Source organism: Aphelocoma coerulescens, chromosome 18 (assembly GCF_041296385.1).
Source record: "Aphelocoma coerulescens isolate FSJ_1873_10779 chromosome 18, UR_Acoe_1.0, whole genome shotgun sequence".
In the NCBI taxonomy this organism is placed as follows: Eukaryota; Metazoa; Chordata; class Aves; order Passeriformes; family Corvidae; genus Aphelocoma; species Aphelocoma coerulescens.
Window position 1 is genome coordinate 9,917,567 of NC_091031.1, and position 71,199 is coordinate 9,988,765.

General features: G+C 46.6%; 2 long non-coding RNA genes across 2 annotated transcripts; both read left to right on the forward strand.

Annotated features, from left to right (window-relative positions):
- The first annotated feature begins 817 nt into the window (after nucleotides 1-817).
- On the forward strand, nucleotides 818-26,849 carry LOC138120118 (uncharacterized). Its single transcript, XR_011155741.1, has 4 exons — nucleotides 818-970; nucleotides 1,908-2,050; nucleotides 18,702-18,769; nucleotides 21,514-26,849. It is a non-coding gene; the product is annotated as an uncharacterized lncRNA (long non-coding RNA).
- A 1,704-nt stretch (nucleotides 26,850-28,553) lies between these two features.
- Nucleotides 28,554-33,981, forward strand: LOC138120120 (uncharacterized). Its single transcript, XR_011155742.1, has 3 exons — nucleotides 28,554-31,410; nucleotides 31,822-31,899; nucleotides 32,909-33,981. It is a non-coding gene; the product is annotated as an uncharacterized lncRNA (long non-coding RNA).
- Nucleotides 33,982-71,199: the final 37,218 nt, after the last annotated feature.

Consider the following 71,199-nt stretch of genomic DNA (forward strand, 5'->3'; position numbering starts at 1 on the left):
CACGCTTTGCTCTTTGAATCAATAACCTCCCTTGCTCTGTAACCTAATAGAATTGCTTAGTGGAGAAAATTTTGCTTGTGTTTCATCCACTTACCTTATTTCACTCTTATGATGGATTTGCTCCATCGGGAGAGCGAGTGACAATGATCATGTGCTTGTCATATGCCTGTGACAATAAACATCGTCGTATTTTCCCCCATCTACTCCAGGACAGAGATCACTTGCAGCCTTCGAAAAGAATTGGGATGGATGTGTCCTCTGCATAAAATAGGAGTTGGGTGGGAATCAGCAGCTGGTGCTGGGGCAGTAGAAGCAGGGCAGAGAAGGCTGGGCACAGGAAAGCTGCTGGGCAAACCTCTGCTCGTATTATCTGCGTGAGCACAGAGCTGGTGCTGCCATCAGGACAGGACACCCTGTCCCCTCTGGGCAGGAAACCAGGGCATTCTCAGCCAGCAGGTATGTGGTAGCAGAGCCCTAAAGCTCCACGGGGGATTGAAAGCATCCAGCTCGTGGAACAGAGGCAATGACCACGTGTGAGGTACTATAGGGACAGGGGGAGGATACGGAAGTGAGGATATAGGAAACTGAGTTTGGAGGAAATGAGAAAAACAGCAGGGTATAGGCCTTGGGTCCTTGACGGAATCCTTGATGCCAAAGGATTCCATCCTGCTGGTGTGGGCATTGGTTACCTCACTACAAGTGGGGATATTCGGGCATGAAGGGGTTAAGCTGTCCACGCTCTTTTGTTTTGCCCTGCCTCTCCCTTCAGAGGAAGATTTGCCTATAAAGTTATTTTTAGATGCCTCGCCAGCAAATTTTGTGGGAAGACAGGCAGCCAGCAGCCCCCGGTGAGCTGCTAAGCCCACCCCTCTCAGCTTACAGAACATAATTAGCAGATAATCATGCCAAAATCACAGACTCCAACGGGCTAATTTTATCACATGTGCTGACGTCGGTGAGCTTGTTGAAAGTAAGTTGTGGGCTGTTGGTTCAATGTGTTTCCTAACTTGTTTATGAGCTGGTGCTCCTGTGTTCTGTGCAAAGGCAAGATCAAATGCAGGTCTTGTCATGCAGCAGCCACTGGTGCTTTGGTTGGGTTAGATAACACAGGATATTTCCCAGCATTAAAATTGCATTTTATTGGGACGTGGTTGCTGCTAGTGGTGTTTCCAATAATACTGCTGTGTTTTGCTGCAGGGTTGGTGTGGAGGGTGTTGGAGCTTTGATTCAGCACCACATTCAGGCACGTGCTTTGAGGCATACTTATTCCACTAACCTGTAATTATATATCTATAAATGTATATATAAAAAACTGGAGGTGCCTGCTGGGATTGGGCTGTAATTTCCCATGATTTAAATGGAAAATTAAGCATGTATTTTTAAGCCACATTTATACTTAGGAGTTTTGCTAATTTAAGGCCTTCGTAACTCCTGCCATTTTTTTAGCAAAGAAAAATATTAAGTGTCAGATGGTTGGGCTGAACAGCTTTCAGGACCTGCATACCTCTCTTGGTGATAGGGTAAAATAAAGATACTTCTTAATAGAAAACACAGTCATCCTTCTGGGTACAATAAATCTAAGACAGGTAAATATAATAAAAACCATCACTACTTCCTCCTGATAACAGAAAGATGAAGTTGGCCAAGGTCACAGGGTCAAAAATAGGCTCTTTGATTTTTTGTCCATGGGCTTGGAAAACCTAACTCTGAGACAGGTACTGGTTTGCAGCTGGCAAAGGTGGGCTGGGCTGTCCCAGAGGTCAGCAGAACATTTTGGGTTCCCTTGGTTCTCAGAAGTGCCTTTTGTAGGGAGTGTTTCCCTTCTGTGGACAGATGAAGGTTTGGGGTCAGTCCTGCAGTGGCCAGAGGAAAGGCAGGGGAACTCATGAGGTCTTTTCCATTTCCAGATACATCTCTGGTTTTGCAGCAGGATTCTTAATGAATCATCATCCTCCAAAATGCCTCTCAGCTCCTGCCTGAGTCTCCCTGCAGCATTTTGGATCTGGCTTTATAGAAGCAAATGTCAGGCACAGGAATCAGTCTCCCCCAGGTGAGCATTTAGTGTTTTGTGGGAAAATAGACCTTTGTAACCTGTTTTCATTTTCTGAACATTTACCATGACAAAAAGTGTCTGTAGCTGAATTGAACACACCTCGAGTATTTGCTGCAATATTTATCCAAGCCTGTACAGCTGTGAAGTCTTGCATAAAGTCTCACCTGAGAGTCCTGTTCTTTGTGATTTTATCTTGTGCTTTCAGGCTAAATAAGAAAAGCAGTGGAGGAAGTAATAGCTCAGGCTGAAGTAATAATTTGCTGACAGGCTAGCAAATATATATTTGTCTAGCATATAAACTTGGTTCCTTTTTTCCCTGATCATGATGGAGGCTACTTGCATAGAGGAAATATCCCTTGTGATAGAGAGCCAAATTCCCTGGGCTCTGGGCGTATTCAAGTACTCTGTCTGCCTGTCATATGACAAATTGATTCAGTGGCAGAATATGGTACCGTTGCCTCAAGCAGGCGAGTGCCATTCTGCAGGAAGCATAGTTCATCCCAACAGCTGCCTCGTGAGCAGCGTATGGGAGCAGCAGAGAAGTGACATCTCGCATGCAGGGGCTGTGGTGGCAGCTCCAGAAATGAGATTGCCAGTCTGGTTCCAGCCCCAGTTCCCCCTTTCCCAGCCATCCATCTCCCGCTCTCTCGGCTGCTCCGTGCGTTCAAATCCAGGCGCTCTGAAGGAGTGAGTCGTGCCTAGCTCGCACTCCACACTTGTTTTTGTTGTCTAGAATTTGTCTGTGGCTCTTCAGAGAGAGAAAAGAAGTCCCATGAGTGGAAATATCACCATTTGCTGTGAGGCAGTTGCCAAGGAGGGTGCCGGTCTCATTGCATTGGGGGTGATGGCATTTGATACTTGTTTGAGCATGTGGAGTATTTTTGCCAGTTGTTTGTCAAAAACTTGCTCCATGGGAGAGGAAGGAGGGAGGTGGGATGTGGGAGAAGGAAAACCCTCCAACACTATTGTGGGTTGAGTTTGGGTTAACTTCCAGAGCTGTTGGGGATGGAAGAGAGCAACTAGTGATAGGCACATAGTGATGGGGCAAGGGGGAACAGTTTTAAATGAAAAGAGGATTTAGATTAGATGCTAGATAGAAATCCTTCCCTGGCACAGGTTACCCAGAGAAGCTGTGGCTGCCCCTGGATCCCTGGAAGTGTCCAAGGCCAGGCTGGACAGGGCCTGGAGCAACCTGGGACAGTGGAAGGTGTCCCTGCCCATGGCAAGGGGTGGAACAAGATGATCTTTAAGGTCTTTTCCAACCCAAACCATTCTGTCATTCTGTGTGTTCAGGTTCATTTGCACTGCAGTCTCAGCAGAGATGATTGTTTCAGTTGTGATCCAGCTCCCACTGGATCTGCAGTTCCATTTTTCCATCACTCTGTGCAGTTTCAGCCACATCACCTGTCCAGCTCTCTGCGAGGTTCCTGGTGTGAATGCCACAGGGTCTTGGCTCCAGAACACACTCAGCTCCTAGGGTTCAGTGAAGCCTTCAATGCCATCCTTTGAAGCTGAAATCTTCCAGTAAAACATTTCAGTGGAGAAAAGAGTGAATCCTGATAAAACCATGATTCATTAGAGATTTTCTAATCAGATCTATTTATTTCCCAGCTTTCTCAAGAATCACTGATTATTAAATATCAATTACATTCACCATTTTTACTTGGCTTCCAAGTCAGCTCTGAAGACAGACAGAAAAGTTACTGCTGGTAGTTCCAATCCTGCCAAAAACCTCATGAGAATCAGCTACTGAGGTTTCTGTGTTTGAGCACTGACAGATGGAAATGGTATCTGATGCTTTAGTGTTCTTTAATTGAGCTCTCAAAGGCATGGCAAGGTCCAATGGCTGGAAACGGACGCCAGAAAAATTCAAGTTAGAAATAAGGTACAAATATTTAACAGTGAGAGTAATTAAACTTTGGAACAGTTTATCAGGGTATGGGATGGATTCCCCATGGTTTGATCTCTTCAAATCAAGAATGCACATCTTCCTCAGAAACACTCTGTAGCTCAAACAGAAGTTAAGGGGCTCAATACAGATTTTTAAAAAATGTAGTTGCATGACCTGAGTGATGCAGGAGGTCAGGCTACAACATCTGAAGAGATAAGAACCTGTGCATCTAAACCCAAACAAGTCCCTTGATTCCAAGCCCTGCATTTAGACTTAATTCAGGCCTAAATTCCCTCCCCTGTTCATTATGTCTACTTGGAGAAGCAAGAAGGATTTTCTAAGGCAGTAGTTTGAGGAGTTTAATGCAGTCTTTTCATCTACAAGGATTTTGGCCAAGCTGCTGAAGAGCTTGAACCTTCCCTTTGGGCTCTGCAGAATGGCTCTTTCTCATCCCAGGTCTCAGGTGGTTCTCTGTGGTTAACTAGAGCTGCCCCTGTGGTCAGAAGTGCTGTTGAGCAGTTTTGTCTTCGGGAGCCAGGTATTCACTCCCCACATCCCCATGGTTCCAGGAACCCCCTTCTCCTCTGCTTGTAATTCTGGGGATTCTGCTCATCTCCGGAGTTAAATTTACCTCGGTGCCACTCAGCTCTTACACTCTCTGGAGTTAATTAGTGGCACTGGGAAAGCTGAATCATGAAGTGCATCATTAAGAATGGCACACAGGTTAGGAAAATGTCAGGCCAGCAGCGTTTCAGGCACCTCCTTTTTCCCAAGGCTCCACACGCTGTTTCCCCAGTTTCACGTTGTAACAACTGGGGTCGCAGCCGCAGGGGCTGGATGCTGCTGCCAACAAAAACTGGCAAAACAGAAGGTGGAAGAGGTCTATTAATTGGCTCCAAGTACCAGTTTCTCTAGAGGGGCTTTTCTTACCAGAGGGAAAGTGTTCAGCAGTGCAGGAGCAGGTCACACCTGCAGAGCAAATGGCTTTCCTCAGTCTGAAGACATCTACAGACCACAGTAATAATAGGGCAGAAATATCAGAGTTGGATTTTTAAGGGACGTCTGAGAGTGCAGAGGAATTGCCCTTTATTAAAAAGGCCAGAGCAGAGTCTCTCTCGGTGCATATCGAGTGCAGAATACAGATCCTTCACAAGGATCCTTTGCTGGAGAGGGGAGGAAGGAGGTGGGTGGAGAAGAGGAGGAGACAGCGAGGGAATTTAACCCTTAAGGACCTTCCTCAACAACCTTGCTTTGCAAAGAAATCTTTGCCATGGAAGCATCTTCTCCCCCATGACTGAGGGTTTTCGGTGTGCACAGAGAGCAGCTGGTGGTTTTTTGGGAGACCTGGTTGTGTCTATCCTGTTCCAGTGCATTAAAGCAGATCATCCTGTGTATCCTGGGTTGGAGGGACACAGTGAAGTCTTTGTTTGCTCTCTCCAGGCTCAGCCACATGAACCTGAGCAGCCTTAATGGCTGTTTTGTTGTGTATCATCTGTTCAGTGAAGCGTTCAGAAGCACTCTTGGATTTGGGGGAGCATCTGACAGAAGACTGACAGAACATTTGGGTCTTTATGAGGATCATAGGATTGTTTAGGTTTGGAAAAGGCCTCTAAGATCATCTAGTCCAACTGTGGGTCAGTGGGTCCTTGTTTCTTTGTTGGGTGGTACCATTGTAGGACAAGAATTCAGGGGTTGGTTAAGCCAGTGTCTTTGGTGCCATGAGCAAGGCAGAAGGGACTGCAGAGCAGCAGCTGGGGGACAACCTGCCCCAGACAGTTCTCTCCTGACCTCCCTTGCTGGGAACCAGCTCAGACCCCACATGTGGTGCTGGGAGACTCTCAGTGAGTGCAGACATGAAGTTACACGTTTTGGTTTGGGTCTCTGGACACCGTGCATGCTCCCACGACTGTGTATGGATTCCTGGCATAAACTGCATTTATTCTCAAGGAGCTTTGCTGCTTCTCTGCAGCCCAACATACTTTACATCAGGATCTTATTACTTTTCTTCTTTTTTCTTCTGTATCTCGAGTTCTTTTACTCAGAGTTTGAATTAAGATGCAGGAGATCGAGAATTCTTGCTCAGACTTAGTTGTTTATTCTATCTTATCAGTAACACAGCTGCACAGAGTGTGCCTCTTTGTTGGAAGGGTGAAAATGGACATGAGTTTTAATTTTCCAAGCTTTTTAAAGTCTAAACTAACCAATTAGGAGATATGTTTTTACTTACAACCCAATTACTAACTTTTCATGTTCTGCAGTGCGGAACTTTTGACCCAATGACAGAACATTCAGATTGGTAAAGAAGAAGGAGAAAGAAGACATAAATCCACACCCCAAAATCCTCCATATTGTAACCTATTAGTACCTATATCTCCTAAACCTAATTTTCTACATTTCTACATATTTCACCCAGCGACATAACTTTTAATTACACAGCAACAACCTCAGTGTTATCACACAATTTAGGAAGCTTTTCCCAGGGTTTTGGGTCGATTACAGTGTGTTTCTGAGGATCACTGCTTCTCAGCAGTGAAAGGCTGAAATTCTCAGAACCCAGGGTTCCAAAAGATCTTGCAGTCATCACGTTCTTTGGTATTTTTGTAGGGGAAACCTGGCCGATGTGGGGGTTGGGGAGGCTTTGGAGCATTCACTGGAATCACCGTTTTGGGAATAGCTCTGCCTGCTGTGTGTGCTGTTGTTCTGAAGCCTTGGATTTTCTCCTCAGCCCTCGTTCTTGGTCCTTTGTTTTATTGGAGATGTGTTGGATGGACCAACAGCACAGCACAACAATGATGTAAGGAGTTGTGTGCTGTTATCCAGGGCTTGTGCAGCTGCGGGTCCAAGGTTAGCTGGAGAGAGCTGAAGGCAGCAGTGGTGTTTTTTTAATTCTAGAACACTCCTTGCAGTCTTTGACTGGGCAAAATCCTATCCCAGTGTCCTGCTGTGAATGGTACAGAGGCACCCAGTGTGTGCCACAGCCACCACAAGTGGAACCCATCTGGAAGAGCATCCTGATGGCTCCTTTCTTGGTCCTGCCTCTGCCTACAGTTCTGTCCCTGCCAGGCTGTCACCTCCTCTGTGCCTCTACATCCCAGGAGAGTGGCCACCTGAGGCAGAACATTGTCTCAAGCTCACGTGGGATGACTTGCCATCCTTTGGCAGGTTTAGGTAATGTTTGTGTCACAGACAGGGTGACTCCAGCAGGTGAGAATCACCTGGGGCTGTCTCATCTGGCAGCAGCACAACGCAGAGTGTCAGCACAAGGTTCCTCTTGTGCTGCCTGTTGCAGCACCTTTGCTGCTTTTACTGTTCTGAACCTGTGACCTCCTGCACAGAGAAGACAAAACCTTCATTTCCTCTTTTGGCCCCGTATCTTTATTTTCCTTCAACCCCTGCATGATGTCCCTTATCAGTTCTGTGAAATTTCTTACTGCTGACTTACATTTGTTGCCATCACTGTTTCTTGTTTTCTATGGAGAAGAATTTCCCATTTATTTTCTACTTTCTGATTTGGCTTTTGCTTGTCCTCCAAGCCAGAGCAGCTTTTTGCCAGCTCAGTCTCCCTTCTTTTCCATGGGATTGTGGTTCCTCTTTGTAGGGAGGAAAATGATCTTGAACCGTTCCCAATTATCAGTCACAGATTCCTGCTTAAATTCTTTCTTTCAATTGTTTTGCTTTGTAATTATTTTCGGCTTTGTTAAGCTGGCATTGGAAATCATCAAGTAGATACATTACTCATTTGGACTTTATTCTATTTGCACATAACAAATGTAATCAAATCAGTCTCTTGTACCTAAGCTGCTGCTATATTTTTACATTCTGTCATCAGCTCCCCTTGATCTACAAAAATGAGGTCTAATATAGAATTTCTTCTATGTTAGATGCAATTGTTTTTGTGTCTGGATATTTTCAAGTATAATTTTAGGAATTCCAAGCACATTTTTAGTACTTTCAGCACAAGGCTTCAACATATGGTTTTCAAAATGAAATCCCCATAGAAATGCAGCTCTCTTTCTTGAGTGAAATAACTGTGTTTACAATAGCTCAGTGCTACATGAAAATGATAGTGTTGTTAGTAATATTGAACAGAATTTTGAAGAGTTCAATAAATATTTCTGTTTCTTACAAGGGAAATAGGGAGATTGTGTGATCATGTCCTTTAACAATAAAACACCTTTTATACTGAATGAGGGTTGTATAGCAGCTCTTAATTAGAGATAATAAATACCAGCAAGTTACATCTGTGTAGAAGAATTTTAGCTGTGTGCCATTATTTTTATGGGATAAACAAGGTGGCTCACAGACCTCGGGATTTTTCTGCCTGACATAAATCCTAGACAAAATAATGGAATTGCTGATAGGGCATGTAATTAGTAAAGAATTAAAGGGATTAATGCAAGTAGTGTCAATCAACGTGGGTTTATAGAATACAGTCCTTGTCTAATTAGATTTTTTTTTCCCAGTAAGATTACAAATTGTGCTGATAAATGTAATAGTACTGATATGATAAACTTCTGAGCTTATCATATCCCTTCCTCAGGGAAGGCCTGAGGATCCTGATCTGATCTCATGGCTGACCCTGCAGGTTGGGCTGGGTGACCTCCTGAGGCCCTTTCCAACCTGGAACACCCAGTGGTCCTGGGCAAGTATTGCCTTTGGCTACAAATAACTTCTTACACAAGACTGGGATGGTAGAAAACCAATTAGGCACCACTGAAACAGATAAGAAACTGCTGCACTCTCCAGTTTTAACTGGACATCCATCAGTGAGTGGACATGCTTCTAATGGAGTCCTGGGGGTTATCCCAGATCTACCTCTGTGGTGAGGTCAAAATCTGAAGAAGAGATCACTGAAATAAAAGACCTATCACCAGTGCAGAACGATTCGGGTGCCATTAGTAACCTAAATGAAAACAAGCAGCACGTTTTAACAGGAGCCACATAGAGCTGAGCCATGTCCAGGGAACTGCTGACACTGAAAAAGACGTGTGGAGCTGTGGGACCATCAGCAAGCCCAGACTCCTGTGAGGGAGTGTGACAGAGAAGGGAAATGTTGTATCTGGGGGTATAAAAACACAAATATTTGAGACTAGGAGGAAGGGACTCCTCCTGCAGTTTCCTGTTGTGACTCTGGTAGTTCAAGGAAGATGTTGTCATCAACAGCTGGAGAGAATTGAGAAAAAGGGCTCGTTAAGTGATTGGAAAGCACATCCACCCCCTGGAGACTGGAGGAGACACTTTGCATCATCTGACAGAGAGGAAGGTGACAAAGAGTTTTGATCACTCTGATGGACAGAAACATAAATATAGTGAAAAAGCTGAGTTCAGTCCAGCAAACAAAGGTAATAAAACCCAGTAGAGAGACACCCAAAGTAGAGGAACTCAGACTAGACATAAACCACACTCAGCAGTGAGAGCAATTAACCACTCGCAGCAGCACACTGAGAAATATGAAGCTCTCTGTTTCATTGGAAATTTTTACATGGTTTTCCTTTTCCTAGTATTTCTGCTCTGGTTTTAGAAGGAATCAGTTCTGGGAAGTCTTATGACCTGTGTTACCCAAGGGGTCAGAAGTCAAAATCACAGTGGTCTCATGTGGTTTTGTCATCGATTACTCCAAGGGCCTCTGACACAATGTGTGCTCCCAGCTCAGCTGCCTGTGTCTAACACAAGAGGAGGGTTCACAAAACCAGGCTGATCTAGAAGTGAATCAGGAGTTTTATTTGTTTCTTAACAGCTTAGATGAGGATTTTAGGAAAAAACAATGAACCCGGGACTGAATTTTCTGAAAACCTTGTTAATTACTAAAGTGCTGCAGATACAGATTAATTCACTCAGCTTCTTATTGATTCCTCCCCCTCTTTGGAGATTAGAGGCACATCCACACAGACAAGACAGGCTCCTCTTATTGCTGTGTCCCCCAGGATGAGAGCAGTGGTTAGAGGGTATCTCTGCACTGTGTTCTGAACTCAGTTCAGAAACACACAGTGGGAAATCAGCACAGATCCCACTAGTGTGGACATTCAAAAATCACGTTCATGTCTCAAATGACTTCAGGTTTTATCCTGCCCATCGCTCCCGGGTGCTGGGGGTAGCAGGAGCTCCCAGACACATCCCACCCAGCAGGTAATGTCACTCTGTGCAGCACAGCTCTGTCACCCACTCCCTCACCAGCAGGTACTGATGCTTTCCACTGACTAAGGACATACCCAAGACTAAATGGGATGTTCAGAAGGTGAAGTGAGGAGAGATGAATGCCCCCTGAGACTTGTGTCCGCAGCCCACTGGTCCTCTCATGGACTTTACATCCCATTGGACATTAATTCATCTTTTGATTCAGCCCTGAGAGTGCCCAAATGTTTTTAAACTCCTGAATATTTTCAAGAATTCACCTAGACACTTGGAAACAGCAGGGAAAAAGAAGAGCAGCATGTGAATGAATGTGGTTAACGGGTCATGGCTGTTCCCAGATCCTTCTCTTTAATATAATTACTTCATTACAACGTATCCATGTCACAGAACTTCTATAAACAAGTGCTGATGTCTAGCTGCTCGGATTCTTTAAAGTCCAGATCTTGGAGAGGAAAAGAAATTTGGAATGGAGAAAAATAGCAATTAGAGTCAAATGGTAAAATGGAGAGTTAATGTGTAGTGAGTAAAACTCCTTTTAGTGGAAAATGTTTTTTGTGTTAACTTTTGTAAGAAAACAGTTTTCCATACTTGTCAGGCTTGACAGTTAAAGTTAATGGTGTTAAAAAACAGAGTACTGAAAAATGTTCCCCTCAGTGTGAAAGATTTATTCAATGAGAGTTTGCTTGGAAAGTTATTTTGGCTAAGAGTTCAGGCTTTTGCCTAATGCTTGGAACAAAGATCCTTGCTGTGTTACCAGGATGGGGACACCCCCAAATCGATGATTTCCCAATTAAGATGACATCACTATTTTGTTGTATTTTTGACCCATTTTTGAATAGAATACCACACTTTAAATGTATTTTTTTTTTCCCCTTCTGGAAAAACACATCAAGCAAATGCTGATCTCACTCTGCCTGGAGTAAAGCTTGGGACATGCTGGGATGCTCAGAGACTGAATTTGTGAGTTAATCTGCACTGAAAGCAGACTGAAAAGTGACTTGAACTGTTTCTACCCATTACACGCTATTTAGCAAGGTCGTTAGGGCCTGAAATTTCTCATGTCATATTTGTGTGGCCAAAAAAGGCTGTCCAGTAGCAGAGCTGTCTCTCCCTTGGCTGTGCTGGAGGCAGAGGTTTGTAAAGGAGTTGAGTGACAGCAGGAGCATGGCTTTGTGCTCTGGGGATCTTTACTCAGCCATTTCTGGCTGCCTGGTGACCTACTGGGGAAGGAAGAGTTTTTCACCAGTGCCCATAAACCTACAGACATGAAGCTGCTTGACCTGACAGCCTGCTTGCTCCTTACTCACCCCAGTACTTTTGTAAAAAAATTGTGCCTCTGATCCATGTGGGTGGAAGTTGAGGGCGGTTTCCCTTTTAAAATCAGAGGGTTTTGTGTCTGGAAGCATCCTCTGGATTTTCATCTGCTTGTGACACTGATAAATTAGGTTTATCACTTCACTCTGGTGTCCCTGACTTAGGCTGTGGGGACACACATGTGGGTTTTGTTCTGACTGGGGCCCATGTCCTTCTAAAGCAAAGGCTCATGAATGGGCTTTTGAAAGCTGTCTGCTCATTGTCCCCCTTTTCAGCCTCCTAATTTAGTGCTACTTTTTATCATTTGGACCTCTCAAAATATCTGAATTCTACCTATTAAAGAACCCTGTAAATATGGAGTCAGCGTAGGCTGGCAGAGGTCCACTGGCCCCCAAGAAAAGCTGGTTGGCACCATTTGGGAATCTATTCTGGTGTTTAGAATAAATTCATCAAGACAGTCCAGAGAGGCAGAGATTAAAATGAATAGTGTTAAAGCTCTGGTTTGGAGCCCACCCCTGTCAGAAATGATGTTTTCCTGAGTTCATATTGAGCAAGACTGCATTGCATGGCTTCTTCAGAAGAAAGACATAAACATCTTGAGGCCTCCATGCTCCCTGGGCACATGGATGTACAGGTTCTGTGTTTAATGCACAGTTTTGGAACTGCTGCTCTTTCCAGCCCTCCCATTTGCTTTATCCTGTTTGGATCCTGGAGACTGCTTGGCAAAGAGGAAACAGATCATGGAGCCCTCGCTGAAAACATCTGAGAATGCAGTGTGTGCTTGGTCTAAAGGTTTCCCAGTGATGCTTTTAATCCTTCAGTAAATTAAACCCTGAATTGTACCCCCAGACCTCAGTGATATGGGGGACTGAGGCACAGCACTATCTGGGAGCTTTTGGATGTGTGGGGTTTCAGCTTCTGTACAGAGAGGTTTGTAAGGCAGAGTTGGAGCCTCTCACCCTCCTCCAGCTACACCTCATTGGACGCACTGCAATGATCCCATCTGGGATTCTGGGATCAGCACCAGTGCAGCAGCAGATGAGACCTAGGGAAGAATGCTGGTTATGTCCACCTTCACATCTGTCCAAGAGAGGCTTTGTTAATGTTACAGCTGAGTCAGATACCCCTGACTTGGTAGATGGATGTGTTTATCCTGGAGAAAAATTCCACATTCCTCACTTTGTGATTTCTGAGAATCCATATTTACCAGTGCAAGGGGCTGGGGAGAGCAAGGAGGTGGCAAGATCCACATGGGTAAAGTCATTAAACTACCACTTTGACATATATTTCTTGAAGAGTGTTGGAAGATTGTCAGATTGACAAGGATTTGAGCAAAAACATTCACCACGTGGTTCCCAGAATGGTTCCTAAATCCAGCTTTAGGTCCTGTCATAAAAGAAGACTGATTTCTGCTGGCACAGAAGAGCTGCATCTTTGAATTGTGAGTGCTGCTGGTTCAGGGAGCTGGAATGCCCAGAGATGGAGTCAGAACCCAGCTTTGTGCCCTTACAATCAAAACCCAGCCACAAGAGGAGTTTTTTCTGCAAACTATGTTGCTCATGGATGTTTTCACTGGTCTGGAAGCTTTCTATGGAGATCGATTTCAAGTTACCCTCCTACTTATCCTCTGTGCCAGCAGCCCTGAGGACAAATAAAACTGACCCCAGGATGAACTGTCCTCCTTGTCAATACAGAGTTTTCTGTTTAGCTCAATTTATGAGTATGGGTTTGGACTGATCATTTCTGTGCCTGACTGGGTTCAGAGCCATCTGCCTTGTGTTGGGACTCCACGTGCTGCCTCTTCAGCCAGACTTCAGATGGTCGTTCTGGCAGGAGAAGGCCAGGTTCTCAGTTACATGGTGGTAATAAATGGATTTCTAAATGGAAGGAAGTGATATTGTTATCTATTTGGAAGCATCGTTGCAGCACTCTGTGTGGAAAGGAAAAATGTGGCCACCATGTTTAGCTTTATTATTATTATAACGCATCATCTTCTCTTGAAAGTAGATGTGGCCTTCAAAAGAGTCCAAACTGCAAGGAATTTCGCTTTTTCCTCCTAGAAATATGTTTGCTTTTAATGACACTTTCATCTATAAAAGCTAAAAATAACATGCCTTATTAAATTCAAAGCACTCTGGGACAGAGTTTGCTCGCTCTTGGCTGAGAAGGTAAAGCTTTCCTCTGAGAGGATCACGTTTTCTGTTGGGTTTGGTGTTTTGTCTGCCTGCCAGCTGCAATTTCGTGTGGCTGTGGAAAATGCAGGGGACCCGTGAAGCATCATTCACAAACCTGGGACTCTGAGGAGCTGGTGTCTCCTTCCTACGTGGAGAGAAGTTGTTGCTGTCTCCTCCTTTTGTCAGGAGGAGAGCCAATGGTGCCAACACAGTTGATACAAGCATTCAAGCCACTCACACTGGTCTGTACCTGGACTTTTCAAACCTTTGGTTGCCTCAGAAGATGTTTCTAGTTGCAGTCTAGCACTGTAGAGCAAAACTCACTGGGAAACCGCCGAGTTTCTGTTTTGGTTTGGGAAGGGAGGGAGTGGAAATACAATAATTTCAAACATATGTGGCACTTCAAGGTACAGTGCTGCCACTTGGTCCTCAGTGCAGGCAAGAAGTGTCACTTCCTCTGTGCACAACCTCATCTAGATTGTTCCTAGAATTATACCTGAAGAGGGAAAGTAGCACAGTGCAGCCCAGCACGTTACAGCTTAGTAAATGGTGTCAGAAGTGCGTGGTGTGAGGAAGGAAGTGAGGACAAAGGTGCAAGGGAGTCAGGATGTGAGCCCGAGGCTGGGCTGGATGCAGCCCAGGAGTGGTGTGGAAGAACAGGATGCTGGAGCACTGGGTGGGAGGCTGAGCAGAAAACTGGAGACTTGAAGAAAAGATGAGTAATGGAGCCCTGCCATGGGCAGGGACACCTTCCACTAGACCAGGTTGCTCAGGGCCCATCCAACCTGGCTTTGACCACTCCATAATGCTCCATAATTCACTGGATGCTCCAGAGGGGGTGGCAGCAGCCAAGCCAGTGCGTTGATGCCTTTTCCTGGTCTTAAAATCAAGAGTCAAACATGGTTAGAAGGGGAAAAAGGATTTTACCTTGGTATTTATTTTAAGGATCTTTAGGTGTACTATGTCCAGGTCGAATGCACCTCCATGCACCCCACAATGCCCACCCCCAAAAGATCTGGTCTAACACTATGGGTGTTACTAATTAGCAGATCTATCAAAGATTCCCCAATGAGAGGCTCAAGTGAGCCCCCCCTCCCCAAGGAGCCTTCCCCTGGATGGTTCTATCTCAGTTTACAGAATGTGTTCTGGAGAGGACCTTGGGCTCTGGGGCACACTGATCCCCAGCTACGAAGCTTCTAAAATGTTGAGTCTCTTAGCTTAACAAACAAGTCCAAGAATGAGGCAAAAAGCACTAAGAATACAGAAGTTGTAAAAAGGTATAACAGGGGTATAAAAGAAAAGGCAAAAATCCTTCATGGCATCAGCGTGTTACCCTCGGGATCCCAGCTTGGATGGGGCAGTGCAGCTCTGGTCTGGGAGCTGAGGAGTTTTGTGCTGAGGTGTGATGGTTGCACTGCACAGGTCAGTGGGCCTGTAGGAGCACTGATACACATCTTCAGACAACCTTCAGTTCAAATCTTCACCTTACTTTCTACTCAACCCTTTGTCACATACACCTGGGCTCAGATGGAACCAGATCAGATTTTATCTCACTTACTGAGATGCATTTGAGTAGTTTCCAATTTCTCATCTCTAACTGATTGTTTTAAGACAGTCACAGATGTAGTTCAGGGTAGGTTACCTGTCTTCTGGAGAGCAGTAAAAGAAACTGGAATATTATACCCGAGGGAAATCTCAACCCTTCTCTTTTTATTGCAACAACTGGATGTGGTTTTAGAATGTTAAGGTGTATATTAAGTAATTTAAAGTAAAAAAATAATAATAGTGGGTGATTTTGCTATTGATGAACTCTCCAGTATTTTCTCCATTCCCCATGTGAGCTCCTGCCCTGGTGAGAAGGAGAGTGTTTCTTAGCACGGCTCTACAGCACTGAGTTTTTTACATGCTGGTCTGTTTTAGGCTGCATGTGGTGATTAGACAGAGAAAAATACAAAAAGCAGCAGCAGCAGTAATTTGTGAGGGGTACCCACCACATAACAGCTGGCTGGTCATGGTGTTGCAGGACATCTTTGCCTCCATAATTAGGCACTTGTTTCCCAGGAGACCTTGTGCCCCTTTCACGAGTTTCTGAAAGATTGTGTAGGGGATTGAAATGTTTTTGCAGCTGATCCATATGAAATACCACCAGGTTAAAGGAAAAGAAAAGCCACGTTTGTTGGATTATGGTTTCCAAATCCTTCAACTTCTGGAGAGGGCAGGAAGGGGATTGGAGAGGGAATCACGACTGGAGCAATTAATCTCGCTGTAGCTTGGACAACCCTCGTCACAGGCTGACAGTGATTTATGAACAAGGCTTTGATATTTTTCTGCTCTGTCTCAAGGAGGAGCAAAGTGAGATCTGCCCCAGTGCAAGCTGGCATCGTTCCATGGGAGCTGATGCTCTTACCAACCTTTCTGGGGGCAGTTTGTGGCCTCCCAGCATCGCTGGGAGACATGAGTACTGATGCTGGTCCTCTGTCTTGCCTGTAATGGTGAAGTTTAATTTGAGATGTGCAGCAAGATCTGGAGCTGTTCTCACCACTGACTGCCCACGAACAAGGGACTGTGCTGAAATGAGTGAGGATTAAAACAGGTCAAGATGTTCAAAGCCACGGCTGTTGCTGTCCCTCGTCCCCTGGGAGCAGAGCCCGACCCTCACCTGGCTCCACCTTCTCATCAGGGAGTTGTGAAGAGTGAGAAGGTCCCCCCTGAACCTCCTTTTCTCCAGGCTGAGCCCCAACCCCCAGCTCCCTCAGCTGCTCCTCAGCCTGCTCTGCCTGGCACTGAATGACTTCTGCAGCCTTCTGTCAGATGCAGGGAGCTGAGGAAGGAAACCCCCCCTTGCTTCTTCCCACCTGCACAGGCACTTCTGCCACAGTTCAGTTCTGTAAATCAAAATATTTGCTGTGCATCTGACCCATAATTCATGTTTTCTTCAGCCATCATGCTGGTGAGCCAAACACGAGGTTGTAGAATCTCAGAGGTGGTGGTGGTGTTGGTCAGTGACATCCTTGATGGCCTTGCAGGTTTTTCTAACCTGAATGATGGTTCCAAGGGGAGGAGCTGCCAAAACTCCCAGAAACCCCATGTGGACGTTGGGCATCTGTCTTCCTGGTGCCAGGAAAGGGCTTGATTCAGTAGTTCAGGGCTCCTTTACATGTAATTTGCATGCACACAGTAATTTGAGAGGTTTTTTTAAAGTGAAAAGACTCAACTCTCCTCTTGCACCCCATTCAGAGAGAATTTTGCTCATTTGTTTGGTTTGGACAGGAACATGTTTGTCGTGCTGAGGTTAAAGACTAGATGTGAGGCTGAGGAATAGAGCTGGGTATCATTCTTCATCCACCTCTAAATTCAGGTGCTTTAGAGCTTTTACCAGTTCAGACCATCACAGCTGCTGGTGGGACAGTGTTTGGTCTGATTTCACCTTTCTCAGCCATTTTGAAATTCGAGAGTGCTGAAGCTTTCTGCTGAAATGCAAACAGCATCTTTGCCTCTAATCTCCTTCGTTTCCTGAGGCTGCCCTCGTCTCCATCTTTCACCCAAATCCAGACAGGGGCTTCCACAAAGTCTTAAGCAGCCTTAGAACATTTCCCCAGATGATCTTCATTTCCTTTTGCCTCTGCCCTGCTCCAATCCAGCCAGGAGCTGAGGTTTCCAAATACCTTGAAGCAAGGCTATTCTTGTGGTTTTGCTACAAGCTTCAGGGAAAGTCAGAGGGAACATTTCTCGAGATATCCCCCAGATCTGGGGAATTTTCAGCCTTGTTTTCCAGATCTTGCAGCTTTGGACAACTTATCAAAACATAGATGCTGAACTGAATTAGTGAACTATGTGAAGATTTCCTGTTACTAATAATATATTTCAGTGTCAAACTTGGAGCAAATGGGGGTGTTTGTGGGTTAAAACCAGTTGTGTGCAGGGCAATGTCCTGTTGAAGCCAAAGGACAGATGTCATTCAGAGGAGAAAAGTCAGTCCTGGACACACTCAAATGTCCTTACCACAGCTAAGCCTGTTCTGACTTCCCTGCCAAAACTTTTCTTTCATTAAAAAAAAAAAGAGAAAAAAAAGAAGAAATATTTTAATTAAATACAAATTTCTGGGGAATATATCTGTTGCTTTCTAAAAAGCATCCACACTTTAGCAGTAACTCAAAGACAGAATATCATGGCTCAACAGAACTATTTACATTTTAAAGCTTTTCAGTTGAAAATGTGTATGTTTTGGAATTGAAAATCTGTTTTATGGCTTTCATTTTTATGGGAACACTGGAAAAATTTCTGCTTCAGGGAAGGACTATTCTGACTCTAGTAAGATTTTTATTCTCAGAACCAAGCACTGTTTTCTCAAAGAGACATTTTCACATGTAGTTTCTTATATATTTTTCTTCCCTCTTGCCCCTCAGACCATTTCCCTTGACTTGCTTAACCCTACTTGAAAACCAGTATGAGAAATGAGGTTTTGTCTTGCTGGCTCTGTTGCCTGGCTCACTGTTTTGGGCAGTTAAACAAACATCCTGGAGAGCTCTGTGGCTTGACTGCAGCCACAAAAATGCAGGTTTCACAGTGGGAGCAAGCTGAAAGGTTATTTGCAGGCCTGAGATATATACCAGCACTTCATCCACCTGAGCCCAACCTCTGCTGCTGGGTGATCCTGCTAGGGGCAGGCCAAGCCCCGATGATTTTAATATAAATGGGCATGACAAGATGAGAGGCCAAATGCTGAGTGGATTTAATCATCTGACAAGTGCAATGATTAATCTTAAAATATTCTGTAGTCAGCCCCAGAGTGGAATTTCTGCTTAGAAATAAGGCCAGCAGCCGTGGACGTTTATTTGCTGCGCACAGCGACTGGGGAAGCTCTGGTTATGTGTAAAGCTGTTAGCAGTGACAGACGATGAGTTGTTAAATAACTGCATAACTCATCAGGCATGGGAAGGTGCTGCAGGGGGGCTCTCCCTTCCCTGGAGAGCCACTGTGGGCTGGGGACATGTGGGCTTTCCACAAATGCTGTGATTTTGCCTTGCCAAGTGCTGCTGCCTTTGCTTTCTGCGGGCTGGGGTTCTTTCCCTGCTGCACTTAGCTCCTTTTCCTTCAGGGTGCTGCTCACAGGGTCATTTTTTTTTTTTTTTGGCAGAGATTCACACTGGCTCCTCGTGCACTGGAAGACTGAGGAGGAGATGGCAGAACCAGACTGTGAGCCTGGTGAGGGACATTTTCATTGTGGAGTTGGCCTCTTGTATTTCTCACGTGTGAGTTTAGTTTCCAGCCCAGATCCAGGCGAGAGCAGGCAGTGAAACTAAATTTCCAGGGAATTCAGTAGCCCCATGCAATCTCATCTCCCAGTCTGGCCTGGATAAAACTGGAAGGTGCCCAAAGAATGGCAACAAAGCTGGGGAAGGGGCTGAAGCACAAGTCTGATGAGGAGCAGCTGGGGTGGCTCATCCTGGAGAAAAGGAGGCTCAGACGGGACCTTCTGGCTCTCCACACTGCCTGGTGAGAAGGTGGAGCCAGGGGGGGTCAGCTCTGCTCTCAGGAATGAGGACAGAACAAGAAGAAAAAGCCTAAAGTTGCACCAAGCACAGTTTAGATTTTACATTAAGGAAAATTTCTTCACTGAAAGGGTGGTCAAACAGTGGTGCTGGGCAGAGAGTCCTTGCAGGACTGTCCTTTATGTGCTCACAAACACCTATCAAGCAACGCCGTGGCTCAGAGTTCAGCAGACAAAGTGGAGAAAGCTTGACAAATTAGATTTGTTAGAGCAGACACTGCAGAAAGTCGGGGCCATGAAAAATATAAGCCTAATATCGATTATTTACGGTGTGCTGGGATTCCTGACAGGGTATTTCAAGAGTCCTGTGTGACCTGGCTTGGGTAAAGATCCTCCTGAAGCAATGTGATGAGCTCCTCTGAAACCTGAGAAGGAGAAGAAAAATCTGTAAGTCACTGATGCTGCCTCTGAAGCTGTGCTTGCATCCACTTGATTTGGGCTGGCATTCCAGTGCGGAGCAGGTGAAAGAAAGGCTGCCAGGGCAAGTGCCCCGCAGGGCTTGGCAGTGGGGCAGCAGGGGTGAAAATGGGTTTATTTAAAAGATAAAACAGATTGTACAAGTCCTCCACGCTCCCAAATCTGTGGCGTCCGTGTTGACTGTGGAAAGCTGTCTGCAGCCATTCTGTATCAGTTTGATCAAATGGTGCCTCTTGTTCATGACTTGGACTTGAGCCCCACCACTTTTAGGGGAAAAAAGTGGTGTGATGCACTGGATTCTTTCTGCTTGATAGTTCCTTCCCTTCCCCTTCCCCTTTCCTCCTTCCCCCTTCCCCTCCCTTCCCCCCTTCCCCTTCCCCCTTCCCCTTCCCCTTCACCCTTCCCCTTTCCCCTACTCCCTTCCTCTCTCCCCTTCCCTTTCCCCTTTCCTTTCCTTTCCTTTCCTTTCCTTTCCTTTCCTTTCCTTTCCTTTCCTTTCCTTTCCTTTCCTTTCCCTTTCCTTTCCTTTCTTTCCTTTCCTTTCCTTTTCCTTTCCTTTCCTTTCCTTTCCTTTCCTTTCCTTTCCTTTCCTTTCCTTTCCTTTCCTTTCCTTTCCTTTCCTTTCCTTTCCTTTCCTTTCCTTTCCTTTCCTTTTCCTCTTCCTTTCCTTTCCTTTCCTTTCTTTCCTTTCCTTTCCTTTCCTTTCCTTTCCTTTCCTTTCCTTTCCTTTCCTTTCCTTTCCTTTTCCTTTCCTTTCCTTTCCTTTCCTTTCCTTTCCTTTCCTTCTTTCCTTTCCTTTCCCTTTCCTTTCTTTCCTTTCCTTCCTCTCTCCACGAAGCAGCACTTGCTGCTTCCACATGACAGGAGAAAAATGTTTGAAAGAGCAGTATTAATAATAATAGCAACATTAAAGTGTGGGGAAGGATTACAAAGGTAATTCTGAGATCCTTCTCAGTAATGCAGGCTATTAACAAAAGATAATCACCTTTAAGTTAGTCACCTTTAGCCCTGAAGTAAAATGGAGGCACAATTACTCAATGCAGTACAGAAGTAATTTGAAAAGAGATGGATGAAGAGTCAGCTCACTCAGTTCTTGCTTGGGAAACCAGCCAGGGCCATGTTCAAAAGAGAGGAAAACTCAGAGAAAAAAATGGCAGCAATAAGTGAGTCATTCCTGGTGTCCTTCTCTCCATTCTTCCATCGAATCTAAAGTCATTCACTCGTTGGAGCACGAAAAGTGAAAGGGGGAAAAATAGGAGAATCATGTGGGAAAGCAGTTCTTCATGTTCCTTGTATGAGCAGCATTTGGAGGCTCTTTTACTCTGGACTGCCATAAAGCATCTAGGCCCATTCTCTGTGTGGGACTGTGGGGTTTTTGCCATCAGAAACCACTGGCCATGTGGCTTCATCATTTCTGTCATGCTGGGTCTGGGTCTCAGGGGCAGCCTGAAGAACGAGGTGGGACGAGCTTTGCACGGGAAAGGGACCTTGTCTACGGAAAGAGGGCTCAGGAGCCAAGGGAATTGTCATGAGCAGGGCCAAAAGGATGTGACCACCCTTCTGTGCTGGAAACAGGAGACTCTTTCTCCACAACAACTGCTGTGGGATCCTTTGCCTTGTGTCCATACCCTGCCTCTTCCCAGAAACTGGCCCAAGGTTGCTGGAGTACAAGGGCTTGCTAGTTTTTGTCAGGTTGCTCTGAGTGCTCCCTTGTTGGTTTTGCTGTTTAAAAGGGTTATTGGAGTTTTATGCTGGGCAGAAGGAACTGGACTCTGGAAGAAGTTATGAGATTGCAAAAGTTACTTTGAAAAGCCTTTCAAGCTGCAAAGACGAGCAGTTGGGGCCCTTGGAAAGGCCCAAGGCAGGGCTGCAGCCACATGCAAGTCCCCTGGACAGGCTGGCACTGACTCACCATCTGAGCTTGCATTCAAGCAAATAAAATTCCCACTCTTAGCATTCCCACTGATTTTCTTTCCCACAGAATAAACCACTGGAGCTGGGCGTCCAAAGCCGTCCCTTGTCTCTGTGTTGCCTCCATGAGCAGCAGCAGGATGAGAGGCAGGCACAAGATGAACAGAGACTGGCAAGCCTTGTGGCACGTGGCTCAGCCTGACCCCCACCCTGGAGCAGCTGAAGAAGTCTGTGAGAGATAAGCAGGCATGAGAAACTGCAAACAGAATCAACTCCTTGGGAACAAAACGGAGAGAGTTGCTGCGAGAGGCATTGTGAGTGGCCACTGACCCACCAACCAAGGGGAGAAGTCCAGTCCAGACCAGTATGGAGTGGGATAAATTCCGTGTTTCTGTTTTATGTCCTGCCTGAGCAGGCGAGGGGCCCTGTGTGCTCGTTCCTGCACTGTTCCCCAGTGGCTCTGTCGGGACTGCTGCCTACTTTGGCTTTAGAAGCATCATGGTAGGAGCTCAGTACATGATGATTCTCAGAGATATTTCTGCAGTGTTAGCTCTGGTTACTTCTTTTCCATTGCACAGCTCACATGCAAAAGCTCCTGCACTGGTGGCCTGCCTGGTCTAGACACCCCAAAATCCTGGTTTTAGTGTTGCTGCTGCGTGCAAACATCAGTGTCCTGGAGTAGGGGCTTGTGTGAGAGCAGTGCTGCCAAGGGAGTCCTTCAGAGGAGTTTGAAGGACATGAGAGAGCCTTTGAATGTCCAGGGTTTCCTTGTGCTGCAGTTACTGGGCATGGCCAGGCAGCAGCCAGGATCAGGGTGGAGGTAGAAGAGAACTCACCCTGCCCTGGGAAGTGGGGGGTGAGAGGAGACAGGGGATTGGTGTCTGCTTTTGCAGCTGGAGCCGTTTGATGACAAAGCTATCGGTTTGGGGTTTGTCTGTACATCTGGGTGACATGTAGCATTATGGGAGGCTAGCAAGGGGCAATGATATGAGGAGAGGGAGGTGTGGGGTCTGTCCCTGCTGGCTGCACAGCTCCGTGGATCAGAGGAGGGCTGCAGTGTGTCTGGAAATTCTCTGTATGCCCATCAGCGCCTTCACTGTCAGTGAGTCTGCATCCCGGGCCTCCAGCCAGAGTGGTGAACATTTAGGACCCAACCCAGGAGGGCCATAACCACAGCAGAACCTTTCCACCCCACTGCAGATTTAGGCATTTCAACTCAGAGTTTCTCTCCTGGGTTTTTGGGGGGCAGTACCTGCTCGGGACTTTTTACCCCATAAAACCTTGCTCACTGTCCACCCCATATTCAGGCTCAACACCCTGGTGGAGAACATCTCAAGAAGACAGAAAAATTAGCTAAATTGACTAAATGGACTAAATTGACAGTGCATTTAACTGCTGTTAACCCTTGGTGTGCTGTACACGGGGCAAGCTCTGAGCTTATCACTCCATGTGCTGTGGGGTTTTCTGAATGCCCTTGGCCTCCAAAACTACTGAGATGGGTGCTGCTGACAGTGCTGACCCATGTGAGCTCCTGGAGATGTGTTTTGCTGCCTTCTTGCTGTATCACCATGTTTTGGTAGTCTCGTGTAATAGGTGGCAGAGTTTTTATTGGGCATTGTGTGGGCGACACTTTTTCCTGGAGGATGTACAAGCTGGATCAAACCCCAGCAACCTTCCCTGTTGTGTGAAAATGAGGAGCACAGAGGTCTGGGCAGTGTCTTGTGGCTCTTAGAGATGTTTATGTACCACATTCCTGTTGAGAGCAGTGTGGTTTTTGGGGAAAGAAGAAAGGGGAAGCAGCTGAAAATCAAATCCTTCGTGTGTTTTGTTCACCTGAAACCCAAAGCAATTTGTGAGTTCACTTTCAGTATCTTTCTATTAAAGCAGACCCTTTTTCCATAGAAATTGCTCTCAGGTTCTTGATCAGCTTGAATAAGCACAATGCCTTCCCTTGTCAGAGAGGCCCACTTCAGCTGTAAATCTGATGCTGAGAAATTAGATTTCTCTACTGCTCCCAAGCTGTCATCAGAAGAGTCAGACAACGGCGACTCGTGGGGAGAGCCGAGTGTGGCATCGCTGGCACCAGGCAGGGCTTCTGTGGCTCACCAGAAAGGGAGGTCTGCCCTTCAAATCCTTACATGGTTTGTGGTGAATGAGCTGAAAGAGCTGTGGACAGAACCTGGGGACCAGGAGCCATTTAACTCCTGCTGCATTCAGCTGAGCCAAATATGATAATCCCCCAGCTCGTGTTCCCCATGTTTTAAGGGTGAAAATAGTGTTTTTCATCTTTCAAAAGCCATGGCAAAGATGGGGTGGTGTCTGCAAAATGGTGGTGCACTGGTGGTAAAGTGTCCCAGCCACCTGCTGACCTTTTGGGCTGGGGCCAGAACTGTTTTTAAAACTACTAAAGGACGACTCACAACATCCACTGGTCACTGTGGCACCAAGAGACCATGAAACAAGTCCTCAATTCCAGAGACTGCTTAGAGGAAAAAGTTAAAAAATATAACTACATGAATAGAGAGCTCTTTGTTCTGCTTTTGATGGTCTTTAGTATTCATGTTTTTGAGATTTTTCTCTGCAGACGTAAAATTCAGAAGAGCATTTTAAAGAAAAATTAAAGCTGAGATTTTCTTAGAATCACATGTTTCCAGACACAGGGGAGCTGAGAGTAAAGCTCCAGCTATAATCCTGAGATTTGGCAGCGCTCTTTGTATCATATTAAGTGATGGTCTACAGCACTCCTTAATTGCTGCAGGCTGAAAACTGACTCTGGCTCCCGACAGAGGTCTTCTGCTAATTCTCAGTACAGAAGTTTCTCCAGTACTTCTGAGTGAGTGGGAAATATCACTTTCTAAAGGGCATAGGTACAAAATTACAGAGTGATGTGACCTATATACAGCTTGAACAGTGTTTTTAACTGTTTTATTCAAAACAAAAATTGAGTATAGGCAACTAAAATGATCTACTCATGTTCCTGAATAATCGTACTGGTTATTTTGTCTTTATAAGCCTTGGAAATCTGTTGAGGACCAGCAGAAGAGAGAGTAGGCTGCTGGTTAAAACAGGGCAGTCTGTGATCTGGACTTGATGGGCACATGCAGAATCAATCCACATTTCTCCTCTTGGTCCTCTGTGAACTGGCCTTTGGGCAGGTCCCACGAGAGGCAGTGTTACCTACCAGGTACAGCACCACTCTGAAAAGAATTCTCTTTTTAATGTTCATTAATTTTGGACTCTTTTTGGACCCTAGAACAGGCACTCCTCTGAGTTGTCTGCTTAGGCACAAAAGCTCTCGGGGCAGCAGCTCCTGTCTAGGTCTGGCGTGGGGGGACCTTGCTGTGAGTCAGGGCAAGGTTTGGAACTGGGCTGGGCTCCCTTGTCTCCATTAGGATGGATTTATGGCAGCTGAGCCTGTTGTCCTTGGCCACAGTGGAGACAGTCCATAGGTTCCACTGGAAACCCTGCAGATGTAGGAGGAGCAGGACCTCCTGGATGACAAAAGTGTTTTGCTGCAGAGCTGTCAGACACCATTCTGAGGATAGAGGAGAGCGAAGCTGCCCTCTCCTCCAGCCAGCTTACAGCAGATCCCCACTGCTTTCACAAGCATCCTCCACCTGCTCCTGGGCCTGACTCTGCCCTTGCCAAGGCTCTGCTACAGCTGTCTGTCACTGCTGAGCAGCTCTCCCTGTCTGGAGATGTTGCCTTTTGCTTTTTTGGCACTGTGCAGGGGAGCAGGGATCTCCCAGGGCTGATACCCTGGGGAAGTCAACATCTCCTGTCCCACGGAGCTTCTCACACTGGAAAATCAGCAGCAATTCACTGTGGAGGGGGGAACTGGGGCAAAAAGGTGATTTATCTCAGATGGGGATGCCTGTTCTGCTGTTCCCCTGTGCCCCTGTCCCCGTCCCTGCCCTTGCTGTGCTGACACATCCAGAGCTGGCGGCTTCGCGGGGCTTTGTCTCCGTGCGAGGGCTGGCACGTTCCAGCAAGCTGCCACACAAACACAAACATCAAAGGGCTGCTGTGTGTGTGTTTTCCTGAAGCAGCTTTCTAGGTTTTACTGGGCTATAAAATACAGCGACGAGGATATAAAGGCAAAGCTGTGATGGACTTAGCAGAGAGCCGAAGCGAGTGAGGAGAGAAATGACGAAAATGAGAAAAAGGGTTATGAGCGAGGAATGATGTATCAGCCCTGTGTCAGGAGGAACAGGTTTTGGAATAACTGTGAAGGGCGTAAAACTGGTTTAGTCATTAAGGGGGAAAAAAAATACAGAAAAAGAAAGAAAAAAGAAAAGGAGAGAAAAAAAAGCCTAATAAAAATGAGTAAAGGAGGGAACTTCAAAGCATAAATTTCTCGACTGCATGACACTGATGTTTTGAACAGTTGTTCTGTGTGAGATAGCAGCAGTGATTTTAATGAACTTTAAAGAGCAGTATAAATAGGAGAAAACAAAGAAAGACAATCACATTAGCTCAGAGCGAGGCACTGAGCTAATTGACTGAACAGGATTTAAATGGCAGGTTATTATTTTTTTATTTATGTGTATAAACCTATTTTTCTATTTGGGCTTAAGAAAATGGAATAGAATAAACCCGAGCATCTCAATTTGGATTTTCAAGGGAATCAAATGCAGGCTTGATTTCCGTGAAGAACATGAGCTGACAAGCCAAAGGGCAGTGAAATGGTGTAGCAGAGAAAGCAGGAGCCTTTTGCTGGCCTGGGAGGGGGCTGGGTGGGTAGAAGAATTCATTTTAGTTTGATGCACAAACTCTTTCTGATGTTTCAAATGGATTTCACAGTGTGGCTGCATGGGGACTCAGAGGATCAGAACCATCAGAAATGGGGTAAAAACAGGTCACCTTGTTCCTGGAGTGGGTCACCTCTTTCTCATCCTAGGCTAGAGATTTTCTTAGGCTTTGGATTTTCAGCTTAGAGCATTTGTTTGTACTTCTTGCTTTCACATGAGCTGTGGGCTCCCTGTCCCCACTGCTGTGGGCAGCAAATGTGCAGAAGGAGCTGCTGGGGGAAGTGGGCTGCTCCATGTCTGGCAGCCACTCCTGGGCTTGGATAATGTGGGATATCTCTGGTGGCTGCCTTCCTGGACTTACATACTCAGTTAAAAGTCTTTTTATTGATAAACCATATCTCACTAATGCTTTACTGATGGTTAAAGAACAATTAGAGCACTTCCCCCCCAAATTTGGTAGGAGTGAGCAAAGAACTCAGTGAAAAAACTCTGCATGAAGTAAATTAGAAAGTCAGCTAATGACTGAAAGTTGGAAAACTGTCAGACAGATCCACTTGTGGCGCTGACATTTCTTGTCAAACCTCTCTCACCTGCTGTACGTTTGGTGGACTCAGAACCACAGCTGTGGAGACAGAAAAAGGGAGGCAGCCCTGAATGTTTGCAGTGTCAAATGTTTGCATTCTGGGCTGTAGAGTAAGTGGGTTGTCTTGTTAGACAAATATGTGGTCCTTCAAGAACTGCTAAGGAAATTAATTAAAAATTACAATCTCTAATTGGGTCCATGACTGGAAAGCCAATGGCCTGTGTACTTGGGTGCAGAGTAGTACAAATTCAGATTGCAATCGCTGCTTTTTAATTCCCATCCTGCCTTGCCCTGCAAAGACTTCAAAGTTTTGACCCACTTCAAGCATTAGTGAGCTCATCAGCTCCTCCCAACGCCCATCATCCCTCTGCTGCTTGTGAAACAGGTTTCTTCTGCCCTGGGGAAGAAGTTTCCACCCCACAGCCCCTGCTCTCACTGTCACTTTTCGAACTGCCTTTTTTCTCCTTGGAAGAGGCACTTGCTGTGCAGTGATTTCTGCGCTGACCACGCATGATGCTTGAATATTTTGCCAAAGTCCAGCAGCTGAAGGGGGGAATTGTGTCTCTGATTTGTTAACCACAGTTCTGGGTGTGGGTCAGAACAGTAGAGCTGGGAGAAAGTCCAGCCTTTCTCCTTCAGTTTTTCCAGCTGTCACCCCCCATCATCATTTTCCTTCCTTGATTAAAGAGCGACGTGGATTCAGAAACCCCCCAAAAAGGCAGCCTTTGGTGGAAATGTCATTAATCTGCACCTGACTCCATATTTGTTTTAAATTAAAATTCTGGAGGAGTCCATGTACTTTTTATATTCATTCTTCCTCACCCCAAAATGGACTGGCCCAAGATGGACATTTCTGAGCTGCTCAGATGGTGAGGTATTAGAGTGATTACAACCATCAGCACTGAGATTAAGGGACTTGGGTGGAGAAAAGAGGGAATTGGGGAATGAAAAAGCAGAAGGAAGGCAGAGGAAGAAAGGAAAAATGCTTCAGTGCCTTCCCTTGCAACCTAAAACCAGCTGCATTCCAGTCCATCAGCTCCTCTTGCCTGCTTTATTTTGAGTGCCCATAGTCTCAACCATGGGAAGTCCTTGTGAGTGTGTGCAGAGCTGGAGGGAACCAGCCAGCTCAAAGCAGAAAGGAGGCCCCCAGTTCTGCCAGCTTCTAGAATCCAGCCTGACTTGAATGCTTGCTCGAGCCTGCCAAAAGCTCAGGGAATAGAAAGGCTCCTGTAGTGCTGTTTGCAGAAGGTTTAATAGGTCAGTCTGTTCTTTTTGGCTTTGCTGAGCTGCGTTTCTGAGCCAGACGTTCTGACTTCTTTAGTGCCAAACTCCTGATACGGTCAATGGGGCTGACTTATGGGAAGTGCCTGGCCTTGCCTGGCCTTGAAGCTGTTGATCCCCCTCCAAGGGATTCAGGTGGGTCATTCAGAGCAGGGATATCAGAGCTCCCTGCTCCTGGCCGTGCTGCGCTCGGGTGCTTCTGGCGCTGAGCCTGGGAGCTCCACGCTTCATTCCCGTTCCATGGGGATCATGTCCTGGGTTTTCTCATCAGTGTGAGCAAGGAGGGCTCCTTTGATACAGATTTATTCATAAGGATCTTTCCTCCACGTGTCAGGTGATGTGCAGCATTGACCTTGCTTTTGCCTGATCTTGGTGGCCTTCAGAGCAGGACTCTGATTCACAAAACTTAGCAGGATACAAAGGGGTTTTTATGCTCTGCTGAGGGATGGTGAGTTCAGACAGAATAACTCCTAACCATGGGGGACTGAGGACCCCATCCATGGTCCTCAGTCCCCCAAGCTGGTGTGGACAGCAGCGGTCACTGGAGCTGGGAACAGGCCACCTCCATCCCTGTGCTCTGGGCTGAATGTGCCCCAAATGGGTTGAGGTTTCTGCAAGTGTAGGTTTTTCTGAGGTCATGCAAACTCTGACTTTACAAAAGCTTGTAGATCACTGATATTTACTGGGACATCCCCAGTAAAATGCCTGCTCCAAATTGGGAAAGGCAGGGAAGAATTTTTAAGGAAAAAATTGCTTGAACTGTTTAACTTAGTTAGAAGTCATTTTTGTTTCTATCCTCATCCAAGAAAGAGGCAGGTCATTTTAGATATAAATTAAAGAGAAAGTATTGCTGAAGGCAGACTGTTCACCTGTAAAATCTCATCTCAAATCATTAAAATTTGGCAAAGCTGTGTAAACAACTGAGGCTAAGAAACATTCAGCAGCTTTAAAACTTGATACTGTATTGCAGATATTCACAGGCAATTACATCACATCAAAATAAAAAGGTTTAACCAGTATTAAGAAAATTTATTATTAGAACAGGCCAGAATTTAAGTTAGTGCCTTGTGTAAATGTAGATATGATTGCCTTTCATTTCATGGTGACCCACTCTTTTTTCAAATCAGAAAATCAGAATCTTGTCAAGCATTAAGAGGTAAGAGGGGAATAGCCTGAATAAAGGATGTGCTATCAGATGTTTATGCTGCCCCTGAGAAACACTCCACAGTTCACTGACAGTTGTATCTTGGGGCTCTTTCTCAGGAATGTAATAAGCCAGATATATGCTAAAATTTAAAATGTATTTGTTTTGGACCTCTGAGATCTGGAGCTCTTTGCAAAAGCAAAGCCGTCCCAAAATTGACCTGAAGAAACTTCTTGCACATGATGGTAAAATCCTGGAAGTTCAGGATAGCAGAGGTGAGAGGCAGCTTTCATCTGCTAAACTGTCTGTGCTTTTTAAAACAAAAATCCAAACTGTGTAATTAATATTGCACCTGATGAATTTTGAAATCCTTCATTGTTTCTTGCTCTTTTTTTGCAGTCATTGCAATCCTTTTGCCCTGCAAGAAAGGGGTCTGCTCAACTGCTCAAAACAAACAAATTCTGTTATATTCCGACACCAAGAACATAGTAATGAAGTGAACAGAAGTCAGATTTTCTTCTGTGAATTTCTGAGAGGCAAATTTAAAACGGTGTTACAAATAATACCTCAAAATTACAACGGAGGTGAGGAGCACCCGTAATCATGCCTTGCAGCTCTGCTTGCTAAGAAGAAGGCAAAGAACAGGAGCATTGTGACATTTTTCATATCATTTCTAGTGTAGTCTCCAGTTTCCAGACCAGCTGGAGCTGGAGCAAACAACCTTCATTGCCTCCAACATAAATAGGCTGTGATTCACCACCCAGGCCTTCGACCCTGTTTTGCTTAACTAGATTATCTTTGAGGTCCCTTCCAGCCCAAGTATTCTGTGATTCTACGGCAGTGCCATCAGCAAGCGTGGGTTTGTTGCCATCTTTTGGATGCTGCTGCATCTTTTCCTCTCTCAGCTCCCAAAGATAAAGTTTGTTGCAGTCAGGCTGGAAGCTTCACCAGCCATACACCTTCTCTGGTCTGCCTTGTATCCTCTTAGTGCTTTTAGTGCCATTCCTGGAGCCGTGGTGTCTGGGGAGAAGCATTTGAGAATTGCACAGCATTAGTATGCTGACAAGGAGGTAATGCATGTAAAGCATTTGACCTCCTTCTGGCTCCCGTGGCTGGGAGGGCTCTGATCTCATTTGCAGCAAGGCAAATCCGGAGTATCAATGTTAAGCACATTAAATTTAGTGGAGTTACTCTGAGTTTATAGTTCTGCACCTGGTAAATGGGAGGTGTCACCAGCAGCCTTTCCGTGAGGCAGGGGAAGGGAGAAGTGAAGGCAGCTTGCAAATGAAAGGATGAAACCAGCTCCCAACAACAGGACTTTTGCAGGGATGTGAAATTTATTGGGGGTTGTTTCAGGCTCAGCTTTACTTAAAACCAGCTCACATCTTTGGTGCTGGAAGTATGGAATTAGGAATCTTACTACAGGCATCGAGTTTTTAAAACATGTCAAAGGCTACCTGGGCCCTGCCTGGAAGAAATGCTTCCTCAGAGCAGTTTAGAAAAAGCTGAAGTATGGGGAAGGCTGAGCTTTTACTTTCTCATTTTCCCTTTTTTATCTAAGAAGGAAGAGAAGATGGGGAAGACTCAAAAAACCCCCAAAAGGAAACAGAAAAGAAGAGGGGAATGAAAACTAAAGCTTTTTTTCTTTGAAAATTAGTTGGAGGAATTAAATAGTAACAGTTGCCACATTTTAAAATTTTCTCTGTGTGTGTGTAAAACACCAGTGAAAGATGCACTGCACATTTCAGTTGGGGGTCACCCCCAGCCTCCAAATCCAATCTCACCAACTAGTCTTAATATTAAAGAGTCATCTTACTTTTCCCAAATATATACAGAAAATTCAAAATATCTGGAAACTAAAGACTTCATGTGCAGCTTTTCCAGAGAATCCCAGAGAACCTGTGTTTTCCTGACAGTGGAAGCAGTGACAGACCTGATTAATGAGATTGAGGAGCCTGACTCAGGTACTGGATGCCCCTCAGAGGTGGGTGCAGACCAGCAAAAGAAACCTTCTTTTAATTTGGGATGGGGAATACTCCTGGGAAAGGAAGTGTGGAGGGTAGAGTTGGAGTTACCTGCTGAGGGCTGGAAGGATCTTCTCTCCTTCACCAAGGCCAGACTCTCCTGTCCACGTGCAGACACCACCAGGTGAATGAAGGAGCCCTGCGGATAGAGACCAGCCCTCCATGTGGTTCCTCGCCTCATAAGGTACCTGCCTGAAGCAAAAAGAAAGCCCTCAAAGTGTCTATTTTCCTCTGTTTCGTGTTTCCTTTTTCCTTCCCAGCTGTCAGTCACTCTGTGTGTTGATTTTCTCCTCCACTCCTCACACCACGAGGTTTGGTTTTGAAGCAGGCAGAGTCCTCGCTGTCCTCTGCACGCTGCTTGTGTCTCCTTCCAGAGGTGCTTAAAGCCTCTCATTTGTCGTTATCAGAACTAATTTGGACAAAAATGCCACAGATTACATCTTTCTTACAGGGCTTGGTTGTCAAATAATTTGAAATCACAAACCAATTTGTCGCTTCACTTTTGATTCATAGAAAATCCTCGCTGAGCTTTAGCACTCAGTGAGTCTGGGGAATGCACACTGGGAGTTCACACATGCTTCTTCTTTCTGTGCAGGAGGACACCCAGAGCTGGGGAAAACCTGAGGTTATTAGGAATTCTGGAGCTCTTTCTGCATTTCCTTGCTCATCCCAGGTAAGAAGCACCCAGCTGAAACTGATGGAGGTGTTCAGGGAGAAAAGGGGGGAGGTTGAAAATATTTCCTAAGTGCAAAGGTAGGAGCAGGTCATGCTGAGCAGCAGGATTCCTGTATCCCATGGGATGTCTTGCTGTGTGCTGGTGGAGCACTGCTCAGTGTGAGCAGCAGTGGGAGAAGGAGGGAAACATTAGCTTGCAATAATCCAGTGTATGAAGATCAGTGGGCGTTTGCTGTGCAAGCCTTGTTTGACTGAATTCCCTCTTCAAGCGAATTTGACAAGCCTGGAAGATGGTATTACACATGAGAGCTTCTGTTTGCTTCCTGTGCAGCTATTTGCAGCAGCTGCCAAAGACCCAGCGAGCTCTGGGCAGGGGTAAATTTCTTCCATGTGCTGGTTTGTCAGGTCTTGTACCACAGAACATGTCAGAGACTGGGAACTGCTCCTCTGCAAGAGGATTTGGTGGCTCCTGTGCTCAGCTGGCTTTTAATGTGACTCTCAGAAATGAGGTGTGTCTGGGCTGAGCAGTCCTTTGTGGTTTTTAACCAGGTTGATAAAATACTCTTGCCCTAGTTCATTGATACAGTCACGTTCCTTTGCAAATAAAATATAAAATAAAATAAAATAAAATAAAATAAAATAAAATAAAATAAAATAAAATAAAATAAAATAAAATAAAATTTACCAACAGCCTTTCAGTGGTGAGGCTGAGGCAGGGGGTCTGGAGCAGCCCTCCAAACCTCAGACAGTGTGCTCTTCAGAGAGGAGAGAGGATTCTTCAGAAGAAAATTGTGTTTGTTTCTGCCTTTGCTCCATGATTTCTGACCTGACTTCCTTAACAATTACCTGGTGGAGATGAACAGGAAACAACTCCACTGGTCAGTGCAGAAACACTCCAGGCTGTATCAAAGCCTGTCTAATTCTGAAAACTGAATTTATCACAAGATGCTTTAATGTGAAGTGTATTAGGAAAACACAACCCTGAGATCTTGCTTCATTTCTGCCAGGAGATCCCACAGAGCTCTGGAGCTGAAGGACATCGTGAGCTCCATCCTGCCTAGTCTGGCCCAAATCTAAAAGCACAGACAACGCTGAAGGTGTGCATGACAGTGACCATGTGTATCATCTTTCCTTTTACGTGGATCTTGTGGCTTAGTTTGGTTTGGACAAAGCTCCATCGCCCCTCAAGGGGTGCTGAGGCATTGTTAGGAGGGGCTCCCACTCTGACTGTCAGCAGAATGAAGAGGCTGAGCTTCAGCTGATACCCAATTAGCTGATTATCCCAAAGGGAATTGAAAATGAAGGTTATCTTTCAACTTGTGATGAGCTTCTAAATAAATATTCAACATGCATTTAATAAGACAGTTTTATGCATTATTTAAGTATCAATTGATGGGTAGAAGACGAAAGACTGCACTACTGATGCTGAGGTTTGAAAGGCAAGAGCAGAAATCTGGTGAATGAGGTCTTAAAGGAGATTTGCATCCCTCATTTTACTGGAATATCATTTACACAGTAACCATGAAAAGAATTTCAGTGAGAATTCATTTCTGCGTTTTGGTTGGTTGGGATTTTTTGTTTTTAAAACACACATAGCAAGGGCACAAGATCAGAGAACAGGGGATGTCAAGGCAAAGGTGCTCCAGCCTCCACCTCAGGGCAAGATCACCCTGATATGAACCAAATGAGGACTTTTGCTCCAAATGGGAAAGGAGAAAACCTCAATTCCTAGAGATGCTCCCAGAGATAGTCCTAACGATGAAGATGAGGAAGACCCTTTGCTCCCAGGGAAGGAGAAGGGCCTCTGTTTCTTTGTTTCTGAACGGCTCAACTTTAAAATTGTACCCCAAAAAACTTTCAAGAGTGGACCCTCGAAAGCAGTTGTGGGAAAAGCTGCAAGTCGGGGGAAGGGACTCACATCGTAAGCAGAGAGACTCCTCTTCCTGAATGGACTGACCAATATTTGGAAGTGGGTGGCTGTCTCGTTGTGATACTGTTTTCATAGCACGAGCAAAAAGAGACTTCTCTTTCTAAATGGACTGAACAAGGTTATTATGGAAGTGGTAAACAGACTGAACATCTCAAGGGTTGTCTTTTTACATTGTCAGTGGGAGAAGGGAGGAAGGTGGGGGGAGGAGGAGAGTTCTAAAGGTGGTATAAATTTTTTTTTCCTTTCCTTCTTTTAGGTCTGTTAATAAACTTCTTTATATTCTTTCAAGTTTGGTGCCTGCTTTGCATTTCTCCTAATCCTTATCTCACAGAAGATAAACAGTAATGAGTATTTTAGACCAAACCACTACAAGGGTGTAGCCTGTCCCTTGGAGTTTTGTGCCTGGATCAGAGAGAAGGACTGCTTCATGTCACGGTTCATGTCCGTGGTTAAATCTTTCCCCTCGAACTCGGAGCGCTCGATTTTCCTCTTGCTTCTGGTGTAGTTCAGGACGGGTGTTGCTGGGACAGAACTCCTCTCTGAGGAGTGAAACTGCTGCTGAAGGACAACCCAGCTCCTCATGGGAGTCTGGGCTGTTGCCTCGTTCAGACTGTTGGTGGATTGATCACACGGAGCCCTGCTCACATGGAGAAATCGTGCCTGGCTGGGGGCTCCAAGGACCCACCCCTGTGCCAGGGATGTCTGACAAACCTGATAGCAATGCCCATTTTTCCATACTTTTCCTCCCCTAATATTTTTGCTCCTCCAAAAAAACATGACCTGGAACCTTGATGATTTGTTTTAACTTGGTCTCATCCCTGCCAGAAACCCAAGCCTGGACCACTGTCCTGTGGTTCCAGCGCCGTGGAATGGCACTGCAGCTCTTCTCCTGGGTGATAACCGAGAGGGGAATGAGCCCTGCAGTCCTGGGAGGTGCCACTTGGTTAATTAAATAAACCACTGACCTCGGAGACAGGGGTGAAAACAAGAAGGAGAGGAGGAAAATGGGTTTTCTTCACTCAGTCTTTCTGCCTCTTCAGTGCTTCGTTGTTTGGGGTGCCCAGTGGGACTCAGCTCCTCCGGGCAGTGCAGGGAAAGCTCTGTTTTCCCTAACACCCCGTGGTATTCCAAATATTATTTTATGAACTTTTGAAATTTTTTTTTTAATTATGATTATTATTTTTTTGGAAGAGATGCTAAAACAAAAGGTCCTAAAATAAAAACGGAGGTTTTTAGGACCTATTTATAATTAGTCCTGATTTCTGGGACTTTCTTTTTCAGCTCTCTCTTTTAAGTAATTTGTTAATCTAGCTGGGATTATTTGTCTTTGCTCTTACAAAATGTTTTTCCCTCCAAAGGAAAAACTGCCAATGTATTATTAAAGGGAGGTCAGATCCCAGTGACCTTTTCCTTGTTGGTTCAATGTTTGTAGAGAAAACATAAAGAGTGGGTTTTGTTAAAGGATGCTGTTGAGAAATAAGAACTTGAGTTCAATTTGCTTTTTCCCTTCAATTTTCCCTCCCTCTTTCACTCACTGCAACATGACCTATTTTCTTTATATATGCATTTTACCACTGTAATTTATCTAGTAGTGAATATTTGCATTTTCATTACTTTTAAGAAAGATTGCATCTCCATTTTAATTGAAAAAATCACCTTTTTTATTTGAAATATAAATAATTGTCAAATGTTTTCACATGATGGTTATGGAGATTTGTTTTAAAACTATTATTTTGCATCTGATATTTTGATGCTTCCTTTAATTTGGCGCACGCAACCATATTTCTTAATATCTTTAAATGATCTCAAGCATATCAAAAAGGTAGATTTTTCAAACCAGCTCAGAACTAAAACTCTGAATAATTGATTTTTACTTTTAGTTGTTAAACTAAAAAATGTTTCTTAATTTCTTTCTGATAGCACTAAGAGGAAGATTATTCAGCAGAACAAATAGGAGACCCTGAATGTTTAGTTTGATTCATTTTGCTTCAGCTTCATGCTCTGAAACCATTTAAATCCCTCCTCAAAAATTAAGTGCTGGTGATTTTTTCTGTAACAAATATATAGGAAGGAAAAACTTAGACATTTCAAAATATCTCCAAAATGCTAAGCAGAAACATTTTTCCTTTTCTCAAATAGGACCATTTTTCCTCCCTTAAAGAAGCTTTGGTCTCTTCCTTACCATGTGGTTACTATGAGATGGCTCCTATTCCTAGTTACTGTAGGTTCCCTAAAATATCCTCAAAGAAAAGGATGCATCTGGAAGGTGATTCAGCCCTTTTGCCCCTCACTAATAACCACAGGGACTAAATAATGCTATTTAATAAATAATGTAACCTAAATGATGTTATTTCGTATGTTTAAGGGAAGGGACAAACCTGGGCCTGTAGATGTGCTGTGTTAAGCTCAGCTTATATTGTGCAGGGTTTAAACAGGCTCACTTGCAGGTTTAGGGTGTAATTGTATTGTGCCATAGAGCAGAGGCATCTGAGGGAAGCAGTGGAGTTCGTGAGGAAAGGCATTAACATCACGAGCAATATGTAGATTAGTCGATATTAACAACCACATTCATTTAGATGAAGTTGATGAGCCAGCACAGGAGGTTCCTTCTCAGAACCAGCATCGTGCAGCGGGGCAGGAGAGGTCAGGCTGTGAAATATGGTCACACAGCTCAGGGCTCATGGTGCTTTTAAGGTGCTGCATGTCTGCATCAGTACCAAAGTTCTTTGAAGTCTGGCAGGGGCGTTCCATCCTCTTTTGCTGCTTCTGCTTTAGGGTGTCCTAAAGTGCCACGTTGTGTTTTGGCAGCTGTTGGCAGCTCAGGAGCGGGTGAGCTGATTCTCACAGGAAACGAGGTTCAGATAGTTTGAGGCATGGTGGAAAATATTGAAACACAAGGTGTCGTAGCAAGTTTGCTGCTTATTTCAGAAGAAGGACTAACAGTGTTTTCATCATCCCTGAGCATGCTAAGCTGACTCAGTGTAATGTAATTAATGAGGCCACCTTCCATTAGAGGACAGTAGGAAGAGCTGTTGGTAATTACTTCAGAGGCATCAGAGAAATGTTGCTGAAGCAGGAGCTCTCGCTGCCCAGATGATGATTCCTCTGCTGAGGAGCTGGTGCTGCTGCCGGCCAGTGGGGCAGCACAGGGGGAGCAGATGCAGCTGCTGCTGCCTGCCCAGCTTGTGATCCCCATGGGCTTTGCTGGCTCAAGGAGCAGATATTTGCTCACACCAACATAACCCCTCTCCACTGCCACTGTTTCCAGGGACCTCTGAGGACAGACCAGGTGTCTGAGGACAGCCTGGGCTCAAGCCATTGCTCCCGAGTGAGGACGTGCTTGGTGGGCAGTGTTGATCTTTGCAGCGACGTGGATGCAATCCAGAAAGTGCTGGAATGTCAGAGAGGGTGTTGAATACAGAGATAAGTGCTGGCTCCCCTTGTGCCAAACACTGCAGGAAAGTCCAGCTGTTTTGTCAGCTTGCCTCAATTTCCCCATAACTGAACTTACAAGTGGAGTGGCCTGGGAGAAACTCTTTATTGTTTGTTCAGAGACATGGACATACGAGTGCTGGGAACACCTAAAGCCTTACCTAGCCTGACCTGCTGTGAATAGCAGACTATAAACTCCTATCCATTAACCTCAACACTGAGCCCACTAACTCATTTCTGGCTGAAACATCTTTTCCACTCTCGGTCTGAAGAGACCATGAGGAGGGCAACCCATCATGACCCTTAACAGCTTCTCCTAATGTCCAGCCTGTGTCTGCAGTTCAAGCAGTAATTATCCCTGCTGCTCCTGTTGTAGCTGATCTGTGGCTCACTGCAGTTTGCAGCCTGCACGTGGGGAGGTCTGGACTCAGCTGGAAAGTTCCTGTAGGTCAGGAAGGAGATGGTGTGGGTTGCGGGGATGGATACAGGAAGCTTGAGGTGTGAGGGTCGGGTTGCAGGATCCTGACCATGTGTTGAGCAGTAGCCCTTAGCACTGGGTTTGTTGGTGGCTCACTGAGGACTCAGTGCTGCTGTCTCAGGGGATTTCAAGGGTGTTGGCAGAGCAGGATGGGATCCTGGGGATCACTGGAGCTCTGCAGAGGATGGCAGCTCACTTCTTTGGCTGATTCAGCAGGTTCCTGACGGGTTGCCTTCGTCAAACCAGATGAGAAAGTGTGGTGTTCCCCCAGGCTTTGCCTAGCTGCAGGGCTTGTCTTTGTTATCACAAGCCTAAATTCAGTCATAAAATCATTCAGCTTCTTGTTTATCTGCTTCCCTGGGCTCCATAATTAGAACTGCTGCTGAGACACCAAAGCCTGCTTTGGGAGACCACCAGCACAGCCTGTGGGGGCACATCAAGGCCCCTCCATGCAGGGATGTCCTTTCATCAGAGTGACTCGGGGAGTTTGCCTTTCTTGGGACTGGACAAACACAGTGAGGGACAGCCTGCTCCACGTTCCTGCAGCGCTGCCTGAGCAAAGGGGCAGCAGCCCACTGGCTCCAGCCAGGAGACCCATATTTCACTGGGGAAAAACTGTGGGGGAATGTTGTGACAGGGAGCCTGGCAGTCGGAGGCAGCCTCATGACCAGCTTTGGACTGACCATCTCTGTTCTCAGGCTGCGTTTTTTTGGAGCTTGTCATTTTTAAGGACGTTGATTTCAATGTGTTTTCTTTGGCTGGCGATTTGACACCGAAGGAATTGGCTCCAAGAAGGAATGGCATTCCTTGGATTTTCACCTCAGCATGCCTTGACTGGAAGCTCTAGCTGTCAGTGGTACCCAGAGAGAGTTTTGTTGATGAAAACCGTTCCTTGGACCCCTCCCATGCAAGTGCTGAAATAATGAGCCATTTGTTTGGAGAATTCTCATCTTCCCCATGGACAGGTGCCATTTTGAGTGAAACCATCTCAAACAGCACACACAGCTCGCAGACCTTGCACAGCCACATGGCACAGAAGGGACTTCAGAGTTCCCTAACAGAGTGGAGATTGCCAGACATTCATGAGCTGAGGGACAAGTGACATCAGTAAATGTTCGCAGCTGGCTGCTCATGGAAGCCTTGGGGGAGCTATGGAGCCTGGGACTTCCTTCTCAGGATCACAGAATCATTAAAGGCTGGAAAAGCCCTCCAAGATCATTGAGTCCAACCATTAACCTGCACTGCCAGATTCACCATTAAATGGTGTCCCCAAGCACCACATTTACACATTTTTTGAACACTTCCAGGGCCAGTGATTCCATGGGCAGCCTGTTCCAATGCTGCCCTTCACACACCCCTCATTTCTATCAGGCTGGTGTTTGCATCTGAGGCAATTTCAGTGGGTAACACTCTTTGGCAAAGCACAAACAGCATGATGGCTTTTGTTGTCCTCTTGGATACATGTTGGAGGATAACTCAGCTGTAATGGGATGAGCTAAGGTCTGGAGTGAGAGTCTTGAAGAGCTCAGGCTGTTTGCTGAAAAGGAAGTTTGGTAGGTAATGGTGGGTAATTCCCTGCGCCAGGAGATGTGTAACAGAGGGAAGAAGATCTTAGAGGATGGATGTTGAAGTTAGGTTGGAAAGATAACCGTGGAGCAACACAGTAATTACCCAGTGGAGAAGCTGATCAGGACGAGAGGGAAATTAATTCTAGCTCAGATACTTCACCTCAGACCTGGATGTCTTCCTGGAAGGGATGATCTAGTTCAGCTGTGTACGAGCTGGATAACATTACACACCAATGGGAAAAACAAACTGAAAAATGTTGTCCTGGATCTTTTCACACACTGGGCAGCTTTCCCTCGTGTTGCTGAGCTCACCACAGAAACAGTTATTTTACCTTTGAAAGGAGCTGCTCTGGGCTCTGCACCTTTTAAGTTACTTTAATGGCAATGAGGAGTGCTGGGTCTACACTCCTTCAACGGGGAGACCTGGTTACCTGTTGCAGGGCTTTTTTCCTGGAAAACAAAATAACATTGGGACAACTGAAATGTTTCATTTTACCCCAACATTGTTCTTGGGTCCTGGGATTATTTGTCTTCTGTGTTCAACCACTTTTCTTTGAAACATGACTGGCAAACAAAAATTTCGCTTTGAAAGGAAACAGTGAAAAGCCTGGTTCTGAGAATTGGCAAAATAATGGTTGTCAGGTCTGTGCTGGGTATCACCTTCTCTTTCCTCCAGCTGGAGCTGGAGTGTGCTGCTGAAGCTCTCAGCACAGCCGAGGCAGTGATGCTCTCGAGGGATCTGGTGCCGTGGTTTGTGTTGCAAACTGTTCCAGGCTGCAGAGAGACTTGAGGTGTGTGGGCAGCCTGTGTGGCCATGCAGCTGCCAACAGTGCATCCAAGACTTGCCTCTGGTCTTCTCTGGTGGGAGCAAGCCCTGGGTTCGTGTGGCAGGACAGTCTGCAGCCCGTGCTGCAGTGATGTGAGGCAGCAGAACTGCGCACACAAGACCAAAGGCCATTTCTGTGCATTGCGTGGTGTTTTACTCCTAAAGGCAAGGTGGGATGGGGCATAAATCACAATCCAATAGCTATGGTATAATGCTGTGTTTTCCCTCTTTCTCTTTGTGATATTCTCTCAGTTCATCAGCTTTATAGCTGGGGCTCTGTGCCTGATTCTTGCTCAAAGTTGCAGAGCTCTGTTAATGCCGGGCAGCTGCTGTGGCTGTCGTAGCAGTTCTGGGCTGCAGGTCAGTGTGAAGGGATTTGGACAGCACAGTTCCATCTGAGGGGCTGTCCTGTTAATTCTGCTTTATTGGATGACTCCTGGAAGCAGTTTTCCTGAGCTATCATAAGGGTTTGTAATAAATCGTAATGAGGTACCCCTGCTATGATTAATCATTTGCTTCTCTAGCAGGATCATGGCTTACGTTCCCCAGGGAAGAGGAAAGGAGCCTCAAACGCTGCATCAGGGCAGTGTCAGTGGTTACCTAGCTGTTTACTATCCAGCCAGAAAATGTTGCAGCAGTCACCCCAAATCCCCAGGACGTGTCTGCTGTTTGTAAAAGTCAGCGTTTGCCGCCCAAGGCAAACAACTGCTTGTGAATGAGCTGCTTTGTTTTAAACCAAGAGGTTCTTCCCTCTCCCTGCCTCTCACATCATAAGGGATCCAGGAGGGATTTACAACCAAGTCAAGAGAAAAGGTGACAGAGCCAGAGGTAAAACCCATCTGAGCAAACTCTGCTTTCACTGTGTTGGTATCAAATGGCTCTACCTGTGCCCTGTGGCCATTGGAGGACACAGAAAAGGCAGCAGCTGTCGTTTGTGGATCTTGAAATCTCAGCTAAAGCTGGCAACCAGAGCTGACCAGTTTCCCAAAGCTGTGTGACACACTGAGCCAGTCCTGCACCTTTCCCACCTTCCCCTTCCTTTCCAGGTTACACGTTCTGGGTATTTTCTAATACCATTTTTGCTGTCAGCAGTCAGCAGACACATCCCAGTGTAGGAAGATTTCCAGCAGAGGAGGCATGGGAAGCACGAGGTAAATGAGCTTGGAGAAATCTCTGGGAACTGTGAGAAGTGCAAATTCACTCCATTCCTAATTTGCTTTTCGCTCAGCAGAGATGGCAAAATTCATGGGTGTCAGTCACTGGTGTGATGGAAGACAGATCCTGTCAGAAACATGTCCATGAGGTCTGGTTGGCCAAGACAGGGTAATTCTTAAATCATTAATGCACGGTCTCTTGATTAATCACATGGTTTGTAACTGAGAGGTCCTAAAGGAGCAGATCTAAACCCTGTTGAAGTGTAGCTAAGTCTTTAATTGACTGCAGTAGACCCCGAATCAAGTCTTGAAGGAGCTGTCAGTTTGGAACCCTCTAAAAGGGTGGTGTAAGGGCTGTGCTGGTGAAATCCAGGTTGGATAAATCTCCAGCGAGAAGAGACTCAGCTGCAGTGATCTGCGTTGCTTAGTTAAATGGAATCAAGGCACAAAATTATCTTAACCTGGGCAATTTTATGTAATCCTGTAAGTGGGTTAAACCTGTAGGATGGCAAAGATTCATCCCATTAAACTTGGGGACTTAGCTATGGCATCTAAGGTTGAGCATCATTGCCCTCAGCAGTGGAGAGAGAGAGGAATGACCAGGGGATGACCTGGGCTTTAGTGGTCTCATTGCTCTGGTAGCTGAGAGTTGGGGTTTCTTTTTTGGGGCCAATGCATGAAAACATCCTGTCAGGCCTGGGGACCTGGTACCACCTCATGCTGCTGTTTCACCCCTGTTTCATTATTTGAGACAAACAAGCTGAAGCAGTTGCAGTAACACGCTGAAAGGAACAGGCAAATATTGCTCTTTCCTATGGAATAATTCTCCATAACTGGTTCCTTGGGCACCAGGGGAGGAGCTCCTTTGGTGATACTGGAGCAGAACTTTAAGGTCGGGCTCAGGAACCTGGGGCAGATCAATGAGAGCACGACAGAAGAAGCAAAGCGTGTCAGACCTAAGTCAGATCTACAGAATTTGTGTGGCAGAGCTGCTGCTGAGGCCAGCAGGCTCCAGCCTGAACTTGCAGCCTCACCAGTGGGAGTGGCAATATTCCCATCATCTCTCAGGGACAGCATTTTGCCTCCACACTTTCTAATGTGCAGCTGGATCTTTCCCAGTGATCCCATTAAGGCTCTTCAGGGAACTACAGGGAAATTATGTTAAGAAGATAATTACAGGGGAGCCTGGATGAAAAGGCAGGTCAAGAACAATTTGAAGAGTTGGGGAATGACTTCAGTCAGCTGAAGAGGTGTCATAAGGTCTCTATTGCCTCCAAGATGTTTCCTCAGTGCCTTGGATGTAAATTCAGCTACAGCTTTGTATATTCTCCTCTGTTTTTCACTAACTTCCTGGCACAGAAACCTCTCCTTGCTGTATGTATAGCAGGTACTGGCAGAGCTGGAGTTAGCTGAGAACAGTTGGATTATAGGATTTAGAGACAGATGGGACCTTTTCCATTCTGTGGGTTTTTTTTTTTATGATTAGCTCACAACATAACATGTGAGGCAGTCACGTATTTCATATTCACACAACAAATTATGCATCTCGTATGAAATAGCTCGTTTCCTTCTCTGAAATCGAGTATGAATTTCCATCTGGAATATGTAATATGGTTTCCATATGTACAAACAGATACTTGTTACTGGTATCAAAGCAGAAAAGGCGTTTTGGATGATAATGTGCTGTGGAAGTGTCTGCCCGGTGAATGCATGAGAGCTGTCAGGTGATTCACAAATCCTGTGGCAGAGACTGAGCTCGAGGGTGGGGTTTTGAGCACAGTAAGGTCTCTGATTTTCTGCTTAAGGATACAGAATTTCAGACCTCCCGTGCTGGAGTGGGCTGTAGCGTCTGAAGTCCAGTCTGCCCAGGCCTTATACGAACAAGAGGTCAAACCTCCTTTTCAGTATGGAAAATACTTGATTTCTCATTTTCCAAAGCTCATCTTAGGTGGGTGCTGAGCACCTGCTTGTGCAGAGGTGATGAGTGTGTCCTGGACTCAGGTCTGTGTTCTCAGCATTACCCTCCTGGGAGGTGCATCATCCCATCCTGGGCCAGCCCACCACGAGTGTCTGTCAGGAGCTGCTGTGGATTGGTGCTGTAGGACTGTTTTGGGCCTGTCTCATGTGGTGGGTTGGCAGCCCTGATGTTTGGTGGTGTGATGGAGTGACCTTAGCTGGATGTCAGGTGCCCACCAAAGCTGCTCCATCCTCAGCTGGGCAGGGGACAGAAAATATAATAAAAAGCTTCTGAATCAGGATAAGGGCAGGAAGAGACCACTCAGCAACTGCTGTCAGGGGCAACACACTTGAGATGGAGAAAATGAATTTAATTTGTTGCCAGACAAATCAGAGTAGGGTAATGAGAAACAAACCCAAATCTAAAAGGCCTGCCCTCACATCTCCCTTCTTCCTGGCCTCAACTTCAGTCCCAAATTCTCTCATTCCTCCTGCTCCAGCAGCTCAGGGGGGATGGGGAATGGGGGCTGTGGTCAGTCCATCACATGTTGTCTCTGCCACTCATCCCTCCTGATGGGGAGGACTCCTCACTGCCTTCCACTTCTCCAGCCCTGGGTTTCCTCCCACGGGAGACATTCCTCCATGGTCTGCTCCAATGTGGGTCCTTTCCATGGGGTGCAGTCCTTCAGGAACAGGGTGCTCCCTGTGGGTCCATTCCATAGGGTGCTGTCCTTTTGGGACAAGCTGCTCCACACGTGTCCCTTCCCTTGTGTCAGTCCTTCAGGAACAGGCTGCTCCAGCATGGGTCCCCTACAGGAACACAAGTCCTGCTCCAGCATGGGCTTCCCCCAGGGACACAGCCTTCTCTGGGCATTTACCTGCCCTGGCACGGGCTCCTGCAGGGGCTGCAGGTGGATCTCTGCTCCCCCATGGACTTGCATGGGCCACAAGGGCACGGCTGCCTCACCACGGTCTTCCCCATGAGCTGCAGGGAAATCTCAGCTCCAGTGCCTGGAGCAGCTCCTGCCCCTTCTCCTGCACTGCCCTGGCTGTCTGCAGAGCTGTTCCTCTCACATATTCTCATTCCTCCCCAGCTGCAGTTCTGCAGGATTCTTTGTCCCTTCATAAATCCCTATCCCAGAAGTGCTTCTGCTGTCCTTGATGGGCTCAGCCTCAGCCAGCTGGGCTTGGCTCTGTCGGACATGGGGTCCATCCTGGAGCCAGCTGGGATTGGCTCAGCTGGACATGGGGGAAGCTTCCAGCAGCTTCTCAGAGAAGCCACTTCTGTAGCCCCCACACTACCAAACCCTTTCTAGGCAAGCCCAGCACAGGCACCTCAGTGAGACAGCATCAGGGCTCAGGCTGGGGAGAGTTTCTGCTGCTCTTGCAGCTCAGACAGACAGTCTGGCCCTGCCGCAAGACAAAGGTGCCCCACCACTAATTTAACATCTTAGTTTCTGGTTAGTTTCCATTACACATAGAACATGTCACAGTTTTCACTTTTTGTTTTTAACTTTTCGTAGCCTCAAAGCCTGTTTCTGAAGGGTGACTGGATTATTTATTGCACAGAGCAGTTTTTCGAGGAAATGGAAATGGCATCTGGCCACCAAATGGAGACCACCTTCCCCCTCCAGGTCTTTAAGAGAACATGACAGTAATTGAGCAATAATGAAATGTTTCAGGAGGAGTGTCAGAAAGTTCAGAGCGGTATGGGGGAGTTATAAATCTGGGCTGGTTTTGGCTTGAGGAAGAAATCCCGTTATAAACTTATTAGCTGCTGACACTGTGCTTCTCTCACCTTGCCCAAGATGCAAAGCTCACCTCAACACCATCAACGCTGCCATTCCCTCGCACCTGACTCGAGGTGCTGCTGTCTCAGGCACAGCTCTGCCTCCCGGGATCAGTAGCAAGGATCAGGTACATGCTCTGATGCACGTGATAGGCTCCAGCCAGGTCTCTGTGTGTTCATCCTACTGGGACAAACCTTCTTCCCATTGAGCTGGGTTGCTCATTCCTGCAACAAGAACCTGGGCCAAACCTTTAGAGGTGCAACTTGTACGTCTCCATTTTGAAGTAATTTGTCTCAACAAAATATTGAAGCCTTGGATTCCGTTTTTCTTCAAGCTGGCTTTTGGGTACCTAAAGGGAGACTTTTATCCATCTTCAGGGTCCTTTGTTCATTATGTGTGTTGTTTCTAATTTGTGACTCTCAGAAAAGATTGCCTTTTCCCTTTCCTCCTTCAAATGATTGGTGGGTTTAGAAATAAATCTGGAGTTTCAAACTCCAAGCTGGGAATCTTTTAGCACTGGAAAGTGTTTCTGACGTGCTAACTTCTACTCTTAGATTTCAATTAGTTGCCTCCAGATTTCAGCCCAAAATCTGATGATTTGTCTTAGGAAATTCTACAGGCTGTTGCTATGAACAGTGGTGGAAAATGGGCATTTTCAAGTGTTAATTGCTCTCTATTTTACCTTCCTCTCTCGGGGCTGGATGAAGGTGTGTGTTTCCATGGTTGGCAAAGGTGTCTGAGCGGTGGGTTTGTGATGGATACCCCACTCTGAGACCTTGAGAACAGACCTCACCTGAACAGAGACAATGATTTGCAGCACAGACATCCATGTCTGAGATGATTTCAAGGTCTCCATCACCCATGAAGAAAAATAAGTACATGGAAAGTAGGATTTACATGGTGGGACATGATCTGCCCAGCTCAGCGGGAGAGGAGAATGCAAATATTGAATGCTGTTACTGAAACAATTATTTCTGATGTGATGTGAGAACCTCATCAGCCAAGGTTTGTAGCTTGATTAGTTTTTTACATCTGTTGTCATTCCTTGATCCACATGAAAGACAGCTTGTAGTGGATGTTGACCAGAGTATTTTTGTTAGTATGTAAAATGGCTGATTAAAACTTACATACTTGAGTGCTTTGCAATCCATCAAATCTATGGTCCTATCAAGGAATGAAACCAGGTCTCCTTGACACTAGAAGGAAAATATTATGGTTCATCTCTTCCAAACCTGTACTTGGGCACCCTGCATTCAGGCAAAATAACTCAGAAACATGTCAGGAGTCTAAAAATATTGGTCTGACTGAAATATCTTTTATTCCTCTGGCGTTGTGAATCCTGTGAAATCCCGTTTCTCCAGTCAGTGGTTACAAAATAAGCTAAGTGTCTTTTGGAGTGAGTTGTGGAGGGACCACACATTTAATTAATAGTGGTTACATATGTCTAAATAAATTTCTGCAAAAAGTAACATTTTTAAGGAGATCTCATGATAAAATTGCTCAGGAGGCAAAGTTAGGGTTTCCCAGTTTCACATTTAATTAACTCAGTCTGACTTTTATAGGGCTTTGTGTTATGCATTTTGGTCTTCAGTAAACAAATAGCAGAAAATTAAAGCAGAGCAACTGCCAATGAGCAGTAAATTTAATTGAAAAATAATGAGTTGCCATGGGGTTCCGTAGGGCCCTGCAAAGATAACGTTATTTATCTTGGAAAAGCTCCACTTGCATTTGTCAGGACGTGATATATGTATAAGTGGAACAAAAGGGAAAAATACGACATTAGATAGGAAAGGGCTAAGGCCATATTCCTCATCCTGAATTTGGGGCTGGAGTTTGGTGGAGTGAAAAACTGATTTCCTGCGCTCTGTGGCAGCCCAGTGCAATTTCCATCCGATGCATCGCTAAGTGAAATGTGGTGTCAGGAAGAGAAGTGACTGGAATTTGTAAGGTCCAGGCGAGCAGGAAGGAAGATGACCATCAATATCACAGGAGGGGAGGAACGTATGAAGCGGTCTCAGTTCTAATGGTGAAACAAAAGCTTGGATCTGAACGCTCTCTCTGCTTTTCACATCTGTTCCAAGGGAAATTGAGCGTCTGGAAAGCAGCAGAACGAGCCCTCCGATAAAGGTGCTGAATTAAGACGGCAATAAGATGTCTTAATCTTGGGTTAAAAAGACACATTTGTACCCCTGGGTTTGTTCCTCTTTGTGAAACACTTGAAATTCCGAGTGATTGAGCAGCTGGGCTGTGAGCAGCAGAAGCAGTTTGAACTCTTTCACTGACTGTTCATCCCGCTGGCAGAGTGAGCGGAGTTACTCCGGGTTTTCAGTGGAGTAGCGGATCCCAAGCCCGAGGGTCCTGCCTGTGGGACAAGAGGGTGTCCTGGGCATCCCACTCAGCTGGACGAGCCCCCTTTCACCCTGCACACCTTCCTTTGTCTGCACACGTGTGAGATGTGACGTGCAGCAGCTCCTTTTTCCCAACATGTGGTTTCCAAGCCCATCGTTTCCCAGCACTTCCCTCCATGCGGCAAAAGCCACCTTATTTACAGCCTTCCCTTTTGGAGGGCTCACCAGACCCCAAATTTGGCTGACATTTGCAGGTTCCTGCTTTTCATTTCAACCCATTCTTGCTTTATTTTTAGCTGTTATAAAATGACACATGTTTCCATCTTTTAGGTAATGAGATGCTTTCCACTTAATTCAATCACTAGTTAATTTGATCCTCTATTTAATTTGTTCCAAACGTCTGGAAGCAAAGTCCCCTGTCTTAAGTATATGTATATATTACATATATAGCTTCCACCCTTTGCTCTGATCACTCTCCTTCCTCTAAACAAGCCTTATAATTCAATCTTAGGCTACTGAAACTTGCCATTTAATTAATAAGAAAAGCCCAAATCAAAGCAAGCTAGAAGGAAAAGGTTTAAGGAATGAATCCCGGTCATAAAAGATGACTGGGACTTAAAGTTGCATCATGGCTGATAATTCTGCTATCGGTTATCTAATCCATGGCAGTGAATTAGTGGGAGCAAAATCTTTCAGGAAAATGTTAAGAATAAATGTGAACAGCCACTTGGTGGAACATAAACCCAGAAATATGGTGTAGCAAAGTTTTATCTGTCACCCCAAGCCTTTGGAACTCAGAAATCAGATGGTGAGGGGATAACACTGCTGCAGTCTGTGCTAAATCTGTGTTGTCTTCAGTGCTGTCAGGAGCACCCACCAGCACTCCATAAAGCTTTCACTTCCATCCCCAACAGACCCCTGAGAAACCCTCACCCCTCCTCTGTAATCAAGCACTCACCTCAGCCCTCAGCCTCGGTGCTGACTTTTCTGGCTTTAGGATCACCAGCTCAACCCATCTGAGTGTCACACCTCGCTGGTGTTTGGGACTGGATCCGCTTCCAGCTGGCAGAGCTGTGTGTGTGCAGGAAGAGATGCCCAGCCCAGCTTCTTGGCCACAAGATGAGCAGTTTCCAGTCACCTGATGGGGTGTGCAAAGGCCAGGAAGACCAGACACAATGGGAACCTGGGGCTTTCCAGCCCTTGGGCCAGGTGGGTTTGGGCCATGGGGTGCATTTTCACACATCCCGCTTGGAGCGCCAGGATGCAGGAATCCTTTCAATGCATGCCCACATTAGTCTGCCAGGAAGTCACCCAGAATCTCAGCATGGAACTCCCTTATTTTCATGGTGCCTTTCTGGGACCACTGGGTGTGTGCCTGGGTGTGAGCTTGGCTGTGTGTCCCAGCCTGAGCCATCACAAGTGTCGGGATGCCCCTGCGAGGTGCCAGCTTGCAGAGTGCTGGGCATGGAGGAGGCAATGCCCCTGGGAGACACATTCCCAAGGCAGGAGCCCAGCTTTTGGCTGTTCTCCTTCAGGAGATGAAGGCAAATGAAAGCCAAGCCAGGCAGCACCTCCACGAGCCCCAGGAGCTGTGCCCTCCCCATCTCTCTACTGTAAGACCATGAGCGGGCCCTTCACTGAAGAGGCACAAAGGTTGTGTGAGGTCTGTTGGTGGTTTTCAAGGCTGGAAAAGAGCCATGGGTATGACTGTAGCAGGGCTCCTTGTCCAGATGCTGCTGCTGCTGGCAAAAGTTTCCCTACACACAGTTTTGGGTAGCTTTCCCCTGCCTTTGGTCCTGTCCAGCTGTGGCTGGAGTCCCCACAATGGGGGAGAACCTGCAACGGGGCAGGAAGGGGTGGAATGCTTCAGGGATGATTGCAATGCCAGGACAGGGAGAATTGGAGGTTACAATTAAGAAGAAACCACCCAAAAGCCAAGGGGAGACGTGGGGAGGTACCAAGCCCATGATCTGCTCAGCGAGCAGTGAGATGGGTTGGCTGGGATTCAGTTCCCCCACGAGATGGAGACAGTGCTGCTGGTTTTGATTACTTTCCAACTGTGGTGTAGGAACAATTTGTCTTAATAAATTGTGAGGAATAATGCAAGGGGACAGAGCTCTTGAGAGGGCCTGAGGGCTTTTATGGGAGCCATGGGATGAATATTAACAAACAGATCGTGTTGTTATTGCTTGCTATTGGTTCGTGACCTGGGCTTCACAGCCATTTGTGGCCTGCATGCCCCAAACTCTGAGCTGATGCCTTCTGATTTCCATGGACCAGTTTCTTTTATGATGTCTCATTTATGTGATGGGGATCTGTTGCTGTGCCGACGTGTGGAGGTGAGGTGAGCTGAGCCTCACACCAAGCAGTCACCTGGGGCAGTGTGCTTATAGCATGAGCATCAGCATAAGGAAACTGCTCACAGGGGGAAGAAGCTTTTTTCCTCCTTCACAGAAATAAAAACATTATTTATGCTGCTTTCAGCTCTGTTGCTGCTTTCCTGAAGCAAAATGCTTCAGCCTTCCTCCTGTACCACTGTCCTCATGGATGGGATGATAGCATCAGGACAGCTCAGAATGTCCTTGAGAGTTCAATCTCAAGAGCACAGACCACAATGACTGGACAAGAGGGAATGGCTTCAAACTGAAAGAGAGTAGATTTAGATTAGATGTTAGGAAGAAATTTTTCCCTGTGAGGGTAGTGAGGCCCTGGCATAGGTTGTTGAGAGAAGATGTGGCTTCCCCACCCCTGGAAGTGTCCAAGGCCAGGATGGACAAGTCTTGGAGAACCCTGGGATAGCAGAAGGTGTCCCTGCCCATGGCAGGGGGTGGAACAAGGTGATCTTTATTGTCCCTTCCAGCCCAAACCATTCCATGAGTCTGTGATAACTGCAGCCACTGCTCTCCTCAGTGGTCTCAGCCACATCACTTCATCAGCGTGGTGTGGGGCTGTTTTTTGTTGTGCCATGCACAGACAAGCCCAGGGACGTTTTGTTCTGGATATTTTAATGCAGCTGCCAGGAGACTGGGCTATGATGCACTTCAATACAGCAAGTAACTAGAGAGGCATAAGATCAATGTCAAAGATTGCCAGCAGTGAAGGGAATTGTGCTAAGAAATGCCTGTGGATAGCAGCACTTTAGGGCCTTTATTTACAGCAGTGTGTGGTAGCAGTACCAACAAGCATGCTCTCGTTCTGGCCTGCCTTTACCTCAGCTTAGGCGAGTTTGTTTTTGCAAACATGTGCTGCGTTCCCGAGGATCACAAAGGAGCTGCCACCCTGCTGAGCTGCTCATGCTGCTGCTGTTGCAGGAGATTGGACACCCCAGTGTGGTCCAGGGACTCATTCCAGATCCAACATCACCCCATGGAGCTTTCCACCACAAGTTCAGTAGGTGCAGGGAGAGACCCATTGTGCCCCAAGAGAGTGACCCTCTCTCCTGACATCTCTCCTGCTCATCTCTCCTGTCTTCCAGATCTGCCTCAACTGTTTTCACCTGCATCTAAATCTCCCTCCTCTTCCCACCCTGGTGGAAAGCAAACCTAATAGAAAAAGCAGTGCTAATGATCATGACCCCAGTACTATTTTATTTCCAATTGGCAGCTCATGCAAGCAGCCCTATTTTCTGTTCTAATAGGAAACTTTATGATGTACCAAATTGCCCTGTAACAGCCTGTGCTGAGTTGCCTCCTGAAAGGTAAATGAGTTTGAAATTTTATGATCAGTTACTATGACTTTTTTGCGTATTCCATAAAAAGGAGAAGGGGGGGATGCATTAAAGGGACCCTAAGGTTGCAAAATGAAGCTGCTGGGAGCCAGATGGTGCCTTTGGAGGGCTGCAGGTGGGAGCAGTGCTGGCCACAGCTGCCTGGTCTTGGCTGGTGGCTGCGTCCCCTTCTCGTGCTGGCTGTCACCTCCCCGGTGAACAGACCTGCTCCACCTGGCTGCTGATGAGTGGAAAGGATGGCTTGGCAGGGACAAAAGGGAAGGGTTTGGGGCCTCAAAGCCCAGGTGTCACCCTACACGTCATGGAGTGCCATCTCCTGGCTTGATGGGAGCTAACTGGGACTCCCACAGCTCGGTACCATCCATAGGGAATCCAGGCAGGTGCTCCTGCTGCCTTTAGGCTGGAGTCCAGGTCAGGGAATTATCCAGAGGCTGGCAGCAGCAGGATATGGGACAGTTTAACCCAGAGCTGCTCTCCTGTGCTGCTAAGGGAGAGCTCATTTCCCAGTAAGGGCTTTTTGTTAATTAGAGTAGCTGAGCCCTCACACAACCTGACCTGGGAGCAGCAGGACTCTGGGAAGTTCTGTTAGCGTTTTCCAAGGTGTTTTGCAGTGGAGAAGCATGAAATGTGGTCCAGGGAGGGATCAGGCAGGAACCTTTCCATGGGCAGCAGGACATCAACTTTATTTCAGTTGAAATTAGGTGTCTAAATATTTTTCTGGCTTTTCATGATGGTGGCTGCAAAGACCAAACTTCAGTTGTCTTGGTATTTGTGTGATTTGTGGGTTTTGGAGCTGGACCTGGCTGGTGAGCTGGACACTTGGAAGAACTTCAGCAGGAAAGGTGAAGTCCTACCTGGTAACTGTTTGTCCTGCCCCAGGACAGTGAGGGCTGATGTTCCTCACTGAGTTGCTGTCCTGTGTTGCTCCAAACCAGGTGGTTTCCACCACTTCCTGTAACCATGACATTTCCATCGGCTGATGTTGACTCTGATAAACCTGTCAGCAAAACAGGGAGCCATTTATGTAAAAAAAAAAAAAAATTAAACTCAGTCCAGTTTTTAATTTTTTTCACTATGCATATTTTTTCAGTAATTAAAAATTGTTTGAAAAATCTGCAGGATCTCTCATTAATTATTTTAACAGAAAAAGGACATCTGCAATGGTAATGAAAAAAAATGGGTTTTTGTGAGAAATTGGTCATCCACTTTCCACTGAAGTGCTTGGTAAAACCCTGTGATACAAAACACTGCAGAGAACTTTGCAATAACATTTTCTCTTTGGCTGAACAAATGTAATTTAAAGATGTCTGTCTTTACTATCAAAAGCTGTGTGTGGATGGTGACCACCATTGCTAATTACTGAGTGTATAAGAATGTGATTTTCATGATGATGATGATGATGATGATAACAACGATGACGATGATGATGATGATGATTGTTTTGCCTGGAACACAGCTCCAGAGCTGGGCAACCCAACTGGTACCCTCTGCTCCACTCACTCCCCACCTTGCCTGTGCACCATGAGAGCAGCGAGCTCCAAGACAGCTCTCCAATCATTTGAATAAAGGGAGTTTTAATGGAGCTATAGATGTACTTACAGGGCTGTTGCTGCTGTCTAGCAGCAAACCAGACTCCTGGTGCACTTTGTGGCACAGATGCAGGACAGCTGGGTACCTGGTTTTTATTGGGTGCTGCTTTTGGTGGCCCTGGGTGCTGGGGCAGTCCCTGGGCTGAGTTATATTGGGGTGGCACTGGCTGGTGTATGGGTGCAGGACGGGGTGGAAATTGGAGCCTGTGGTTTATTCAGAAGGTCTCTGAGAGGAGGCTGAGAACTGCCAGCTCTGGTTCCCAAGGGTCCCCAGCTCTGCTCGGAAAGGTTTTGGGGTGGCAGGTGGGAAAGTGACAGGCTCCTTGTGCCCATGCATCTGACTAATCCCAAAAGAGCTCATGGAAGCCAGCTCTCCCTGGAGAAATGGATGATCCATTTCAGCATGTCTGGTTGGAAAATCCCACCAGCCCACATCTGCCTGACTCACCTCAGTGGTTTTGGGAGATGTGGGAATCCTCCTTCACCTTCTTCAGAGAGAGCCTTCTACAGATCTGAGGGGTGCTCTCCTCCTCCAGGGAGACCAGAGGAATCTCACAGCAGAAAGAAATAAAAAGCAGATCCTCAGACTTCTAAAATTTAGCTCTGAGAGTGATGAAAGAAAGGGCAATGATTCTTTTGGATTCTCTTCCTGTCCAACTTTCAGAGACAAGATTATTCGCTCTTTCCCTGTGGGGGGAGGGCAGAGCTGAACATCAGGTGCTCTGACATAATTTGGGCAATTACCCACCCTGGCCTGGCTATGCAGGGCCAGAGCCCATCCTGCTGCAGTGATAGCTGAGCAGTTCCTGAGGCAGATCTCCTGGCAGGGAGCTGGAGTGGAGCAGAGCCCTGCGTGCCCAGAGATGACTTTGCCCACTCTTAACTCATCTCTTGCCTTAGTCCTTCACACCTACAAACACCCTGCTTTGGTTTCTTTTAAAGCTGTCTGCTTATTATACATGGATGAAATCTGGTCATGCTGTACCCTTTATTAGTCCAAAACTGAGGTCAGGCAGGTTGGATTTCTTTCCTGAGTGCTTTTATAATATTTGTGTTAGCTGGGCAGCTAAGTGCTGTCAGATGTAGCGTCAATGGAGCTTGCTGCTGTTGAAATTTTTATGGTTTCATGCATTTTACAGCATCACTTGTCAGACTCCAGCAATCATGATGTCACCTGTAGTGGAATATATAAATTTGAACAGAGGAGACTGGAGCTAGGGGAGTTCTTCAGTAATCTGGGCTCCTTTCTCCCCTCCTCCTCCTCCTCCGGTGGGGAGGCTTGGGAGGTCTTAAGACACAGCAAAAGAAAAGGAGCAGACATCTCCTGCCCTGGATGTGCTGCATGATCTGGGCAAAATCACTGCCTTCACTCTGTCTGCGGTTTCCCTACTGCCTCTTTGTTTTCTGGCTGTGTCTCTGGGGATGTGGCCTCCTGTGCTCATCCCGAGATGTGTGAAAGGCTCAGTCAGCACTGGGGAGGCTCCAGTGGCTGTGCTGAAGGCTGGTACCCTGTGTGTGAGAGGGAGAAGCAGGAGAAGCACGTGCTGTGGGGCTGGCAGGGATGGATGGATGGATGGGTGGATGGATGGGTGGATGGATGGATGGATGGATGGATGGATGGAGGGATGGATGGAGGGATGGATGGATGGATGGATGGATGGATGGATGGATGGATGGATGGATGGAGGGATGGATGGAGGGATGGATGGATGGATGGATGGATGGATGGATGGATGGATGGATGGATGGATGGATGGATGGAGGGAGGGATCGAGGGAGGGATGGAGGGATGGAAGGAAGGAAGGAAGGAAGGAAGGAAGGAAGGAAGGAAGGAAGGAAGGAAGGCAGGCAGACAGGCTGGCTTTCCTGGGCAAGTGTTTAAACATTCCTGAAGGGACCAGGAGATGGGACTTTTTCTGTGTGAATAAGCACAGGCTGCAGGTTGGTGCCTTCTGACGGTGTGCTCATGGTCTCACCATGCCCAGCTCTCCCCTCCCAGGCAGTGTTTGGTCTCAGCCCAATTTTAATGTCATTGCAGCTTGGATTTGCTGTTTACAACAACGTTACTCAGTGAGATTCGGTGAAGGGAGCGTGATGAGTGTGAGTTGGTCCAAAGCCTAGCAGAGGTGTGAGCTGCATGGTGGAGGGAAGGAGGACGTGTACTGCTTGTGGCATTGGGCACTGGGATGGGTCCTATTCTCAGATTGCCCACAGTCTTCACTCTCCACTCGAAGAGGGGCTCAGAGATGCTTGAAAAGATTCAACCACAGGTCACACAGCAGCTCTGCTCTGCATTTTTAGAAGCAGGACAATGTGTTTTACCCTGGCTCTCCCTGCTCAGTGCAAACACTCCCTTAATTACATATCAAACCAGCAATAAGATGTGGCTTAGCGACCCCAGATGAAGACATGGAGCCCTACTGCTGAGCTGTAAACCCTCAGTAAAAATGGCTTAAGAACAGACTGATTGGGTTTTAAGAGCTCTGTAACTGATACACATCTTACAGTATTGTTGGGCCTCAGTAAATCTGTTTCCAATAATCACTATTTACTGAGGTTTCGCAGCTATGCCAGAGGTACGTATCTGTTACCTTGTGGTCCAGCCTCAATAAATGTGTTTTTAATAATCAATTGGTACTTCAATAACAAACAATAATTGCTTTATTATATATGAATTTGAACAAGTTCTGCGTTTCAGTTGTACTGATATCACTGTCTATTTTTAGTTTTTTCTTACTCTGAAGGAGCTTTTACTGACCGGCTATCGGTACCAGTGTGCACCAAATGTTACTGCTCCTTATGAAGCACTGCTGACTTCACCTGATTTATAAGTCATGGAAATATTTCAGTGCTTTTTTGCTGCCCCAAACTAAGCAGTCTGTCAGTAGCTTCCAAGCAATCTTTGTAGGAGGAGTGCTGCAGTCCCTCTTATGGATCATTAACTGGGAATGAACGTGGGGCCTTCTGATGTGAACACACTGCCTGCTGCCATACGACCCAGCAAGCCAACACTTTTAGTTGACAGTACAAATAATAGAGGAATGGGACTCTAATCTTACAGAAAAAAGCAATAACTGAAGAGGAAAGTTGATTTCTTGCAGTGCCATTGAGGAAGCTTCATTTTTTCCAGGGCCTTTGTCTCAACTCAGGTCTTCAGAGCCTGGTGCTCCAATGGCTTGGACATCTCTGCTCACCTGCCCTGACTGCCCTCCCTGTGGTGGGCACTGCTCTCTAAGTGCTCAGCAGGACTGGAGAGGGCTGCAGGGATGTCCTGTGCTTCGCTGGCCACTCCAGGCTGCTCCCCAAACTGTGGTGCTCTGTGCAGAAGAGGGCTTTTGGTTTAGAAATATGATGTTTGTCTCCTTCCCATCAGTATCTAAGGCAAGTTTTCTTTCCAGGGCTGCTGCAGGATTCTGCAGAGTGTGGTGACTTACCTCTGGACTTCGAGGAGCCAGTGCTGAACAGGAGGTGAGGATTCATATCACTCTACCCAAACACCCAGTTAGTTCATCTTGCATCTTAAATCTTCTCTAATTTGAGGTCTTTACAGCCTCGTGTACCACCATGTTAGAAGCTCCGCAGGACGAGGAGCCCGGACCCCAGTGGGGGGAGAGAGAGAGAATCCAAACCGATATGGTTGATAAATGAACTCCATTTCTTAGCAGTCCAAAGGCACTTATATAGTATACCAGCTTGTCAGCTCCTAAGTGGCTTAAAGCTTATCAAGACACATTTCTATTTCTACATAATTGGACTTACATTGGCAAGTCTCCACAGTCTTGTTATGATCAAATGAATTCTGTGCTCACCTCCCTTGTTCACTCCCGGATAGCACAGCTGCAAGTTTTTCACTCCCTCTCAGTTTTCTCAGGCCTGTTTGTTTTCTTCACAGAGGGACTTTCCCATGGAAAGTGTCTCTCACACACAAAAGCCTAAAAACTTCCAGGTCTATTGCTTGCACAGTTCCTTTATTGATCCCAATAATTCTATTTCCCAACACCACCATGCTTGGAAATTTTTGCACTCCCGAGGCACAGCAGCTGATTGCTCCTGTACCTGCACGGCAGAGAAACAGGCACTGCTCCTTCAGCACCTTCTACCTTGATTTCACTTGAGCAAAGCTTTGAATCCCACTCCCATCCCCACCTTCTCAAACATCCTTTCAGTGTTGCGTCAGACCGTACTCCTCTCCCTGAAATGGGGGAGGCATCTACGCTCTCCATCCACCCACCCAGGGCTGGCAGTGGCTGTGGGGTGGGATGAGTGCTTATCCACCTGTTCCGGTTTGGCCAAATTTAGAAATATATACTCTGAGAGAAGGCACAACCACCCCTCCCCCACCAGGTTCGGGAAAAAAAAATAAATTTTCCTCGAAGGAAAGTGAAGAAGATGAAACTATTTATTTAACAAACACACGGGAAAGGAAAATGAGGTTAAATGGGTTAAATGGTAAAATCTTTTGCTGTGGAGGAAAAACCTGGGAAAGCGTTAGTGTCCTCCCTTTGGTCTCCTCGGAGCTGGGGCTTGGCCCAGGGCCAGGCCCTCTGTGCCCGACGAAAAGTCCTCCCGATGTGCTCTGAGGTTGAAAAGCAGTCCAGTAGCAAAGGGAGAAAAATCCGGAATTCTAGAGAAGGAAAAAGCAAAGTCCAACTCTCAGTCTCTCTCCGGAGAACCAGAAACTGAAACAACTGGCCAAAAGCTGACTGGAACACAGCAATCTGGGTGCTTCCTCACTCCCCTGCCGCGGCTGGGAAGGGAAAAAAAAACCTCCTATCTTTATGTGACCTTGAACAAGCTGCAAACTGCTTTGAGAAAGTTTTGCTCAGTTTTTTCTTCTCCCTCTCAGGCTCAGTTTAGAGGCACAGAAAGGCACAAAAATTAATTTCTGGGCATAGGCAGCGATATGGGATACGCATCATAACGTCACCCCAAGACACCACCCCACACAGCTCACCCCAGGGGGCGAGGGAGGGAGCGTGGTGCCGGCACAGCCCCGTGGGTGCCAGATGCCTTTGAGCCGCGTGTGCGCGTCTGCGTCCCTCGCGTGCGGCGAATGTCACATCCAATTAAGGCACCTCGAGCCATAGCGGGAGCAGAGTTTGATGTCTCTAATTAGTCTGGTCAAAGGCAGGAATTCCCTTCTGCTGGGTGAGTCTGCTCCCATGACAAGAAGATTAGTGGCCTCAGCTTGTGATTGTGGAGCTCAGAGTTTTCCACCCCGCTTTAAGTCGTTTGCAATTTTCTGTTCCTCACGGTGGTGGTTTTGAGGGGCTGGTTTCATTCCAGGAGGGCGGGGGTCAAAGCGTTTTGGTGAAAGGCAGGGAACCCTGTCTCTGGTGCCTGTTTGCTCACTCCTGGACTACCTCTGGGCTAGTCATTTTTACATCTGTCTGGACATAACAGGGAGCCTAGGAGTGCACCAGGACCTCCCTGGGGAGCGTTAGCACTGCTGGTGGTGTCTGGTGGACGTCAGCTGGCCCACAGTGCTGGGAGGTGCAGCATTCAGCACACTGAGGGACAGAAATCATAGAATCATTGGGTTGGAAGGGACCTTAAAGATCATCTTGTTCCAAAACCCTTGCCAGGAGCAGGGACACCTTTCTTCAGACTGCTTTGTTCCAAGCCCTGTCCAACCTCACCTTGACCCTGAGATGTGTCACCTCCTTTCAGCTGTCTGCAGGAGGGTTATTGCTGGTAAAGCTGCTGGCAGATGGTTGTCTTCGAGCAGTCTCATGTTGCCATTTGCCTCTGCTCCTGATAAATCCTGTTCAACCAGCTCTCTGTCTTCAGGGTTATAAACACTGTGGTCAGAGCTAAGCTCCAGCACTGTGGTGCCAGAGACCCACTGGGAGCTGCTCTGGGCTCCTGCTGTCTGCTGCTGTTGCCTGACAGCTCTTTCTACCTGTGGTGAATGTGGATAAAGTCTTGAATACCTGTGCTGTGGTTTGAGAGGTCTAAAATGTCAAAAATGTCCATTTCTGTAATTGAAAATCCCCACTCTGTGTATCTTTCTAGTTTATTTTTTCTTATGAACTTCAAGATTTCTTATGCCATTGTATGCCACCACATTACTGAAGTTAATGTGGCAGAGGGGAAGTGTCTTAATTCCGTATTTTGTCTCCTTTGTCTGCCCTTTTGGTTTAAACTAAGCTCTATAGGGGCTTGAGGATATTGTTTCTTTGTCAGAACTGTAGAAAGGGCTTTTGTGTCTGACTGCTTGTCTATTGCCTCAGCTGAGGACAATATTCCTCCCTTGACTCTTTGTTATCCTGAGATTTTCTTCTGCCCCAGCAAAACTGTGAAACTTTTGACTTAAATGGATCTTCTTTTTGGGAACTTAATGCTAGCTTTTCTGAAGAGTAAGTCCTAGGCTTGAAAGCTTCTCCACAGTATCTCACAGATCTACATCAAGGCAAATCAAAGGTCTCATTAGCAAAGCATATTCTGGACAACTGTGAATAAGAATAAGTTGTTTGGGAGTACACTAAATGCTGTGGAAACTTGTGAGAACTAGAGATGCTTGGGGTACTGCTGTCAGACTGGAATTCTGTATCAGAGACAAAACCATCACTTGACAGACCAGAAATCTTAAAATCTAAGAAATTCTTGGAGTTTTGGGACCTGGATCCCAGCTGGTAGAACCATAGATCACTGAGACAGGTAAGATCTTTCTCAAAATCACTCAGGTGAGATAAACACAGGCTGCAGCTTTAAGTGAAATCTCAGGAAGCAAATTGCCAGGCTGGTTCTGTGCTCAGAGCTGGCTGGTGCAATGGGTCAGTGTCTCTGGAGACTCTCAGTGTGGTTATTTTGGGGTAGTTCATAATTCAAACCCCAAGTTCTCAAGCTGGGAGTTCTCACATGACCCCGGGGTCCTGCCATGGGCAGGGAGGGGACATAACCATGGTGGTGACTGATCCTTCCTGCCTGCAAAGGCAGCTCTGTCTGTAATAGTCAGGATCCAAGATTTAAACTCAGGCAGGATGAAAAATTTTTGGAGGCTGGCAGGTTTCCAAGTCCCCCCTCCTGTAGATACTACCCCTCATGAAGACCACTGTGATGTGCTGTGTCCTTGGGTTGGAACAGTATTTTCCCAGCAGATGACTCCGTGCTGCGCCTGGGATGCAGTGATTAACGAGGCAGATTTGCATGAAGGGTATCCATGCAGGGAATCACACGGGGGCTGTTGGCTGGGAAGGGGCTGTGCTGGAGAGGAGAGGGAGGTGGTGAAACCCAGCTCAAGGATCCAGCCATCACCAGGGCCCAGTATTTAGTCAGGTGCAGCCCAGCTCGTGTGTGGAACCTTCCTGTTATCTTACCTTAAATAAAGCTTTTGTGGGATGTGTCTGAAAGGAAGGTCCCGGCTCAGACACCACGAAAGGGAAGTTTATTTAAGTAATTACCAATGAGGCAGTGGGTGCCTCCTGAGAATTAGTGACTTCTGGGCTCGGTGGCCTCTGTCCAGTCCTCAGAAAATGTCCCAGGTTGGCAGTCTGGTGGTGCGTGGAGAGGTGCAAGTGATGCAGGGTGTGGTGGGTGGGTGACGCTGGTTCTGATGGCTCCTGGGAGGGTGGGTTAGCAGAGCAGAGCACAGATTTTTCACAGCCTCAAGGGAATTCCTCAGCTCGTGTAACTGCAGTGACTGTGAGCTGAGTTCCCAAAAGGTCTTTGGAAAGCTCAGCTTTAATATCCTCTGCCCTGGTCAGAGGGAGGTAACCTCAGTTCTTCCCCAGCCCCTGAACTCCTGGGAACCCACACTGGTGTCCTGAAGCAGAGGATTTGGCTTGATTGTCCTGAGACTAATCTTGTTTGGTTCCAGAGCTTGTTTTGTGTCTCTTGCAGCCTTGTAGAGTTTACTTCGTTTTGTTCCTATTCCTTTTTCAGTCCTGTCTGAAAAATCACTGAGCTTTCTAGTACTGTAATAGCCATCATTAATAATAATACCTTTAAATTAGTCTAGTTAGTCTTTTTAAAGCATTTTCCTGACCATCTTCTTTGCTAATTGCCTTTCTCCAGTGCCCTGAGGAAACCTGCATTTTCTAGAAGTTCTGAAGGGAAGGACAAGGGACTTGGCTCTGATATTTATACATTTTTCCTAAGCAGCCACTGTCAGCTGGTGGAGAAAAAATACAATTTTTATGGCCCTATTTGTGCCCAGAATGGGGAGATAAAAGCCCCAGAACACTGCTAACCAAGTCAGGAAACACCTAAGCCTGAGATGGGAGGTCAGAGCCAGCTCCTGCAAAGGGTCTGTGGGTCAGCCCCTGCCTCACATCTGCTTGAGGAAGGGGCCAAGTGGAGCAGCAACTGCACTTTGCTGTGCTCCCATCATGCAGAAGGATCTCAGAGCCCAGACTGGCCAGACTGGGACATTGCACAGGCATGTGAGAGGGAAGAGACCTGTTTGGAGCTTGGCATGGGTGACCCTGCAGATGTGGGTGGAGGGCAGGGAACTGGGAGCATGGGAACGGTGAGGTGTGCCCCAGGCTTCATTCTGAGCTGAGACAGAGCAGGAGGATTTGGAGAAGTCCTTTCCTGTAGCCCATTGAGCTGTATGAATCCCCCTTCATCTCTCCACACATGCAGAGGCTGTTCCAGCTGCTCCACTAATGGCTTTTTAACCCCAGACATAAACCTAGAAACCCCTCAGTCCCGTGTCACTCTAATCTGTCCCAGTCACAAAAATTAGCAAATTATTCTGGGCTTTTCAGACCATCAAAAAGTCATCTGCTGTTCCTCTCCTCTCCAGTGCTGCTTGAGGCCTGGTGCCCTGCCACTTGCTTGGTTAAATAATGATGGCAATGCCATGAAGTGGCTGAGATGGGGTGTCCATAGCCAGAACTTGGGTGGAGGAAGGGTTGCACCTGGTTTAAGGTCCCTCTCAGCCGCGTGTCCTCAGCAGTGCTACTCAAGGACACCAGCACTGTTCAAAAGCAACTGTCAAAAGCCCTCCAGACCTGGACCCTTGAGGTGAGGTGGCACTCAGAGAGTCAGTCTGGGCAGGCAGATCTGGGAAAGGTTTGCTGGCGGAGCCCAGCTTATGTTTCACTTGCAGGTGTTTGAAACCAAGGAATTTCTGTGACGCTTTAAGTGAAAAATGACCATTTTCTGACAAAGCCTAATGAAAATTTCCAGCTGACTCTAAACCCAGGTTTTCCTTTCATGCAGACCCTTTTTCCCCAGCCTGTCTCCTGCCTTGGCTGTGCCCAGCCAGCAGCCTGCAGGATGCTGAGCACTGAAGCTGAGGAGTTGTTAGTGATCGGGGCACCCTAAATGCCAGGAGCAGATGCAATAAAGGACTGTTCCTTTCCACTTGAAATGCCTGTTGCATTTGCCAGGCAGCCAACACTGTAAATTCATTCTGACTATTTAAAAAGACCTTTTAAAGCTTTTGAATGGTTTCTGGCTTATTCTGTAGCAATAAAACCATAGTGCCTGAGAGTCAGACGTTCAGGACCTTACCAAGGAACTAAATCCAGGATACTTGGGAGCGTTGTGAAGCTCTTAGGAACAAGATAATTATACTGGCCCTTATCCTGTTGTTTGCCTGCTCATAATCACTGTCCTGGGCTCAGTCTGGTGGCATTTGGGATTACTATGGAACAAAGAAATAGGGCAGGGGTTTGCAAAATGGGAATCCCACCTGCTGGGGGGTGCTGGAACAATTGTGTGGAGAAAACAGGGAAAGAAAGGAAGTGAGGTGGTGAATTTTCCTTCTTATCCTGCTGCACAGAACTCACAAAGGAGATCAAACATGGCTTGTCTTGCCCGGTTGTGTAAGGGCAGATTTCACCCTTGTACGCAGGAACCCGTGGCAGTTTGGGCTCCAAATCCTGATTCTCTTGACCTGGGAGTGGTCTTTGCTCCCTGAGGAATTCAGCTGTGAGACCCTGAGGAAAGAAGAGCTCAGCAGCTCTGGTGAGAGCTTGCAAGGCTCAGTTGAGGCTCCACAGCGTGGTTCTGCCTCTCTCTGGCATGCCTCACCCCGGGAGCTCTGGTGACAGGCTGGTGGTCACAGAGGTCATCCAGGTGCCTTGCTGGGAGGTGATTTTCCTCCAAGTGCATGCCTGCCATGGGACCCAGCTTGCCAGATGGCTCCCTGGCATCTGATCAGGGTTTTTCCATGCAGCGGGGAAGAATGTAGTTGTGAGGGCTGATAAATGGTCTGTGAAGATTGGTCTGATACTGTTTTGGTCTTCTGGGAACGAGGACCTCATTGCAGATCAAATGTCTGATCTTTAGACTGGCATAAATCAGCATAACTCTACCAAAGTTAATGGACTTGTGCTGATTTACACCAGCTGAATTCATACCCTCAAAAATCATTCATTTGCTCTGTCTCTTCTCCATTCCCCCCCCCCCCTCCCTGGATTAGAAATGAAGTCTATAAAGCTGATATGGTCCCTGCAGCAGCATAACTTCCACAGAGTGTTTGCTTGAAGAGGTTAAAAGACCTATAAACTGCTTTACATTCTCTAATAATAAAATGCAGATGCAAAGGGGAAGGATTTGATGGTCAATTAATACAGAAACCATCCAGTGCTTTGCATAGATCCTGCTCCTTGGCTTTGAAATACTATGCCCAATTAAAACCTTATCCAGAACTATACCAAGATTAAAAAAGTAATAATAATCTGCAGCACTCTAGGTAGCATGCTGCAGTTTTCAGGGTGCCTCTGAGCTATGCCTCATAAACTCTTGGATAAGATTTGTCTGGGTGTTTCCAAATGCAGCTGCTCCTGGAGAAAAGCTGTGAAGCAGCATTCAGCAGGCAAAGCTGGAGAGAGGGTTATTCTATGGAGGAAAAGAGGAAGGGGGTAAGGAAAGTGCTGGCAATCCCTTGTGCATTCTTCTGAAAGGAAAAGAAAACAATGGTTCCTGTAAATGTTCTGCCCTTCAGCTGGGTTGCTCTGAGTGTGCTGGGCTAGGCAGTGCCCCCAGAGTGGCTCTGGTTTTGGGATGGATGGGCTGACACAGCCTCATCTTATCCCAGTAACTCACTCTGCAGCTGGGTTGAGTATCACTTGCTCCAGCTCCCAGGGATGATGGCATTGGTGACCTGTCAGGCGCATTGGATGGCCACTCCAAGGGGACAGTGCAGTCTATCCAGACATTATTTGGTGGAGCAGTAAGGTGGATGGCATCTGGATTTAATAGTCCAGAGGGTGGAATCAAAGCCCTTCTCTTTCAGCAGTCCACACCAGAAGCAAGGGCTGGAAGGGTGGGAGGCAGTTTGGGCAGCGAGGAGCACCCACAGTAATTAATCAGTGTAACAGCCATCCCCTTCTTGGCTCCAGAGTTTCTCCCTGGCAAAAGACACCAATATGGAAATACATCACCTTATTTTAAGGTCCCCAGTAATTTATTTGCTGTACAGAGTGACAAAAAGGAAGAGAAGTAGAGTCCTGCATCCCTGAGGCACCTGGAGACCCTTCAGGAATGAGCCTAAGGACACAGGCTGCCTTAGCCAGAGAGATCTTCCTCTGGGCTGCCAGCTTGTCTGGGGTCTGCTCCTTGCTCAGGTCTTCTGGCTGATGGATTTCCTCTGCATTAGTCACACAGAAGGGACGGGTGTCAGATCCCCAACCTTAACCACTGAACACTGGGGTAGCTCATAGAGCTGTTTGTTTGTTGGCCTGAGCACTCAGTGTTCACAGAACACCCCTTCAAGGAAAATTAATGCATCTAGTAGCAGAGATCCAAGGAAGGCCAGCTCCTTCCTCGTCAGTGTGTCCTTTAACGTGCACAGAGCAAACTGGGAACCGAGCAAGACCAGAGGCTTGGGTACGTGGTGGTGGATTCGCCTGGGCCTGAACAGGAGGCATGGCAACTCCATCTGTGAGGCATCCAAACCCTGATGGCAGCCCAGCATGTCTTGTTATTCTCCCTCTGCCTCTTTTTCTCCTTTCATGGTTTTGTGAAAAGGACTGAAACGCTCAACTTTTTAAAAAGAGTCATCAGAGCAATTAATAGACAGAATAAACCTATCTCAGATGGCCTAGAGCACACTGGGGAGGGGGAGTCGTCCAGGTGGGTCTTCAAGCTCAGTTTAGATAGAAGTGATGTGTTTCTCTGAGCTCATGCACCTTCCTCAGCCCCCTGGTTTTAGTCCCAACTGCGTAAAATCTCAGAACAGATTGCCAAGGTCAAGGGGAATTGCCCAAGGCTGGGATACTAAAACTAAATGAATGGAGCATGATACGAAAGCATAATGGGGCTGATTTCTTAATTGCAGAAAGGCCTCTCAACACTGTTTTGACAGCATAAAGGGTCATTTACATCTATTTTAAGCCATGTAAAAGCCTGATCCTCATTTACACACGTTGAAAAGAAAATATAATATGTGCCACGACTAAGCCCCTTCCTACTGCCAAAGTGATGGAAAGAGACTTTAGTGTAAATAAGGCTCAGGCCTGTTTTCAGCTCCAGCACCACGAACGTGCCAGTGCAGGAGCAGGAAAGATGCCAAACATATTTATTTTGGCCCAGCTGGGTGTTTCTTCAGTTTAATGTCTGCAGAAGAAAGTGAACGCACACATTTTGGCTCTGCCTTCCACGAGAGTCACCAGAAGTGTCACTTCCCCTCTCCCAGGCAGGGACCAAGGACCTGTCCTGAGGGCCACAGAGGATGCTCTTGTTGGGCAGCACCTGGGGCAGCTGAATGAGCACTTTTGTGGCCAGGGTTGCGAGTTCTCCGTTTCCAGCTGCTGAGCTGCTCCCAAGGATCGGCAGCGACTTTAAACCAGGCAGAAATCAAGAATGCAAAAGCTGACAACTTCTGTTTGTGTCAGCTAAAGAAAACCAGTGCTCTGCTGGCTGCCGGAAATGGGCTCCAGACCTTCTCCTCAGGTGGAGGAGACGTGGAGTAACTGCTCAAAGATGTGAGTAGTTCCCTAACCAGGACGATGATGACAATGACAGGCTGATAGGGGCTCAGTATTTACATCTCCTTAACCAGGCAGGCTCTAAACCCTATCAGAGTCTGGGAGAGCACTGTTCTTCCCTGAGAACCCTGGAGGAGACTGTGATTTATCGTGGGGCACGGGGGCAAGTGGCTGATCCTCCAGAGGCTCAGTAACACAGACCATCTGCACACCGACTGCGATGCAGCTTCTCCCCATCCCATTTTCTCCCCGTGTAGGACAAGGAGCAGCCTAGATCTGAAGGGAGGTGCAATTTTAAGCAGGGCTGACGTGCCAGCGTGGGACGGATTAGAATTAGTTTTTGCTAATTTGCTCCACATGGAGCTTTCAGTTTGAATTCTGTCTCCTGAATTAACAGGCAGACCACCCTCTTGGTGTCCTGACTGCTGGCTTTCCCATTGCGAGGGAAGAATTTCTCATCCATCCTGTTTTTCCTGTGGCTCAGGCAATGTCGTACCCACTGCTCCAAGGAAAGGAGTGCGTGTATCCAGCTTCCTCAAACCCCACAGCTGATCCAAACTTGGGCAATCATTTCAGAAAACAGTCAGCTCTGACGTCTGGGAGCAGGAAGGATGCACAGACTAGTGGTTACAACGTCCTGATTTTTTTGTTTGCCTGTTTGTTTCTGTGTGAATCCCAGATTGTCCTGTTCAGGAGGCAATTCTTAGTAGTCTTGTTGCTCTTCTTAGCAGAGAACCCAAAATAAGTCTTGCCAGAAAAGGTCCAGGATCTCTGTTTGATTTTTGCAAGTTCTCAAGAAACCAGCTTGTGTGAATTTTCCTCTTTCTCAGGATGTACTGACATCCTGTGTGCCTTTGAATGGTGGTTTGAATCTCTCTGTGGTCAGGTTACCACTTGAGAAATGAGTAATTGTAATAACAATCCCTCTCATGTCCACAGCAACCTGGGTACATTGTAGCTACATAATTACTCAACAAAGATCTGGACATTTCCAGCAGCTTCTCAGTCATTAAGAAGCTGTTTACTTGGAGCCATAACTATTCCTGAAAACATACTGATGTTTTGGAGTACTTCTAGGAGCCCTGTAGATGTTCAGGAGCCCCATATGAACATCAGGCAACAAAGCTCTTGAACCAAAGACTTGCTTCCTATAATATGAGTCAGAATGAGGCTAAATGTGGTGATAGGAACCCAAAGTATCACCAGCAAGGGCTGAATTCTGCCTCGAGCCACTGCTGTGTGTGAATCTGGAGCAATTTCACTGGAGGTGAATGAATAAACTCAAGTGAATAAAGCTGAAGATGCTTTTATAACTTTGTCCCATTTTCCTGAGAAACAGTAGCATTTCTTTCTGTCTGAACTTTCAGAGGGCTCCCTATTCCATCCTTGCTTTTTAAGATTTTGGTTTTGTTTTGATCCCAGCCTTGGAGTAAGAGCTAACTTTGTGCTCCTGGATTCTGCCTGTGATGAATGGTGTTTTGTGTTAACCGTGGTGACATGTTTGCAGGCAAGGGCTGGGGAAAGCAGGAGGAACAGAGTTTCTCTGGGCTGTGTCCAAGCTGGTGTGTCAGATTCTGTCCTGGTTTCGGTCTGTGTGAAATCTCACCAGTGCTCCTTCAGGGGTTTTATAAAAACTGTCCACAAGTTTACTCCCTCTTTTAAGCCAAGACAGACTCTCTCTAATGGTTCCAACTCAAAAGCTTTCATTCTGTCATTCCCAAGCTGGCATACTTGTCTTGGTTATTTCAAGGCAGGCATCTTATAATTGAATTTCTACGTTTAATTTCTCAAAAGCCTTTTTTGTAGCCCCCAACTGAAAGTGGACAAAATTGGTGAAGTATTTTATTTGTTGTCTAGGCATCTTTAAAATTTGTTTTTACTTTGAGTGGGGTGAATTGATCTTTGTGCCTTTCAGTTCAGGGCAACAGCAGCAAAGGAATCATTTACTCACCTACTTCTGGGCTTTACCTCTTTCCCAGGGCCAACAGAAAGTCAGCCCAGCTTTTACCTCTGTCTGCCCTTCCTCCTATTTTTTATTACATACTCTTGAAGTCAGACATGTAGACTTTTTCGCTGAGAGGGTGTCCAAGCCTGGGGGTTTATTGCTCCTCCATCCAGACTGGCAGCAGGTGTTCCTGTACAATGGGTCCAGCATAGAGGTGTCTTGGCAGGTGAGTGTTTCGCCTGCGGTTTTCTCTTTTTCCTGCCTGCTGGAAATAAAATAAAATTAAAATATACCTCTCACTTTGTCCTGTGCAAGAGATGGGAATGGGCAGGGAAAGGAAGAGGGCAGGTTTGCTGTGGAGCCCTGATCCACGGTGCAGGGTGTGTTCTGGAGGGCTCTGAGAGCACAGCTCTGTTGGATAAAGGCATGCAGAGAGCCCAGTCCTGGCACGCTGGCTCTGGACAGGGCTCTCGCTGGAAGGGCAGGAAGAGGATCAAAATGCTGCTTCCCCAGGTGTCCTGTTCTTCTCAGGCTTCTTGTAAGGAGCATCTTCAGAGGTGTTGCTGGAGATGTTCCCAGGAGCGTTTGGCTGAGCTGATCTCTGTGTTTCACCTGACCTTGTTACTCTGAGTTTACTCACAGTGTCACCTTGCTGAAGGTGCTGCCAGCAAAGTGCAGGCTGCTCCAGGGCTGTGGGCTGCTCTGGAGAGGGGAAGGACACATGACAGACAAGCAGTGATGGTATTGAAGCATCCCAAGTCCTGTCCACAGGCTGCCCACTTAAACTCACTCTGCTTTCCTTCTCCATCTGTAACTGAGCAGTCTGAAACTTCTTTTGTTTGTGTTTTACAGCACAAAAAGCTCATGCAAACTGGAAAAGCTTTGTCATTATTTCCCAAACACAGAAATATGTGTCTGATACATGGTGCTTTTTAGAACAGCATCCAGTCAGATGGTGGAGAATTCATCACAGCCCAGGGTGAGTAATTCCAATGGCTTGTTACTCATTCAGTTACAAACTGGCACTTTTTTTGCCATCTGAATTTGTTTAATTTTGGTTCCAGCCATTGGATATTGATATGGCTTTTTCTGTTAGACTAAAGAGAGTTCTGTTATAAGAGATCTCCTCTTTAGTAACTGCTCTTCATTGTTAATAAGATACTTCTTCCTCTTCTTTTACAAACTAAATTATTAAGCAACTTCAGAATCTCAGTAACTCAGTGTGAGCAGCTGAGCTCCACCCCACAGCCTTCAGTCTGTACCTTCAGCTTCCTCCTGAATTCCTGCTTGGATACTACTTGGCTGCCCAAAAAGCTCATCATTCCAGTTGAGACCTCTGTGTGGAACTGGCAGATCTGCCACACTTGCAGAGGCACCAGATGCAGGTATCTGCATTTAGGCACCTCAGTCGAGCCCTCAAATTCCAGAAAAAGGATGTAAGATCCATTTCCCCTAACTTGAACCACTGACAGGTGCAGTAGCAGACCAAACCTGTCACCTCCTTTCCTGAGGACATCTTGCTCAAGGTTCTTAAGTGTTTTTTTTGGTAACTAAGTCAACACTGATTAAGGTGCCAGTGTCCAGAAGGTGACTGTGGTGATGCATCTGCTCTGGTTGTAGAGCCATGGTATGACTGAGAGCTCTGGGCTCCTGTCAGCTTTGTCTCTGTGGGTTTGGGAGGAAGACATGCTGGTGGTGTAGGCCCATGCCCTGCTTTGCAGGTAAAATCCAGCAGAGTTAAACTGTTTGATGCTGATTATTGTGGCCTCATGGACGGAGTGTTGTGTCACCTTCTGTTGTTGGGTAACTAAGAAATTTTCCCAGCCTTTGTGCTGGGATATTTTCGAGGACAACCACCAGCCATGTTGTCCACCTGGAAGTCTGCCTGGGGGGGACCTGAACAGCACTGCCAGACTTCTCATGGCTCTTCAGAATTCCTGGACTTGGGACGGCCCCTGTTTTAATGATGTTTTAGAGCTGTTTGACCATATCGTGGCTCTTTGTAGTGTCATTTGGGTTTATATACAGTGACTGATCGCATGCCAGGAGTTTTATTATGGACAACAAATCTCATTCAATCAACAGCAGAGACCAAAGAGCCATTGCTGAGCCTCAGTGCTCAGAACAGTGCTGGATGATTCCAGGCATGCCAGACGGGACCTACCACCCTCACTCTGCTCTATGGGAGTAATCAGCACGTGGATGGGCTGCAGATCCCCTCGCCAGTTGTGCTGGGTAGGAGCTTGTTTCAGGCCCAACTAGAGTGTTCTGCTGTCTGGAATGGTTTGAGCACGGGAGGCTTTTGCAGGGTCCAGAGAGTCGATCGAGGTGGGGCTTGATGTGAAGTCCTTGCTGTCAGAGTGCAGCAGCAGAGCAGAGTGCCTGGCTGTTCCACCAGACTCTATCCTCCTCCATGCCAAAGGTGTTTTCAGCTGATGCAGCTGTACAGAGGTAGTTTGTCCTCTGGGGCCCATGAATCAAAGGCTCCAGGAGATCTCTCCCCTGTGCACTGCTGATAAACCAGTCTGTCTTCACCACCACAGTCCAAGGCTCAGAAGGATGTCTTGGAGATACTCTGCTTGCAAACCCCCTTTTCAGGAGCAGCCAAGCTCTGCGGAGCACATTTAGTGAGCACACAACTAAATGGGACGTGAACAGCCCGATCATGGCAGGGTAAAACACACAGATTCATTGCTCAGGTGAGGAGGAAGTGCAGCAGAGCACTGAGAGAGCCCCAAAGAGCAAGCATGACTGTCCACAATCCATGGTGTGAAACCTGTGCTATAAATAACAGGCTGATGGAAACCAGATCTGTTCTGCATATGTTTGCCATTTCTACTCCAAAGCAAGAAACTCGTTTGCAGTGAAACGCTCATCCACGGCCATGCTTTGGCCTCTGCTCCTTCCCCAAGGCATGTGCTGGTCCTCCTGGGACCCTTAACAGGAAGTTCTGGGCACAGCCTGGGAAAGGCCTGTGATCTCGTGGAAGATTTCTGATGGGCCACTACAACATGTAAGGGTAGGCCAGCATCATTTGTTTGATATCAGAACTTCTCTCTCTCTCACTTGTTCCTCCCTGCCCCCATTTTACAAATAAAACACTGGGATCCAAACTAACTTGTCTGAGGGCAGAAGATGGCTGTAAAAATAAGTGCTGCTGATATCAACACCCAACAGTATTAATATTTGATATTTTGGTCTCTTCAATCTGCCAGCCAAGTAAAGCAGAGAAGGCAGGACTTGCCATGTAGAGTTGTCCTCAATGCTAAATCCTGCTGTGAGCCATCAGAGCAAATAAATTCGTTTCTCTCTTATCTTTGTGTTCATGCAAATCACCACTGCAGTGGAATTAGACCTGTGTAAGGCCAGGGTGAGCGGGAAGCAGCTTTGGAGAGCCCAAGGAGAGCTGAATTTTGGCTACCAGTTTGCAGGGAGTTAAAGAGAAGGAAGCATATTCCCTAAGGCAGAGACCCATTTGGAATAAATCTGCTTGCTGGCTGCACTCCTCACTCTGGCAGTCAGCTCGTTACAATTCAGGCTGTTTTGCAGTATGGTCAGCTTTAACTAATAAAGATCTAGCATGGTACCTTGCTAATCTCACTAGATGGAGAGGTGTGCTGTGGTAGTGGTTGCTGGAGGAGGATAAAGAGAGAAAGAGGTTTAGCAAATCC